The sequence below is a fragment of the Pleurodeles waltl genome, chromosome 11 (assembly GCF_031143425.1).
Source record: "Pleurodeles waltl isolate 20211129_DDA chromosome 11, aPleWal1.hap1.20221129, whole genome shotgun sequence".
In the NCBI taxonomy this organism is placed as follows: domain Eukaryota; kingdom Metazoa; phylum Chordata; class Amphibia; order Caudata; family Salamandridae; genus Pleurodeles; species Pleurodeles waltl.
In genome coordinates, this window is record NC_090450.1 from 711,768,530 (window position 1) to 711,840,618 (window position 72,089).

Below are 72,089 nucleotides of genomic sequence, written 5' to 3' on the forward strand. Positions count from 1 at the left end.
GAAATGCTATAGTAACAAGTGTTAGGTAAGAGAGATGGTGGATGGCACTGCCAGAAAATGATTCTATTGACTAGCAAGAGATAATTCCCAGGTTTTCTGGATCTATGGATTCAAATATTCATAGTTGCAATTGTAAATAATTTCCTGTGCTCAATCCCAAGCAGCAGTCCCCAACAAAGTATACAAATATTTACTGGTCTAGATTTTTCTTCCCGTGTCCTTAGCTGAATAGGCATGGTGCATCCTCAACCATTCCATTTCATTCCTCGTGCACATGCTTTTTGCCAATGCCAGTGTTAAATGCAACCAATGAAAGCACATATTCAGGGCCTTGAATACAATTTTGATTTGGTGGGGGGGGGAGATGAATTCAGAAGACAGCTTAAATCAAATATGTCAAAACACCCACCCTGTGAATTCAAAGCAGAAATAGGAATAATGTTTTCAAGATTCCCTGTAACGAGTCCAAGCTCCCTGTGGGGTCCACTTATATCTCAGTGCTTTAAAACACAGTCCAGCCCTACCAAGTCACATGGTGCCAACACATTTCATATTGTCTTGCTTCACAGGGTCACCTGGTGAAGAGCTGATATCACATGATGAGTAAAGGTGGACGGAATTCCGCTGAGTCGTCTAAAAACTCTCAGGAGCAGCTTCACGCAAGGTCTGCATTGACTGACCTTCAGATGGTGGCTGGTGGGGGTGTGGTTACAAAAGCAAACAAGACATGGAGAACTAAAAAAGGATTACGGGACTTTTGCCTTCAGCCATAATAAGTCAGAACACCATAATGATAAGGTAAGTATTGCTTGAACCGCTAAAGTCTCTGAATGCAAAATGAACCATAACAAACCTCAGAAACAGCTAGACATGGGAGAAACCAAATGTTACAGTGTGACAAGCATTTGACAAGTGCCCTCTCTTCAACAAGTTCAGGGCAGGAGAGTGGCCTACTTTAGTCCAGATCAGTGAGCGTGACATGCTTTAAACCTGCAAAGAAATGGGGATAGGCCCCAGGGCACTTACTTTATCCTGAATCCCATGTCTGCACAGCTGGGTGCTGCAGTGAGGCCCCTGGCACCAGTGTTTCTCCCCTACCTCTCTCTCCACTGGGCTGGCAGAAGCCATGGGCAGCAGTGATATCTTACATGACTACACCCTGAATTGGAACTGTGGCGTGATTGTGGCCATGTTGGATGATGATAAACTAGCATACCACATGTTCAAAACAGGAGGCAAGAATTTACCAACACTCAGCATGGCCGCGCTGAGCCAAGATGGCCGTCAGGTTAATAGAAAGGTTTCAATGAGTAGTCTAGTATATATGACCTGAACGATCACCAGATCATGATTATGCAACACGCTTGCGGTCCGAACCTAGCGTAACCAGTTCTAAATTAACTATGGGGCATAGTTATACTCTGTTTGCGCCGGAATTGCGTTGTTTTTTTTGACGCAATTCCGACGCAAAACTAACTCCATATTTATACTTTGGCGTTAGACGCGTCTAGCGCCAAAGTCCATGAAGTTTGCGCCATTTTTTAGCATGGACACCTACTTTGCGTTAATGATATGCAAGGTAGGCGTTCCCGTCTAAAAAATTGACTCTGAGGCATGTGCGCCGTATTTACACTCCCGGGCAAAATTCACGCCCGGGAGTGGCGGGTCAAAAAAAATGACGTACGGCCGCTTTTGCGCCGTTTTTTAGCGCCTGGAAAAGGCAGGCGTTAAGGGACCTGTGGGCTCTGAAGGAGCCCAGAGGTGCCCTCCCATGCCCCCAGGGACACCCCCTGTCACCCTTGCCCACCCCAGGAGGACACCCAAGGCTGGAGGGACCCATCCCAGGGACATTAAGGTAAGTTCAGGTAGGTATTATTATTATTTTTTTTGTGGCATAGGGGGGCCTGATTTGTGCCCCCCTACATGCCACTATGCCCAATGACCATGCCCAGGGGACAGAAGTCCCCTGGGCATGGCCATTGGGCAAGGGGGCATGACTCCTGTCTTTGCTAAGACAGGAGTCATTTCTATGGGGTTTGGGAGTCGAAAAAAATGGCGCAAATCGGGTTGAGGCGAAAAATTTGCCTCAGCCTGACTTGCCCCATTTTTTGACGCCCAAGCTCCATATCCCCCTACGCCGGCGCTGCCTGGTGTACGTCGTTTTTTTCCACGCACACCAGGCAGCGCCGGCGGCTAACGCCGGCTAACGTCATTGATTAAATACGGCGCCCGCATGGCGCCTCAGAATGGCGTTAGCCGGCACTAATTTTTTTGACGCAAAACTGCGTTAGCGCAGTTTTGCGTCAAAAAGTATAAATATGGCCCTATGTTTCCCAAGATGCCACGTGAATGCTGCCTTGTTTCAAGTTTGTTCCTGTTGCCTTCACAGCATGACACATTTTATGTGAAGCGAGCCTGGCAGGTGCCAGGTTGGCGTTCTGTGAGGAAATAATGTTCAACACAGTTTTGGCAGCATTTTTAGCCAGCAGAGATTATCGTTGCACACTAAAGAATATGGGTGATTTCATTGGACATGGTGATTTTTTAATGAAACATTTCCTCGAAAATATAAAATAGACCATGCAAACAAGGTATGTGTGTAACAGTTGATAGGGGAGGGTGAGTGGCCGCCAGTGAACTCCGCTCCGCCGCTGGCTGGCAGAGTTTTTTTTTTTTTTTTGCTGTGCTCTGCTTGGAGCACGGAGTGTCAAAACTCCGCGAACTCCACCAGAGCAGAGCAGAGTTCACCGCCCACTCCTAACGACGAGTACAAAGGGAGCTGGAAATCACAGCACAGTTTGTTTCCAGCTCGTCTGTGGAGGCTCTGCAGAGTGCAAATCCAGTACAGATCTTCCATAACAATTCTTCAAAAGCTTTATGCTTGTGCTATTGGGCAGCATTCTGGGTATACTGGTCAAGCACAAAGCTTTGCCCCTCCAAACCCAGCCTCTTAAATGTTCCTCACATTGTGCCCCGCTGCCTTTCACACGGTAAACAATATTTCAAATCTGCAAGGTCTGACAAATATTCAATCATCTTAACTGTGCCGGTTCATGGTCATCAATCACTCCAGAGCTGCCTCTTAAATGTTGTTTTGTGGATAAATGACCTCTCCGTCAACTCAACACTGACAAAAAGGGAACTCTGGTGGTCAGCCAGTGTTCCTCCAACTGGTCCGGACTGGTTGCCTCTTGAACTTGAACCTATTCCAGTAACAGAAGTGTATAATCTTTGCATACTACTCAATTGAAGTCTGTCTCGTTCATACCAAAGTGGTAAACTCTCAGCATCCTGCCCAACTTCCAGCTTCTGTCATTTGTGACTGTTATGTAAAGTACTGCCTTACATGCCCCTTGCTTCTTGCCAACATTTATTCACATCTAGATTACTGTAAATCACTCCATCTTTAACTTTCCAAATGTTTCCCATAAAGAGTCCAAAATGCTGCAGCCATGCCATTTCCTATTTGCTGTGAAGTTTCTGGGCCACTATTGTTCTTTCGACCTTGCACTTGCTCACCATTCCCAAACAGTTTGCATCAAAAGCTCTTTGTTTGGCTCTCCGTGTCTACCACAAATAAGAGCCTATTTACCTGACTGTAAATGTTTACCCTATTATCTGATTCATCTTCTTCATTCGCATTCTGCCCATCTTCTCACTTTTCCTCAATTCTTCATTCACTCAGGTCTCACCTTCTCCATTCTCACTGCAAGGTCCTGGAAGTTACTCCCGCTTGAATTTTGACTAGTTGCATCCTACTTTAGCTTTTGCAAAGCTCCAACACTTGGATCTTGGATGCTGAATTTCAACTAGAGCTTCATCTGTCTTTCCGGTCAGGGACATAGCCAGTGCTTGAAATGGAAAAATTAAAGTGCAGGTACCCTGTGGCAGAGTACCTGCTTGTTTCCTAGAAGTGCCGGTACTCTCCAATTAAAAGTATTACGTTTTTCCTGAGATGTGCCGGTACTCTCCCTCTCAAAATAAAAAAGTGCCGGTACTCAGTACCGGACAGTACCGGCCCATTTAAAGCACTGGACATAGCTTGAATGGGGTGTTTTGGGGTGTGACAACCTTCAATAAGTACTTTTTTGGCTGCTTCGTAGTTGGGTTTGGTGGCTGTGAGTCGGGTCTGCCACCTGAGTCTGTTTTTATCATCATGAGCCAAGAATGAAAAACATGACAGTGACCTTTGATGCAAACGGGAGAGAGACAGAGATACCCATCTGGTGGCTGAATTTCAAAATGTGAAATTAGGTAACCTAGAATCAAATCAACTTCCCTATGTACCTGAGTCATGTGATCCTTGGCAAATATTTATTTTCACAGTGCTTCCTTTTTATTTATTATTACATATGAGCGGACTTTTAAATACTTGAGTTCGGGATTTGACTGTTATGTTGCTCCATCTATAATAAGAGTATGGCCACGTTTAGCCTTTGACTTGCCTCTGAGTTCACTAATTGCATTATCGTTGGCAGGCGGGCAATGAATGTTTCTGAAAACATCACTTTTAATACATGTCTGTCTATGCAGTGATGCAATCTGACTAAGGTGAAATGCTTTCGCACATTAAAGAAATACACCTTTTTGTATTTTTGAAGAGAGTGTATCATATTTTACATTATGGTTGTTGCACAATATGCATGACAAATGCTTTCATGCCTTAGCTTCTGCACTGAATCTTAGTGGCAAGCCTGACCATAACCCGCCTTATTAATGTCCCTGTACGCCCTTGTAAGGAAATAAACTTTTTTGAGGCTCCCTCCCATTTTTTTGCCCCATTTGGACTATTAGGGCTGTTTTTTGACTCTGAGAGTGCACTGAGGCCTGCTGTCCAAACCTCAGTGACAGTATTTGGCCACTTTACAGAAGCTAAGTCCACAATTGTCTAGTACTGACTTACTTATAAGTCCCTAATATATGGTACCCAGGGCATATAAGTCCCTAATATATGGTACCCAGGGCATATAAAGCAGATCATCCCAACAGGGCTGCAGCACTGGTTGTGCCACCCTGTGCGTGACAAAGTGAAAACATGGCCCCAAGCTTGCCATTGCAGACTGGAAAGGCAGTTCTTACTGCCAGTTCAACTTTGCCATTACCATTAATGGCAAAGCCACCTGATCCATTAACAATATATATAAATCTCTCCTAGGGGACACCAGGGAACTGCATTTTGTGCAGTAGAACATATAATTTTCATATGTCTTAACATCAACACGTCCAAATGGTTGTTTTGCTCTGGGTAAAGTTATGAACCACATTGGTTAACACACAGTACCTGGTTGGCATTCCAACCCGCCTAACTTCTGAATGGAACTACCAAACTGGGTCATGTCAGATATCAAATTAATCATGGCATTAAACCCAACCCCAAGTCAAATACCACTATTATAAGTAGGCAACTTTCAGAAAGTTGCCACTCTATGCCCCAGCTAGTCCAGTGGCCTTACAAAGGCACTGACACAGACAGCTTTCTGACTGCCTGGGGGGACATGTGAATGACTCCCAGGCTAAGGAGCAAAGGTAGTAGCCACAGAGTGAGGTGGGACCTCCTCCCCCGGGATGGCCAGTGAGGGAGTTAGCCCAAAAGGCAAGTTTAAAGGGGAATCAGCCCTTGAAGGGCAGATGGTGATACTACTCCCGAGCAGATTGTCTTTTGTTCCTGTAGACAGGTTGGAAACAGGGACAAAGAGGGAAACCCAGCGTCAGAACATGTTTTCACTTGGGTGGGTAGCCATTAGGTAGCCACACCTCTGCGGTGGGCTGCCATGCTCCTGATGACCAAGGAAGGCTCATGCCATCTTGGAAGAGGCAAGAATGCTGCATTCTGGGATAACCAAATACCACACCAGGCAGGAACTTCATCACCCATGAGAAGGGGTCCCACTAAAAAACACACTAAGCAGTATGGGGTTCTATTATATATCGAGGGATGGGTTCCGCTGGTACCAGTTGTGCCCAGGGTTTCCTCGTGGTCCTCTAGTGGAGGAAAGGGGGTCAGTGTGAGCTAGGAGGGCAGTTAAAGGGGAAAAACAAGGGGGGATTTCCTTTACGGACTAGGTGGTCTCACACACTATATAGTGTCTCCTACCTGGGTGGAGCTAGGTGGTCAAATGATGAAGCATGATATACCTGTAGTGCAACTGGCACCTATGGTGTTGACGCTAATGGCAAATAATTATCACAGTTGGCATTAATACTATTTTTCCCATTTATGCTATTAGCCATAATACCTCATTATTATCTGGCCTGAAAGTGCAGCTCTCGCCATACACTTATGTGAACATCACCAGATAGGAGATTTGGCCCCACCCACATATTGGGAGCTAGGAGAAGAGGTTTTGATTGGGCAGGCGTGTTGTGTTTCCACAAGAAAGTACTTGGCCTCCACACAGCAGTGGTTGTTCTGTTTATTTATCTAGCTGCTCAGGTTGGACTTTCAGAGGTACACACATGACATTGTAATCTTGTAAAAGTGATTTAGAAAGCTAACTTATCATGTCTGTCTTTCTCTGTCAGGAGCAAAGATGGGAGGAGGGCAGTCATTAACTCAAATGGATTTTTAGGTCTGGCTTGACAGCACCACTGTCACCTGATCTTTTATCCCACACCAACTTTATTCTACATTTTTTTGTTTCTACAGAAATGCATATTAATTTCCATGCTAATTTCTTGTAATGCTTCACATTATCACACAACGTTTCTTAAAAGCCAGCCCTATTGGCATTGCCAATGCTTGTTTATGCCAAGAGTTCTCAGCTACACGGCCAGCAGCACAGTAGACTGCTTTGAATTGCCATGCAAAATGAAAGTTACCTTCTTAAAAGAGCATAAGTAATTGACAAAAGTGTTCTGACAGACCTATGCGGAACCAAGATCACAGCTCATTCAACATGACACCACCAACCAACCAAAAATGGACCACAATACCCAGAATATAGCACAGGATGACTCTCACTGTGGTTTGCAATGGATATCCCAGATTGGTGCGGTAAGGCACCTGTGGTCAGCCAACAGCGATGTGAGGCTTTATAAGAGGCAGAATGTGCGCTCTACAAATCCCAACATACCGTTCTCATTGATACCAGATTTGTGATCAAAATAATGGGCAGATTTATGAAAGGTGGCGCTGCACCTAGTGCAGCACCACTTTCCTTGTGCCTCTTAGTGCCCCCCTAATGCCACTATGTCTGTGCAGTATTTAAAATAAGGCACACAATGGCGGTAGTCAGGGGGACTAGCATCATAATATTTTACACTAGTCCAGTGCTTTGCAGGATTAGCGTTAAAAATTATGACGCTAATCCTGCAAAGCACCCAGAGGCCCATTGTAACCAATAGGACCCTCTTTTTTAACGCTTGCTCTTAGCAGGCATTAAAAAATGCCAATAAAAATGGCGCAAAGGAATCCTTTAGCACCCCTAGCGCCAGATAGCCCCCCTTGCATACATTACGCCTGGTGCAGGCATAGCAACCAAGCATTGCGCCACTTTGTAAATATGGTGCAGGTGCTTTTGCCCTTCCAACGCCACATTAGTGTAAAAAGAATTAGGCTAATGTGGCATTGGAATGGTGCTGGGCCACCATAAATCTGGGCCTAAATGTTTTGATTATTTTAGGCAAACTATTTTTGTCCTATTATGTTCAACACCACTTATTTGCCTTAATCCCAGACTATGTCCTCTTGTTTGGAAAAGTGATCACAGCTCCGCATTCAGAGCCTGCTCTGAGCTGAGTCTCACTTATGCATGTGGTTTATGAGTAAGGTTGCTCATAAGGCGGGAGTTGGAAAGGAGCTAGAAAGGTGGACAAAGAGACATCCATGATGCCAACGGCCCATTTTACTGTGAACACTCCCAGTGACTGAACTCTCAAACATATCTACATTTTTAAAAACTCAATTTGTGCATAATGTATTCAGTACATCCCCGCCTATCCACACAAAGTTGAATCACTTTTAAAACTTTATAAATGAAGCCATGATTTCATTAAATGGTAGTTGTGAAGATCCGATTTCAGAAAGGAGATGAATGGTCCACATCTTCAGATTGGCCAGGACATGTGTAGGCTTCTTTCCTAAAGAATGTTGTTGTTTAGCCGGTTCCTTCCCACGGCTGCGCTCCTCCTCATCTCTCTGAGAACTAAATACCAAGTGAGCTGCATGGACTTGTCTGTGCTTGAGGCACCAGAACTTACCTGGAGACTTCTTGCTCTGAGTGAATCAAAAGCTGCAATGCCCTCGAGCCGCTAGACATAAGGGGGGGGGAGCTATTTATGAAATACGGTGCATTCCTGTCCTTTTACCCTGCACTGGCACATAAGTGTCTGCCTAGCGCCAACGCAGGCACCATGGTGCAAGGGTGGCTGTGTTATAAGCAGGATTGTTTTGTACAGGAAGGAACACCTTCCAGCACAAAAACAATCCCAAGAGGCATTTACTTCTTTTTATGTGTGTTTTGGAATGCAGCACACATGGAATGAGTTAAAAACAAGGAGAAATAAAAATATTTCTTCTGGTTAGGCCTGCCCTGGGAGACGAAAGGTTTTGGTGCTGCCCTAGGTATAAGTGATTAAGTAAATCTGGGGCAGCATCAAAATCCATTGGTGTTGCGTGGGGAACCCACCGTAATGTCCCTGGCGCAACGCAGCAACTTGTGCTGCTTTATCTTACTCCATATCTATGAGGCCATGCAAAGCGATGCAAGTGGCTTTGTGTGGCCTCATAGATATGGTTGAGAGGCCTGCGCCGCCGGAGCGTAAAAAAAGTGACCCTTTGGAGACACATGCCTCCCATAAATATGCCCCTCTATGTATAGGTTCTTTCTCAGCAAGTTTGCCATTTTGCTATGTACCTCTCCTCCAAAAATAGAACAGTCGTGGTAGGACCCTTGTGCTGAATGTGGGACAGTCTGTAAATGGACCCTTCATTGATAGATGGTATAGTCGGTGTAAGGACACTTCCCCTGAAGGTGGAACACTTTGGGTTGATCTCTCTCTGAAGGTGAAACATTATGTGCATAGACTATTTCTGTGCTGCAGAACAGTGTGGGAAAGGAAACTCCTTCAGTTGGTGGAACAATCTGTGTATCGACCACTATCTGAACTTGGATTTTACCCATCTTTATGCACTGTTTCTTTAAAGGTGGAACAGCGTAGGTATGCACCATTTCTTCTGAAGGGAAACGCCTGTTTCTGCAACCTTTCTCTGCAGGTGAACAATATGGGTACTGCCATTTCTCTGAAGGTGGTATAGTCTTTATAAAGCTAGACCCTCCCTTGGTAGGTGGTACAGACTGAGTCTTCCTGTGGAAGGCATAAGCCTTGGAGAGACCCTTCCCCTCTGGTGTCACAGCATGGCGACGGGCCAAATGTTTAAACTGAACTTTCCTCTGGGGTGAAACAGATTGGGAATCAGCCTTTCTTCTGCTCTAAGGTCTTTGAAAAGGCCTTTCCTCTGGGAGTGGGACAGTCCACAGAGGGGCCCTTTTTCGATAGTTGGTACAGTGAATGAAGGGGCTCTTCCATTGGAGGTGGTTTGGCTAGGTGCCTTTCTCTGAATATTTTAAAGGTCTGAAGAAGCCACACCTCAGGGGTGGCACAGGGTGGGACGGACCCTGCTATGATGTTGGTACAGTCCATCTGTGATCCAAAGACCTTCCCATGTTCCTTAACTTTTTCTATGCAAAAATAAAGTCTAGAATAAGTTATTTCCTCAGACCGGCCACAGTCATTTGAAGGACTGTTCCTCCGAGGGAGCACATTCTGGGTCCAGCACTGGGCAGTGGCCCTAAATCTGGATCATAACTGCTTGGCTCTTCATTCTTTCATTGTCCAGGTGGTGTGAGGTTCCCTGGGTTCTTCGGCATGGTGTTGGCAGACGTCTCCATCCTTTTTGTGACAAAGTGAAAACACGGCCCGCAGTCTGCCATTGCAGACTGGAAAGGCAGTGTCACACTGCCAGTTCAACTTTGCCATTACCATTAATGGCAAAGCCACCCGATCCATTAACAATATATACAAATCTACCCTAAGGAAGGCCTATAGTGCCAAATTTAGTACCACTATTAAAAGTAGGCAACTTTCCGAAAGTTGCCCCTCTATGCCCCAGCTAGTCCAGTGGCCTTACAAAGGCCCGACACACAGACATCTTTCTGACTGCCTGGGGAGACATGTGAACGACTCCCAGGCTAAGGTAGCAGCCACAGAGTGAGGTGGCACCTCCTCCCTGGGTATGCCCAGTCAGGGAGATAGCCCAAAAGTCAAGCTTAAAGGGGAAGCAGACTTTGAAGGGCATATGGTGATACCACTCCCGAGCAGATTGCCTTTTTTTCGTGTAGACAGGTTGGAGACAGGGACAAAGAGCAAACCCAGTGTCAGACCATGTTTTCGCCTGGACAGCTAGCCGTTAGGTAGCCACACCTCTGGGGTTGGCTGCCATGCTCCTCATGACCAAGGAAGGCTCATGCCATCTTGGAAGAGGCAAGAATGCTGCACTCTGGGATAACCAAATACCACACCAGGCAGGAACTTCGTCACCCATGAGGAGGGGTCCCACTAGCCTATTGGCTGGTGACTGCATTGTCCCCTCAGGGCATTTGTCCTGGGATAAATATGCCCCCCTGGCAACCTAGACTTACGTAAACTGGCACCCTAGACTTACGTAAGCTGTGGATCTGGAAGGAGGATGAAAGGAAAACCACCTTACAGCCTTTGGAAGTGCACAAAGAGAAGCTGCAACATCAGTGTGACTGCACCTGCTGCACTTTGTGCTGGTAGAGTTTGGACCCTGTCCTGAGTTCCTGGCTTAGGGATAAGTTGGTTTCCAACCCCAGATTGAAGCAGTGACTCCAAGGGTCAATTGGCTGGCCCCCTGGTACAGCACTTGGGACATTAAAGCTGGAAGAGTCCAAATCGCCGAGTTGGTAGCCACCGCAGATGTTTTGCTGCTACCAGATGCTGGGCACTTCAAAGGACTTATCCGAGATAGCTAAAAGTTGCATTCGTGTCTGCTGGACCCGTGGGTGTTGTCTTTTTCTGGACTTGTGGCGTCCAAGAGACACTAGCCCCCACCAAGGGTTTGCAGCTTGACATCTGGGTTGCAAGAACCGAGGGCCTGCTGCAGCAGCCCTTTTACCAGTGCAAAGAGGACTTAGTGGGACCCGAAGATCTGTGGCCAAAGTTGATCCACCTCACCCATGGACTGAGGTTCACCCGGAAATGACCCCTGTTGACAGCACATCATCAGGAGCATCACTGAGCATCCTTTGCCTACATCCATCAACATTAGAACCACTCTATTATCGCCTATGACAGCTGTGCTAAAATTTTTGGATTTGGCTTCAAAGACGCTCTGGTGGCCAGGTAACCTTCCAAGCTATCCATACGGACCTCCTAGACCTAATTCCTGTCAGAACTGTTCGCCCAGCTTGGGTCAGAGTTGCTGGATTAACTCTTTCAAATTTTTCAAAAGCTTCCAAAGCTTTTGTTGACCAGTGCTTGTTTGTGATTGATATAAAATTTATTTAGTGATTTAAAAATTCATATTTCTGGTAGAGGACCAAGGACTCTAAAACATCATAAAAATATGCTCTATTTTTATAAATTGCTGTTGTATCTCATTCTTATGTGACTTTCTTATTTCATTGTTTGGTGCTGTTAAATGCTTCACACATTGGGACAGATTTACAAGGCCTTAGCGCCTCCTTGCACCACATTAGCGCCATTATTCTTTAAACGCTAATGTGGCTCAAGGAGGCCATTTTCACAGAACCATATTTACAAAGTGGCGCAATGCATACATTGTGCCACTTGCCGACCCCTTGTGCCACATTATGCCTGCGTTAGGCATAATATATGCAAGGGGGCGTTACAGCATTAGGAGGCCCGCAAAAATGGTGCAGTGAAATTTACCTGCAAAAATGGTGCAGTGAAATCAGAGCAGGCGTTAAAATGTTGTACCCATTGAAATCAATGGGCCTCCTTGCACTTTGCTACACTAGCATCAACATTTTTGCCGCTAGTGTAGCAAAGCGCCATGATAGTGTCAGAAATGTTGATGCTATGGTTCTAATGACTGCCATGGTGCATTGTATTATAAATACGGTGCACACATGGTGTCGTTAGGTGGGGCGGGGTGACGCAAGACAAGTGGCGCATCAGTACTGATGTGCCACTTTCTAGTAAATCTGGCCATTGTTCCTTTGCTAAGCCTTACTGCTCACAGCCACAGCTACTCAGGGTGGAGCTAAGGATGAGTAAGCATACTTGATTGGGCCCAAGCCAGTATTTGTAACTGTACTGTGAAATAAGGCCTCATAGCCATATCATATAGTACACTCAAATCCTCAAGGCACTCCTGTATTTGCAGCTCAGGCTTAGTACATGGTGCTGTCAGTCACCTGATAAAATGATTTATAAAAGACAAGGACTAGAAATATGAAGCTCTTCCCACATGCACTGATTTGAGAACTCTATCATCAAGACATCTTGTAGCAGAGATGAAGAAGAGTGTGTGCAGTGAAAATACATTCAAAATAAGTGATCCCAGGTTAGAGACTTCTGTCTGTTGTATTGTGTAGGGCTGTAGTCATGAGTTCCTTGGAAGAACTACCAGAACCAGGTGGGATGAGCATGGGAGTAGCTTCAGCCTGAGAGTTTGCAGTGTGACACCCCTCAAATGCAGTCTTGGTTTGGTTGCTGTGTCTGGGCCCCTTGTGTTGGGTCTGCTATATCTGTGTCAGTTTTTCATGGTGTTCTTATTTCATTAAAAGGTTTTAACTTGTTCATCTTTTGGATCTGGATTTTAAAGATAAATACTGACTGAATTACAAAAGTAAGTAGTTAATCCGTACTCCTTGAATAGGTAATAATTTGCTACTTTTTGGAATTCACAAACATTGTCAGTACTAGGCTTAGGAAGCTGCACCAGTCTCAAGTTTCTATGCATACTACTTGCAATCAAACACCCAAAAGGTGATCAGAAGAATGTCTGCAAATAATCTAACCAGTGTCAGTCGCATGACGTAGCATTCCAACCTATTGTTTTACGGCCACTGTGCCATTCTATACAGAGTCTCACCTAATGCAAATCAGTACTGACTGCTCCTTATGGAAATAGCCCATCCCAAACCTTGGTCACCCTCTACCCTGAAGCCCACTGTTTTTTTCTGGTTTGGAAATTTGAGATTCCACCCCCACCTGTCAAATTTCCCTGACTGGCTTAGCTACACCGGTGTCTCCAATATCTTCCTTTCCTGCCCTCAAGTCTCTTTTTGGGTGAATGTCATGCTCTACAAATCTTATAACAAAAAGGAAAGAGTAGCTATAGGAAAGGAAGAGACTTGCAATTTGCTACTCCGTTGCCCTGTCCTTGTGATCCCTGGTCGCAATAGCAATGAATGTGGCCAGGAACAGAGACTAGTGAAGATTCTATGGTGCTTATTTACAAGCGGCTTGTGCCTAGTGCGTCACTTTTTCCGACACAATGAGGGCACAGTCTGCGGCCCATATTTACAAGGCCAAGCTAAACTGCTTTGCATGGCTTTTCATGGCCTTGTACATATGGAGTAAGGCAATGCCACGCAAGTCACTGCATTGCCTTACTTAGGGTCAAAGAGGCATTCCATGGGTGTTGTGGTGGGTGTTCCCATGTAACACCCATGGATTTTGATGCATTTCCAGATTAATAAGGTTTTGTAAACCTGGGAATGCGTCAGAAGCCTATGCTACCCCAGGGGTGGCGTAAGGGTGGTGCAACGGGTAGAAATAGCTTTATTTCTCCACATTGTTTCCTCTTTCTATGTGAGCTGTATTTTGCAGCACATATAGAAAAAGGAAAACGCTGCTAATGCTTTTTTTTGTGCAGGAAGGTGTCCCTTCTTGCACAAAAGCAATCATCCCTCAATGTAGGCACGCATGCTCCATGGTGCAAGGGTGCCTTTATTGGCGCATGGCAGCAATTTGTGCTCCACTGCAGGGGAGAAGGACAGGAAATTGCTGTATCTTGTGGACACAGTGCATTCCTGCCCTTTTGTTTTGATGCAGGACAACGCTGCAAGAGGACTTGCGGCGCTGCCCTGTGCCAAAACATCGTAAATGAGACCCTAAGAGCCCTGGTCATGTTTTGAAGTTTTCAGCCTTTTTGTTTCCCCCATGCTTGCCTCAGTCCAGGCTGTTAAGGGCCTCAGCATGAGAAAAAGGGGGTAACCCTGTGATGTTGAAGCTCTTATGGTGTTTCTTTGCTCCTACTGTACCAATTCGCAATTAGAGTACTGGATAGACCAAAAGCAGGCTTCATAAAAAGTGCAAGAAGGAGGACTAGGCAATGCAGAGAGGGGCAATAGCTCCACGGAGGAACCACCCTGCTAAATCACTTTCAAGAACAGATTGCATATTGATGCATATGATGTTGTGTCACAAGATTCATAGTAAGCGTATGTTTACCATTGCAGGGGTCTTGGCACTCACTAGCTGATGTCACTCTAATGGCACGATGCTTCAAGTAGACCGATGTGTGCACTATTGTTAAATGCACTGAAAATCCATGTCCTAGGGAATGCCACTACTTTGAAAGTGCTCATATACTATAAGTGTACACTCTCCCCAGTAATCTTGCATCAAGGGAAGCTCATAGCTATCTCTGTGTAGACTGCAGCATCCTCTTGTTTCTCAGACTTGCTCTTACCATCTCAACCAAGTTAGGGTCCATCATCGTGTTAAGTTCCACCTACGAAGTCATTCAAAGTGAAGCAGTAGTGTTCATAACCGGCATTAACAGAAGTAGCACCAGAAAAATATTAGCATCTTGCAACAAGTTAATGAAGGCTTGGGGGTAGATGTGAACAAAGCCAGGAGTGGTAAAAGTGCCAACAGTTACCGCTAGCTCAAAGCAATCAGCAATGAAACATTAATGTGTGCACACAAAGCTAATAACACAGTTCTGAGCAGCAACCAATGCTAACATCTGCAAATATCATCAATGAGTACTGTCACTGAAACCCTGGTCCTATTAGTAGACACTTTCTCTCCGAATAATTGAACTACTAAATATTAAGTACAGGAATACCGTGATCCAGGAATATTGTGGACAAAACATTGACGACCAAAATGTTGAAAGGGAAGTGCATATAGAAGTAGTATAGATTTATTATTCCTAACTCCACATTTATGTACATTGAAGCTATAGATAGCATCAACATACAAATATATGGAGTTAGGTAAAGAAAATGTACACTTGCCTTTCATTATTTTGCTTTAAATTTTCTGTCTTAAATATTTCAATACCACAATATTGTATCTTCGATATTCAGGGGGCACACATTCAGAATCTTATTTATCTATACCAACTACCAGAACAGATAACATGGAGTTGTCAAAGGCACATAACTGTTCCTCAGACTCCTATACCCACAGCTCCAACATTCCCACCGGCAGCAAGTACAGGGAAGGCAGAAAAAGAAAAGGACCCAGATGAAGCCACTTTGGCTCTCTTTGCTGATAAATATATTGATGTAGGTTTGTTTTTTCTTTCAGATCCTCCAGCTCCTAATTTGTGAAACTCATTTTCACATCGCGGCCTGCCCTGCAGCAGCAGTGATCTTTCAGAAGGGTACACGTTTTGTTGTAGGCGTTGGCACAGGTAATTCTTGTATTTCCCAGGCCTTTCTATGTGAACATATGACTCCTCAAGAATTCTGATATACCTTTAGTGCAACTGGCATCTATGGTGTTGACGCTAATGGCAAATAATTATCACAGTTGGCATTAATACTATTTTTCACATTTATTTTATTAGCCATAATACCTCATTATGATCTGGCCTGACAGTGCAGCTCTCGCCATACACTTATGTGAACATCACCAGATAGGAGCTTTGGTCCCACCCACATGTTGGGAGCTAGGAGAAGAGGTTTTGATTGGGCAGACGTGTTGTGTTACCACAAGAAAAGTACTTGCCCTCCACACAGCAGTGATCCTTCTGTTTATTTATCTAGCTTCTGAGGTTGGACTTTCAGGGGTACACACATGACATTGTAATCTTGTAAAAGTGACTTAGAAAGCTAATTTATCATGTCTGTCTTTCTCTGCCAGGAGCAAAGATGGGAGGAGGGCAGTCATTAACTTAAATGGATTTTTAGGTCTGGCTTTGCATCACCACTGTCACCTGTTCTTTTATCCTACACCAACTTTATTCTACATGTTTTTGTTTCTACAGAAATGCATATTAATTTCCATGCTAATTTCTTGTAATGCTTCACATTATCACACAACGTTTCTTAAAAGCCAGCCCTATTGGCATTGCCAATGCTTGTTTATGCCAAGAGGTCTCAACTCCACAGCCAGCAGCACAGTGGACTGCTTTGAATTGCCAGGCAAAATGAAAGTTACCTTCTTAAATGTTGCCTAAATAAGTGGCAAAAGTGTTCTGACAGACCTCTGCGGCACAAAGATCACAGCTCATTCAACATGACACCACCAACCAACCAGAAATTGACCACGACACAATTCCCAGAATCTAGCATCACAGGATGACTCTCACTGTCGTGTGCAATGGAAATCCTAAAATGGTGCAGTAAGGCACCTGTGGTCAGCCAACAGCGATGTGAGGCTTTATCAGTGGCAGAATGTGCGCTCTACAAATCCTAACATACTGTTCTCATTGATACCAGATTTGTGATAAAAATAGGGGGCAGATTTATGAAAAGTGGAGCTGCACCTAGTGCAGCACCAATTTCCTTGTGCCTCTTAGTGCCCCCCTAAAGCCACTATGTGTGCGCCGTATTTAAAATAAGGCGCACAATGGCAGTAGTCAGGGGGGCTAGCATAATAATTTTTTACGCTAGTCTGGTGCTTTGCCGGATTACCATAAAAAATTATGACGCTAAACCTGCAAAGCACCCAGAGGCCCATTCTAACCAATGGGAACCTCTTTTTAACACTTGCTCTAAGCAGGCGTTAAAAAATGCCAATAAAAATGGCGCAAAGGAATCCTTTAGCGCCCCTAGCGCCATATAGCCCCATTGCATACATTACACCTGGTGCAGGCATAGCAAGCAAGCATTGCGCCACTTTGTTAATATGGTGAAATGTTTTTGCCCTTCCAACGCCACATTAGCGTAAACAAATGACGCTAATGTGGCATTGAAATGGTGCTAGGCCACCATAAATCTGGGCCTAAATGTTTCCTAAAAATGCTTTGATTTTTTAGGCAAACTATTTTTGTCCTATTATATTCAGCGGTTTTGCCTTAATCCCAGACTATGCCTTCTTGTTTGGAAAAGTGATCACAGCTCCGCAGTCATAGCCTGCTCTGAGCTGAGTCTCACTTATGCATGCGGCTTATAAGGTTGCACATAAGGCGGGGGTTAGGGGGTCGCAAAGGAGCTAGAAAGGTGGACAAAGAGACATGCATGATGCTAACGGTCCATTTTACTGTGAACACTCCCAGTGACTGAACTCTCAAACATCCACTACACTTTTAAAAACTCAATTTGGGCATAATGTATTCAGTACATCCCAGCCTATCCACACAAAGTTGAATCACTTTTAAAACTTTATAAATGAAGCCATGATTTCATTAAATGGTAGTTGTGAAGATCCGATTTCAGAAAGGAGATGAATGGCCTGCATCTTCAGATCGGCCAGGACATGTGTAAGCTTCTTTCCTAAAGAATGTTGTTGTTTAACCGGTTCCTTCCCCCGGCTGTGCTCCTTCTCATCTCTCTGAGAACTAAATACCAAGTGAGCTGCATGGACTTGTCTGTGCTTGAGGCACCGGAACTTCTCTGGAGACTTCTTGCTCTGAGTGAATCAAAAGCTGCAATGCCCTCAAGCCGCTAGACATAAGGGGTGGGGGGAGCTATTTATGAAATACGGGGCATTGCTGTCCTTTCCCCCTGCACTGGCACCCAAGTGTCTGCCTAGTGCCAACGCAGGCACCATGGTGCAAGGGTGGCTGTGTTATATGCAGGATTGTTTTTGTGCAGGAAGGAACACCTTCCTGCACAAAAACAATCCAGAGAGGCGTTTTCTACTTTTTTTGTGTGTTTCAGAATGCAGAACACATTGAAAGAGTTAAAAACAAGGATAAATTAAAATATATCTTCTGGTTACGCCTGCCCTGGGAGACGAAGGGTTTTGGTGCTGCCCTAGGTTTAAGTGATAAAGTAAATCTGGGGCAGCATCAAAATCCATTGGTGTTGCGTGGGGAAACCCACCGGAATCTCCCTGGCGCAGAGTAAGGCAATAAAGTGACATGCTGCTTTATCTCATTCCAAATCTATGAGGCCATGCAAAGCCATGCAAAGTGGCTTTGTCTGGCCTCATAGATATGGTTGAGAGGCCTGCGCCGCCGGAACATCATAAAAGTGACCCTCTGGCGACGCAACCCTCTCATAAACATGCCCCTCTATGTATAGGTTCTTTCTCAGCAAGTTTGCCGTTTTGCTATGTACCTCTCCTCCAAAAACGGAACAGTCTTGGTAGGACCCTTGTGCTGAAGGTGGGACAGTCTGTAAATGAACCCTTCATTGATAGATGGTATAGTCAGTGTATGGACACTTCCACTGAAGGTGGAACACTTTGGGTTGATCTCTATCTCTGAAGGTGAAACATTATGTGCATAGACTATTTATGTGCTATAGAACAGTCTGGGAAAGGAAACTCCTTTCTCTTGGTGGAACAACCTGTGTATCGACCACTATCTGAACTTGGATTTTAACCATCTTTATGCACTGTTTCTTTGCAGGTGGAACAGCCTAGGTAAGCAACATTTCTTCTGAAGAGAAACAGCCTGTCTATGCATCCTTTCTCTTCAGGTGAACAATATGGGTACTGCCATCTCTCTGAAGGTGGTATAGTCTTTATAAAGCTAGACCCTCCCTTGGTAGGTGGTACAGACTGAGTCTTCCTGTGGAAGGCATAAACCTTGGAGAGACCCTTCCCCTCTGGTGTCACAGTATGGCGAAGGGCCTATATGTGGGAGAGGCAATGTTTAAGATGAACTTTCCTCTGGGGCAAAACAGATTTGCAATCAGCCCTTCTTGTGCTCTTTGAACAGGCCTTTCCTCTGGGAGTGGCACAGTCCACAGAGGGGCCCTTTTTCCATAGATGGTATAGTGAAAGAAGGGGCGCTTCCATTGGAGGTGGTTTGGCTAGATGTCTTTCTCTGAATGTTTTAAAGTTCTCAAGAAGCCACACCTCTGGGTGGCACAGTGTGGGACAGACCCTCCTATGCTGTCGGTACAGTCCATCCGTGGCCCACAGACCTGCCCATGTTCCTTGACTTTTGCTATGCCTAAATTAAGTCTAGAATAAGTTATTTCCTCAGACAGGTCACAGTCATTTGAAGGACTGTTCCTCCGAGGGAGCACATGCTTGTTCCGGCACTGGGCAGTGGCCCTGAAACTAGATCACAAGTGATCGGCTCTTCATTCTTTCATTGCCCAGGTGGTGTGAGGTTCCCTGGGTTCTTCGGCACGGCGCTGGCAGACGTCTCCATGGCACTGCTGCTTCCCTCCTGTGTCCCTCCTGAGAGCGTGAAGTAGAGGATCAAGATGAGGATAACCAGGACTGCTGTTGCAACAGCGGCGATGATGATTTTCAACCGGACGTTACTCCATCGTGTCTTCCGCTCCACGGTCCTGGCGGTCTTGTGGAACGCTTTACCCTGTTAAAATAGAGGGAGCCGAAACCATTAAAGACTGAAACAAGGGGCTAATGTTACAAAGCAGAAACAAATCTCAACATTAACATTGTTTGTATCAGTGGGGGATTGTTATATGGTAGGGGTAAGCAAATGGAGGTTAATATAGGGTTATAATAAGAGAGGCTAGTCTCTACTTAGAAAGGGGGTTCAGCCCTAAAAATAATATAGGTGAGGCCCTTATAATAAAGAAGGCTAAGCCATAAAAATAATGAAGGCTGGGCCAAAATAAAAGAGGAAGTGAGGCCCTATTAATAAGGAAGGTAAAATATAATAATAGAGGAGGTGAGCCCTAATAATTAAGGACCCTGGATCCTAATAATAAATGAGGCTATTTCATAATGATAAAGGAAGTTAAACCATTTTAAGACCTAATAACAAATTAGCTGAGGCCTTAATAGTAAAGGGGGATAGGCCCTACTTATAAAGGTTATGCCCTAATAACAAACGATGCCAGACTTAAAATAAAGGAGCCTACACCTTAATGATAAATGAAGTTAGGCACTAATAATAAAGAAGGGTAGGACCTGATAATAAAATAGATGATCCCCCGTAATAAAGAAGGCTAAGCCCTAATAATAAAGGAGGCAAGGCTCTAATACTGGAAGATATTAGACCCTAATAATCAAGGGGGTTAGACCCTAATAATAAAGAATGTTAGGCCACATATTAAATGAGGCAAAGCATTCATAATAAAAGATAAGAGGCCCTGATGACAAAAAAAAGCTAACCCTTAATAATAACAGAGGTGAGGTCATAATAATAAAGGGAATTCCGCTCTAATATAAGGCAGGTGAAGCCTTAATACTGAAGAAGACCAAGCCATAATAACAGGCTAAATTAGGCCCTGCTAATAATAGGATGCGATGCCCTAATAAAAAAAGTGGCTCTGAGCTAGTAATGAATTAGTTAAGGTCATAACAAGAAAAGGATGTTGAATCGCAGTAATACATTAGGTAAGAACATAGTAATAAAGGACTTTAGGCCATAGAACAAAGTTGATAATATGTGCGCTGTAGTGAGTTTTAACAGAAGGGTGATGCAGGAATATTGGTGGATCTAAAAGAACTTGGTTCCAATTTTACCACTAAAAACAGAAACGCTAATACCCGCTCTTGGGAAAAAGCTGACCCCATGGGGCTATGAATAAAGAGATTGGCTGCAAACTCAGAGTTTGTGTGAATCTGACAAGACCACATTTTATCCCAGTGATAAGGGCAAGCAGACCTCACATTTACTACTTAATCGGACACTGCCTCTTACAAATCCTTTTGCACGTGTAAATATAAAGGTCACATGCAAATGAGGCGCTTTGCGAGAGCAAATCCAGATTTGATATTCACAATACCTGATTTTCCAATCATAAAAGGAATTAGGTATACATAATATTATCCTACCATGGTGTATGAATATTTAAGTGAATATCCAACTGCGGGCGGGGGTAGGCATTCAAGGGCAGGATGCGGTGGAGAATTTTAAGTCCTACGTGATGCCACACAAGGAGCAGAGATGTTGATACAACTCCAAATACAAGATACATAGACTACAAAATCTCTGGGAATCCTTTTTCCTCCTAAAGATGTGGAACTCTGAGAGCACTCAACCTCAGAATAGAGGGAGCAACAGAGGATATGAGTATGTCCAGCAAATTCCCAGAGACTGAGTCTGGATCTTGTCTGCAATCAGAACGGCCTCGGGAGCCAGATTATACCCCTAGAACATGTCCACAACATCTCAGAGTCCTCCAGTCCAATTGCTACTAACTGGTTGAAAGTAGGCAGCAGATAGAGGTATAATATTGAATTTGTTGCTCATCGTATGATAGGTGGGCACTTGGTAAAATGTGGCCAAATAGTATTATATACGGCCCAAATGTACTAACATTCCTGCAAAGCAGCACTGTGAGGAAATTAGCAGTACTGCATTTTATGACGTTTAAACAATTGCAGTGCCAGATTTACAAAGAGAAGAACCCGGATGATGTAAATGGCTGAGCTCAGGCAAAAAAAACAGTTTAGCGCAATTCTACGTGCAACCAGTGTCTAGCTTGATGTTTGTACTCAAAGTGCAGCCTCCGGTATAAATTTCAATGTGATGACAAACAATAATTGGTGACCCACATAAAATGTGAGATTTTGTGAAAATTACACGTTATACCTAGGAATGTGACACAACATTGTGCTCTCCACCTGTTTGTGCCTGGTTTATTTGGCTATAGGGTTCTATGCAAAGGTAGGCTAAGCTATCTTAGGATGCCTCGATGCCTGGCTTTGTGTCAAATTCTAGCATTTGCTGTCTGGTTTGCCAAAGACATATTGCGGACATTCAGAAAGTTGACCTAAGAATGCATTCTACTTGTTGCTTGCCACATTGGATTTGTGGTTTGTAACTCACATTGTCTTGCTTTCCATTTGCTGGCTTTGTTTGTTTTAGGCTGTCCAGCTTGACATGGTAACTCCCCTGGCCCAAACCATTATCTATAATATCCTTCTGAGTGCTGTCTTTCTGTGAACAGGCCCGTAAATCAGGTTCTTATCTCGTCACATCTGCTGTGCATTCAAAGACCGAGGTCAGATGTCAGGTGCTGTTTTCCAAGTGCACTTGTTTACATTTCTTTCTTTGACTTCAAAGTGAGAGGATTTTTGTAACAATCTTGCTGGTTACTGCGGGTAGTAAAGAGTTTTTTTTCTAGCACACAACAACATTTAAATGAACTGTGTGTATTTCAGAATATATCAGAATTAGGAACACAAATGAAGCATATTTTCTGCTATTCATGAAGTGTGTTGGAAACAAATACTTTAATATGATCAAAACAAATAACTACACTAGGTGATGCAATTTCCACACATTTTTGTCTGCGCACTGTATAGTTTTACTACTAAAAACATATGTCTGTGCAAATATAGTGGATATCTCAATCGAAAATGTGTTGTCTGTAATGGCAGTGTACTACCACACCATGAATACTCCACTCTATGCCACTCCACTCTACACCACTCCACACCCCTGCACTCTACTCTGCACCACTCACTTTACCAGTCCACACCACTGCACTCTGCACAACTCCACTCTATGCCTCTGCACTCTACACAACTTCACTCTATGCCTTTCTACTTTACCCTGACCCACTCTACTCTATGCCAATGTCCTCTTCGCCACTCTACTCTACACCACTCCACTCTTCACCACTCCTGTGTAGACCACACCAATCTACTCTGCATAACTCCACTCTGCGCCACTGTACTCTATGCCGCTTTGCAACACTGCACTCTATGCCACTGAACTCTATGCCAATACACTCTACCCTTAGGGTCTCCAACCTTTTTTGTAGTAAAAGCCTCTTATGTTGGTGAAAATAATCCAGAGCTACAAATGTTATTCTAATTTTAATACTGACCACATCAGACAAGTTTACATGTTTGTTTTAACTCTAAATTTTCAGTTTTTGTAGGCTGGGCTACACACAGTAGAGCTACTCGTTGGAGACCCCTGCTCTACGCCAATGCACTTCATTCTGTAACATTCAACTCTATGCCCCTGCACTCTATGCCAATCCACTGTACGCCACTCTAATCTACTCTGGACCACTGCACTCTATGCACTGCTCTCTACATCACTTCACTCTATGCCATTAAACTCTATGCAACTCTAAGTAACTTCATTCTACCCTGACCTGCTTCCCTCTCCTCAATGCCACTCTACTCAACTCTGTACCACTCCACTCTTTTCCTCTGCACTTTATGCCAATCCACTCTACACAACTGTACTCTATGTCACTGCACTCTACACCACTTCACTCTACTCTGCATCACTGTACTCTACATCAGTGTTCTCCATGCCACTCTACTCCACTCTACAGCACTCCACTCTGACGCTCTACTCTGCAAAACTGTATGGTCCGCCACTAAACTCTCTGCCACCCTACGCCACTGCACTCTATGCCACTTCACTTTATGGCACTATACTCCACTATGCACCAGTTTATGCTACTCTTCTCTGCACCACTATATATCATTGCACTCTATGCTACTCGACTCTACCCGGCACTCTACGCCACTGCACTCTATGCCATTGCCCTCTGTTTCACTCAAGTCTACGCCACTCCACTCTGCACCACTCCACTCTACCCGACTCTACGCCACTGCACTCTTTGCCACTGAACTCTATTCTTCTCTGTGCCACTATACTCTGTGCTACTCTACCCTAGGAAATAACCTTTGCATATGCAAGACCTATTGGCTTTGCCAGTGCTTATTTTTCAGTTGTCATCCTGTTAAGCCCCTATTTGCATACATTTGAAGAGATTTGGTGCTCACTCCAGCAAAACATTTTTAGCGCTACACTTGTGTCAACTTTTGTTGCTAAAACACTTTAGCACCAGGAAGTTGATTACCTCCTCGTTTGCACTGCTTTATGTCCGAAAAGGTTGCTTAGCGTTGGCTGCACAAAATGGCAATTAATCTCGGCAATGGTATAAACGTGTTTTGTGGCTTGTTCTGTGTAATAAGTAAATGGTACGAGAGTCACTCTGATTCCCTTTAAGCATGTTATGCTTGGTTTTAACTGTCTACCTAGGTTTGTCATGGGCGAGTTCTGAGTATCTTTTATTTAACAGTGGGAGCAGGCTGGGATTATCACAGAGTTTCTTTTCTGCTTATCTGTAAAGAGTACACTTCTGGAACCAAGTCTAAAGTCCGGGAGAACACCCACTTTAATCTTCCAAAGGATACAAATGAAAGTCATTGAGTCGTGTACTAGTTTCAAGTTTTATTTGGCCCATGCTTAATTAATTAAAATCTATGCATGCAACAAATAATAAATATTAGCAAATTTTAAACTGATTTGTTAAAACCATTACATATGAAATTATTAAAAGAGTTTAAAACGACCGTGTGGGTGAGCTAGCAAGTTTCAGTTGAATAACGTGGGCAGTTAATTAGCAGAAATCATCAGTTGATAATGTCTGGGGCACAATTACTATTATTTCATGCAGTGCGCTGCAGCAAGGGAACTTGCTGTGCTGCGATGCATGAAAGAGACAGAGCAGAAATAGCAAATATTTATAAGGATAGGGAGCATTTCCGCTCTCCTCCCGTGCTGATACATTGCGATTTGCCTAGCACCAACGCAGACACCCTTGCATCAGAGTGCAAGGGTGCCTGTGTTTTTTGCAGGTATCCCTTTCTGTACAAAAACAATCGTCAGAGGCTCATTCCTCTTTCTCTGTGTGCTGCAGAATGCAGCACACCTGAAACAAGCATTTGCAGTGCAATAGGTCTCGCATTTGTCGAACAAGTTAATTGTCATCTTTTGACAACAGCGCCCACTGTCAAAAACAAAAGAAACCATGAGTGAAAACTGCGAAAAGACGACTTAACAAAATAGAAGAAAGTTGGCTTTAAAAAATAAAACTTTTTGTTTGTCCTGCTGGGCACATTTTTATCTGTCACAAACCTTCTGTTTGTGGGGCACTCGAAGTTAAAATTAACAAAATAGTACCTTGATCACATCGGGAGCAGCGGGCGGCCACTAATTATGTTGAAATTAATTAGTGCTTGATCCTTGCTCCACACAGAGGAACAGAAATGATGGCAGACATGCCTTGATGAATTACGAAGCTGCAAAGGAGAGTACCACGCAAACCAACAAATGGTAAGCAACAGGCTGGCAACAAGCCCTTTACTGAACACAACAGTATCTTGCATGCGAGACGCATGAGCTAGCGCATGCACTCGCAGGCTCGACCCTAAAAGTGAAGTAACAAGGAGAAATAATGATATTTCTCCTTCTTACCCATCTGTCTGGTAGGTGCACCATTTTGGGGCAAACCCAGGTTTACAAGCTTTTGTAAATCTGGGTTTGCTTCACAATACATAGGTGGATGCATGAGAATGCTAATGCTCAACCCATGTAATGCGTACCCTATGCAAAGCTACACAGGACACCGCTATGCGCTGCCTTGCTTTACGTTGTATTTACTAAACCACACAAGGTGGCTTTGTTTGGCTTAGTAAATGCCAAAAAGGATTTTCTGTCGGGGCTGAGCCACAAGGGTGATGCAATCACAGTAAATCCCGACCCTGCTTTTTTTAATTTACTTGAGTCAAAAATGTAATTTAATGTATGTTCAAAACGTAGTTTTTTCTCTGCTAGACTCAAACATTTAATTAAGCATATGTTCGAAACAGTGTTGTTCAGTAAATAGGAAACCAGCCATTAATAAAGCACCCATAGGATATTCAACTACTTGTGTGCGTTAGTTACATTTCTAGTATTTAGAAATAACAAACAGTAGCACATATATATTAATCCCTCAAAAGTGAACTGTGTTTGGATAGTTATTTAACTGAATAAAATGTACATGTTGTATTGCTGCAAACAATTATAGAAATAAAGCGATGGGAGGCACATCCTGCATTGTTTGTTAGCGGCTTTTGCACTCAACCGGAACTGAAACCTGGTTATTCACTCCTATGACTGAAGGGCAGTGAAGCAGTAAAAAAACATGGGATCGGGAGCAGATGATGTGCGGACAGTGTTTCGCGTGTAATCCCGAACTCCTCCACTCAGGCCTTCAGAGGGCCGAAGGAAGCGTGGGAGGTGAACAACCGCCAGACTGCTCTCCAGCATCCCCCGTTCCCACTTCTCTGGAGAGCTGAGGGGGGCCTTGGAAGGTGGATGTATTTCTGACTCCACCATGACCTGCCTCTCGCCGTCAGGAAGGGGACTTCCCTAAGTCAAAGCTGCTGTGTGATTGGCTTCCCCCATGGACAACCCGAAAGGTGGGAGGGGCAAGGAAGACAGGCTTAGGGGTGGTATAGGATCTTGTCTTGATGCCACCTAGCAATCTTTTGAAAAATGTCCCATTCACTGCCTCTTATTTGCTCGTTGTCTCACGAAGTTTCACATACGGTCTCACTCAATGTGGCTGTGTGACTCAAGTGTTCTCCATGCCCCGCTCGTTGTTTCACTCACTGTTCACACTCTCACGCAAATCCTCACTTACTGGAAGGGATGTAGCTTCAGGGCGGGGGGAGGTGCTACAGCTCCCCAATAAATGAACTTTTTGATAAATAGCTGGGTACAGATGCTTTCAGTTGAGTATGGCGAGACGTCTGCCAGATTTCACCCACAATTTGACATACATTTTTATATTTAAACAGAAACGCACACACACTCAGTTATTAAAGTCATCAAAAATACTGGTAATTTTAAAAAAAATTGCGTTTTCCCTCATGTAATACCCCTACCAATCCACATTCCTCTCTCTTTCTACTGCCCCTTAGGCCCCTCCCATGCACCCTGATTGTCTATAATGTATTTAAACATTATATGCCAGCCTGAGTGTCGGAAAATCTGAAACTCACACCCTCCAGTCTTATTGACCAAGTTACGCCCCTGCTTACTGCCTTTCTCACATGCTCACTCACATGCTCACACACTGTCTCACTCTCACATGCTCATTCACTGCGTCCGGCTCCTCAGCAGATATTGCCTCCTCAACCAGGAAGCTAAGAACTAGAGCCTGCATAGTGCTCCAGACCAGACCCGACATCACTGGGTACATGACTATGCATAGCATATGCCTCATTTTTCAGCTTCTTGCCTTTTTCACCCCAACCTTTCCTATTTCTGCGACAAGCTGGGAAAGGGTGGAGTGACAGTGCGATTGACGTGTAGCCCTGAACACTGCTGGACTGAAACCTAAAGCGTCACTGACGGTGCAACATGTCACAAGTGGAGAAGCACTGAGGAGTGGCAGGACATGCGAGGTGCTGGCTGTTGACACGGGTCCTGGTGTCATCTTAGAATGTTTTCCAGGATAAGTGGGTTATGGAATTTGGATATGAGAAATTACAACTTAATTTATTGTGACCAGGAAACTTGGCTTTGTCAGAATCCTTGCGACATCTGTTGTATTATATGGTGTATAGGATTGGATTGCTTGAAACATTTAGGGGCATATTTACAAGGAACTGGCACATAAGCTCTGATGCGCCAGTTTTCTTGTGTCACCCTGCGCACCCTTAACAACACCATGGTAGTGCTGCATTTACAATACAGCTCACCATGGCGCGTGTTAGGACAATAGCGCCAACATTTTTTATGCTATTGTGGCGCTTTGCTGAACTAGTGCTAAAACTTTTGGCACTAGTCTAGCAAAGCACATGAAGCCTCATAGGCTAATGCACTAGTGTCACTTCAACGCCTGCCCTGAGGAGGCGTTAGAAAATGAAGCTAGGGTGGCGCAGTGAAGTCTTCTAAATTTTACTGCACCATTATTTTTTTAGGGCCTTCCTGTGGGGGAACTCCCCCCCCATGCATACATTATACCTGGTGCAGGTATAATGTGGCATAAAGGGTTACAAAGTGGAGCAATGCTTGCATTACGCCACTTTGTAAATAGGGTGCAGGGTGGGGGACTGGTTAGCGCCGCCTTAGCATAAAGAAATTACACTAATGCGGCGTAATGGCTTGTATATATGCCACAAAATGCCCTGATAAAGTTCGATGTTTGAATGAAACGCGTTGGCTGAGGCTGTGATTGTAGTCATTTGTGTGGTGTCAAGAAATATTTGGAAAAGAAGAATAAAGAAAATATAAGAAAATCTTTTTGAATTATTGTTTTTTTGGCCTGATTTAATTTGGATGCACCTCTAAGTTTGTATATTTATTTCGATATGCTTGGTAGTGGTATTTGCGAGTGGCTGATACCCGACAGCGTGTTCACCATACGTATTATCTAAGAACTGGGCAGGAGGTGCAAGTTTAAAACTACCTTCCTCATGCATGTATGCCACCCATCCCACAGTGGTCACCTTCTGCCTCAGAATAAGGCTGATCTGTTCAATATTTTTTACTGCACTAATAGTTAATATTAGTTATTGTTAGTATAGGAAAAAAGGGATAGAAGGTAACAAGGGTGAAGCCACAACTCCCATTATGAGTGAGCTACCACTGCTCAGTGTAGTTCACTAAGGTGACCACGTGGTTTCAAGGGGACTCCACAGAGTGGAATGCACAGATAAGTTACAAGTGCTCCTTAAGAGAAACTTGTGTTCGGATGTGGTGGGAGAGGTATTGGAGCATCACATTTTTTAAATCTCATGGGGGTGGCTTTGGCAAATTGGGTGCAATAGTTCACCAATAGAACGGTAACTTTAAAGTGTTTAAGCAGAAGGAGGTGGTGTTGCTCAGGTTCAGGCAGGCAGCAACAGATGACAAGGTACTGGCACTGCCCATAGACTCACAATGCTGTGCATAATGTGTGAGATCTACCAAAAGGTAGCAGCAATATTGTTGATACTTTGTCCAATTCACAGTAGAAGAGGTTCTGTGGATTGACTGCAGCAACAAGCAAGTTGCAAAGCAATGCTGAAAGGCTTGTTGATATTCGGTGTTGGAGACTGAGGGTGCAATAATTGTTAAAGCGCTCACTCGTGCCCTGCACCAGATGTTCTTATAAACTGTTTGGTCGAAGACTTTGTTTAATCAGGGTGTAAGTAGAAGTAGAGATGGGAAATGCATGGTGGAATAATCTGTATATAGGTCGTTTCTTGTTTTGATGTTTTTAAATAGATGAGCTGTCATGCAGCATTTCGCCTGGACTGATTATCGTACTATGTGCTGTTAGCAGGTGAAGTGGACATGAGGGTGCTAAAAGGTTGGTTCCCAACGTAGGTCTGAAAAAGACAGATCCAGTCATTGGCAAGTCTGAAAATCTGGAATTGATTTATGTATTTATTTGTTTATAAACAGCTGAAACATTGCAGTCAGAAATACAGGGAGTGCAGAATTATTAGGCAAATGAGTATTTTGACCACATCATCCTCTTTATGCATGTTGTCTTACTCCAAGCTGTATAGGCTCGAAAGCCTACTACCAATTAAGCATATCAGGTGATGTGCATCTCTGTAATGAGAAGGGGTGTGGTCTAATGACATCAACACCCTATATCAGGTGTGCATAATTATTAGGCAACTTCCTTTCCTTTGGCAAAATGGGTCAAAAGAAGGACTTGACAGGCTCAGAAAAGTAAAAAATAGTGAGATATCTTGCAGAGGAATGCAGCACTCTTAAAATTGCAAAGCTTCTGAAGCGTGATCATCGAACAATCAAGCGTTTCATTCAAAATAGTCAACAGGGTCGCAAGAAGCGTGTGGAAAAACCAAGGCGCAAAATAACTGCCATGAACTGAGAAAAGTCAAGCGTGCCGCTGCCACGATGCCACTTGCCACCAGTTTGGCCATATTTCAGAGCTGCAACATCACTGGAGTGCCCAAAAGCACAAGGTGTGCAATACTCAGAGACATCGCCAAGGTAAGAAAGGCTGAAAGACGACCACCACTGAACAAGACACACAAGCTGAAACGTCAAGACTGGGCCAAGAAATATCTCAAGACTGATTTTTCTAAGGTTTTATGGACTGATGAAATGAGAGTGAGTCTTGATGGGCCAGATGGATGGGCCCGTGGCTGGATTGGTAAAGGGCAGAGAGCTCCAGTCCGACTCAGACGCCAGCAAGGTGGAGGTGGAGTACTGGTTTGTGCTGGTATCATCAAAGATGAGCTTGTGGGGCCTTTTCGGGTTGAGGATGGAGTCAAGCTCAACTCCCAGTCCTACTGCCAGTTCCTGGAAGACACCTTCTTCAAGCAGTGGTACAGGAAGAAGTCTGCATCCTTCAAGAAAAACATGATTCTCATGCAGGACAATGCTCCATCACACGCGTCCAAGTACTCCACAGCGTGGCTGGCAAGAAAGGGTATAAAAGAAGGAAATCTAATGACATGGCCTCCTTGTTCACCTGATCTGAACCCCATTGAGAACCTGTGGTCCATCATCAAATGTGAGATTTACAAGGAGGGAAAACAGTACACCTCTCTGAACAGTGTCTGGGAGGCTGTGGTTGCTGCTGCACGCAATGTTGATGGTGAACAGATCAAAACACTGACAGAATCCATGGATGGCAGGCTTTTGAGTGTCCTTGCAAAGAAAGATGGCTATATTGGTCACTGATTTGTTTTTGTTTTGTTTTTGAATGTCAGAAATGTATATTTGTGAATGTTGAGATGTTATATTGGTTTCACTGGTAATAATAAATAATTGAAATAGGTATATATTTTTTTTTGTTAAGTTGCCTAATAATTATGCACAGTGATAGTCACCTGCACACACAGATATCCCCCTAACATAGCTAAAACTAAAAACAAACTAAAAACTACTTCCAAAAATATTCAGCTTTGATATTAATGAGTTTTTTGGGTTCATTGAGAACATGGTTGTTGTTCAATAATAAAATTAATCCTCAAAAATACAACTTGCCTAATAATTCTGCACTCCCTGTATTGTACACAACATGGATGACATTATTAAAGTATATTGGGATGTGTACAGTAGTGGTGGGAACAGCAGTATAATTCCTAATGGAATAGCACTGTTTTATCAATTTGCACTTCAAAAACAATCCATTAGGGACTGAAGCTGCACTGGGGGTAGGTAAGGATGAAATGAGGGAGAATGGAATGAACAAAGATGGAGAGAGCAGTGAAACCAATGTGATGTAAAAAGCAAAAAAGGTGCAGAAATTTGGATCTGCCTACAGTCCAGTTTGAAATGAACAAGAAGGAAGGTACAAAGATGGGCATAGAAAGGCAGCTTGGCTGGACAGCGAAGGTAAATGAAATTAGATTTGACACAGCAAGGGCTCTGACTAGAGACAAATGGGATTTGGGCCGAGCTTTAACTAAGACCGGAGGGCAAAAGAGAAGGACTCTGGCTGTAATATATAAAAATATACACACATAAAAAATAATATTAGGGGCCCCAATTTTTTAGGAGCCTGCCAGCAGTGCTGTTGAATACCTGGGTTGCTGATTACCAAGGCTGTCTAGTCTTGATTGCAACTCACGCGCCTTTCTTCCATCCTCCTACACTTCCTCGTTCTTCCATCACACAGCATTTCCTGTTTCTTCCACCACACTATACTTCCTCTTACCTTATCCTGCTCTTGCAAGTTAATTTATTATTCTCAGTTTCTTCCTATATCACTGTTTTCCTCTCTTTCTCTTACCCCTTGTTTCTCCATGTACTGTGCCCTTCTCTCTCTTGTTCCAGGTTAAAGTCTGATCATAACAAACAAGTCCTTGTACCCACGTCTAACCACCGGGCCAAATTAAGAGTTAACAATGAGGCCCCTACCCACCTTCTGTAGTGCTTTGTAGAACTTACCATGTCAGCCAGCTCCTGACCCCGCTCGTCCAGGTCGGCAAGCTTTCCTTCTCGCTCGATCACCTTGTTGATATTGTCTGACAGGATCCCTTTGATCTCCGAAGCCTCATGCTGGAGGCCCTGCAGCCTCTGGCCCGCCTGAGAAAAAGAAGATAAGGACAAAATTCATTAATTAATTCAACATTTGTGTAGTGCACTACTGCTCAGTCCTGGGAAAACCTCTGATAAAAGAAGGATTGGCAATGCAAGAAGAGGAAGTTACAGAATAAATGGGTGTGTTTTAAAAATGTTGCGAAAGTGGTGTTGTAAGAAGTGAGGTATATAGAGAAAGAAAACCAGGGGCCATAAGTACTAAGGCATTTTGCATTTATTAATGATGTAAATCTCAATTTCAAGCCGTTAGGAAAATGCAAAATGCCATTTTGGGGACAAAAGTAATTTGTGGTGGTGCAAAATGTGATTTCTATCAGTAAAAATTGCATTTCGGAACTCGCTAAATAGAAAATCTAAAATAGGGTTTGACAAATAGTGAATCGCCAACACTATTTACAAAGGATTTCCTAATTGCGAATAGTCGCAAATTGGCCATTTGCAAAATGCAATTACCATCAAAGTGGATCTGGCGGGTAACCAGGTGCAAACTAAAAGAAATCACCCAAAATGCATCTGGGCGAGGAGGATGCAGATTTTGGCTGGTAGGCAGATAAGGAGGCGGAGACATGAGAGGATATTTAGGGTGATGGTCACTCTTTTTGAAAAACCTGAGGAGGAGATATATGAGAAGTACAGACTCAGTAGTGAGGTAATTTTGTAATTAACTGCTGAGTCCCAACCTCAGCTACAGACCCCAACAGTCAGAAGAAATGCAGTCCTACCACATGTGCAGATATAGTGTTGTCTACACCTTTTGGCTTCAGGCAGTCACTAGGGAGCCATAGCAGTGGCAGGCGGAGTGTCACAAAGTACATTGTCTAGGTTTTGTCACAGGTTTCTGGACATCACGGTTAGCAAAGTAAACAAATACATATGTTTAGCGAATATGCCCCAATATCTGAAACAGACCAAAGTAATTTTTACAGGGTAGCACAGTTTCCCAATGTAAATTACTGTGTTGATGCCACACATATTGCCATATGCCCCAGTGCAAATGAATTTGTATACAGATTTATGAAAGAACCCATTCGCACAATGTACAGGTAGTGTGTGATGCCTCATGCATTGTAACTGACCTTGTATGCAGATTCCCAGGCAGCACCCATGACTCCTTCATGTTCCCCCCCCAGTGGAATACATAACCAACCGTCTCAGGGTGAATTAGACAATGGCTTATTACTTGGTAAGAGAACTGCTGACTCAATGCATACAGTGGCCAGTACTGTTTGTCTTATGTGACCTAATGGTATATCCTTCTTCTCCTCTTTAAGGAGATAATGCATGTGCCTTGAGTCCTTGAAACTGACACCATACTTGATTACAAGCACAAGAAGGCAGGTTCTGCTTCCTCCACAAATTTGCTGGAGCGCTACTTTACAGACCCGAGACCACCTAATTTTGATGGGCAGAGTTAAGGTCTGTTTTCACTTCTTCTCACCACCAGCAAAACCCTGGCATTAAGGGGCAATGAAAAGTGCTAAATTCTCCCCTTGCAATGGGAGAGAGCTCCCATAGTGAAGATTGCATTGTAGTTATTATGTTCAAATACATAATTCCAATTTCAGATTTTCTGTTTGAAAATGATAAAGAAAACAGTTTAGTGCAGGGCTCTGCACTGTCATGCTGTGATGGGGGTTCCTGACAATGTTTTAGAAATGACTGCTGGCTTGGCAGTCATTTCCAAATTTGGTGGGCAGAATAATCTCAATCTGGTGGATGTTAAATCCTCCTCCAGCCCAACAGAGATTACTTCGTTCACCAACAATTAAATCGGACCATTGGACTAGTCATGCATTGTGGCTTGGTCATGCAGAAGCTAATCATCAACAAGCTATTGTATGTGCTCGGGGTGGATCGCAAATATTGGATTAATCAATGTGAGGAATTGGAGAAGGAGGTGCCACAATAGGTAATTTTCATCAACTACAGCTTGGAATTGGGGTGACTGGCAACGGCTCCAATGTGAATCCTATCATAATAAGTGGTAAAACAATGCATGCCCCATATTTTGCCTAAGTTATCCACATTATAGTGACACAGTTTATCCCCCACTGCATGTCTGTCAAGAAATCTTTTGCATGGTTCCAGAAAGGCTTTACCCAGGTTACAATGGCACTATGATTTACCACACCAAAAAACATAAGCTGTCAAATACGATCACCTATTTTCAACATTACACATACTTATCCACCTGTATCCGTAATTCCATGCGCTATAACAGTAGGCCAAGGAGAAGACCTCCATCACACTATCTAATGTAAGTTGATGATCAGTACATGCAGGGCTCTTTCCAACTAAGTAGAGAGTAGAAATAGGGCTGTGTTAGAAAAAATGATGTGCCACTTAGGCCCCAGGTATGAAATGGGTGGATCTATGTGAAGGAATACCATGTCAGCGTCAATAACATTTCCTGGCCAGTATCTTTACACATAAATCCGTCTATTACAAATATTTTCCCCCACAATGGGAAATAATACGTGGGCCTAGCATTACCAGGTCCAAATCCAGATGTGGTGTCCCTATTTTGAGGACAAATCCACTTTGATTTATGACACAGTGGTAAATTGGAGTGGGGGTACGGCAGTGACGGTTGAAAGAAAGGCAGAGGCGGTGTGCTGGCAGAAAGGAACTTTCTGTGTTCCTCTGTGCCATGGGAGGGTGTTGGGTGAGTGACAGGGGTGAAGGCGTGGCTGAATTCGCAACCCAAACCTAAAGTAAAATGACTTTCCTAATTTACATTTTCCTATTAAGAAATCACAATTTCATAAATTGCGATTACAAATCTGTAGAAATCGCTATTAGAGGAATACAGTCCTATGTACATTTAATTTTGCAATTCCCTAATAGCGACTTTTACAAATTCACTACTTGGAAATTGCTGCGCCAAACCTTCATAGATATGGCCTTAAGTGACTCCCATCCACAGCTGTTGTGCTCTCAGTGGAGACACATCTGTGCAAATGAAAAGCAGGGAAAAACAGAAAACGTGTATGTTCAGGTGCATTTGCCTGCACACAATTTGTCTACAAACACGAATATTTTACCTGTGAGATGCTCTGAGTCAAATCTGTGACCTCCACCTAGGCAGCTTAAACCTTCTCTTATGGCCCCACCCACTCCCTCATTAAAATATAACACAAGCCACCACCCGACCTTCATAAACAGAGGACGGAAGGTACCTGCAAGGCCTCAGAGGGGTTCCTGCGGGAACTTAACTTGGGTCCTGCATCAAGCCTGTTTACATGTTTTCACTTTGCATCACTGTGTGTCTACAGGTGTTCTTTTGGTGCTCAATCCAAGTGCAAGAGCTTAATGGGTGGCAGCAGGAGCTTAGCTTGGTCCCTGCATTAGCACTCCCTAGAGCCTTACTTTGCTTTGCTTTGTTTTACTTCTTCAAGAGTACAGCTGAGTCTCCACAGAAGCTCCATTAAGGCCCTCTGGAGCGCTTTTTGCTTACCACAGTACCCCAGTAGGTTGCCGGTAAGTACCTTCAGGAGCTCTGTTTAGGTACTGCCTGAGTTTCATTATATACCTGCATGTGCTACTTTGTGTAACTGCAGGAGGGAAGCAGGAGCTCACTGAGATGCTTTCAGGTGATTCTTGCGCCCCGAAGACCATCCATTAATAGTTTGAAGGACTCTTTGTAAGAGCTAAGCTTGGTCACCACAGGAGCTGAATAGGGTGCCAGTAGGTACCTGCCGGACCTCACCATGTGCCAGTGGGAGTTCACTGGGTACCTGCAAGGGCTCTATTTATTGCCTATCTGAGTTTCATTATGTGTCTGCAGGAGCTCCTGGGTAGCTGCAGGGGTTGATTGACCTCTCAAAAGCAACTTAATGGGTTAAAAACATCTATTTACAAATTAATACAAACTAAATGAACTGCATGTACATGCAAATGTTTCTATAACTATGAGTGTGTAGTATGTGAGCAAAGTCTACCATAGATCCTGATCATTGCCCTACACAAGTGATCTCCAACAGTGGTGGCTGCTGGCAACAGAAAGTGGTGGGGCAGCGCAGGGGGAAACAATAATTAAAAAAGACTCTTACCTGCTGCTGCTGCTTCCGGTCCCGCTGCCGACCCCCTCAGTGCTCATTTGCTGCTGGCGGCCACACAGCACAGGCTCCCAGATTCCCCAACCAATCCAGAAGTTACTCTCATGCTATTACTCACCATAAGAGCAGTGCTGGGATTGGCCTGAGCGGGCTGGTTTAATGTTCTCCCAGGAACAGAGAGCCTGTGCATTTTCTTCACCCGTCTGTACAAAACAGCTGGGTGGGAGAAATGTAAATGCGCATGTCGGTTTGGCCGTCTTAGGACGGCTGGCCAAACCGACATGCGCACTTACAGTGCCAACCAGTCCTCCTCCCTGCCATGGCCAGGTCCTACCCCTCTCTACACTTGCATGGCTCAGTCAGGGAATACAAAATAAAATGATAGTAAAATTGTTTTATTATTTTATTTTCATTTGCTGGTGCTGAGCAGTGGGGCGACGTTCCACTGCCATTACGGAGGAGCTGCCTCTAACAAGAGCTGCTTCTGTCCAATGAAAATTATTCACAGCTAATAATATTATTAAAATTGTAATAGTGACCATACATTAGTAGGCACCTTCTACAAGATTGTCAGCAGTGATCACCACACTGCATCAGGCAGGATCGCCAGCAGTAATGTAAATAAAAAAAGGCTTTGTCATTTTGGAATTATGTAATACATAACAGCCATAGCTGCAATGAATTATGGTACCAAGGTAACAACATTAATAATAAGGCTTCCCAAAGCCACATGATTTATCACTCAAATATTAGCTTCAAGAATATTTTGAAATTCAACCATTTTTCACCAAACAATGAGTTCTGCAAATACACACATTTTCATCTGGAATACACTATTTTGGTATGAATATATTTATCTAGCCAGGCAAAAGCTCCTAATTTAGTAGGCTGGGCTGCAGAAATAGCTACTCACAGGTAGCTGGGGAACTACCAGTAGCCCACAAGTTACTCCATGGAGAAGCCTGTCCTACAGGGAGCTTCTTAGGTTTCCTACATTTACACACTTACATAGTTCCTCCACAACCTGCCAATATTTTCCCAGAGTGTCAATATTTTCTCGCTAGTTGCTGCTGAAAGTGGATGTGTTGTTCTCTCGCAAATTAACTTGAAAAACGTTTCCTTCATAACTTTGAAAAAGGATGGATGCTATTAATCTATTTCCTCTTGAGCAAATTAAAACGGAACAAAAGCCCTGCTTTATAAGAGAACCCACATGAAGAAAATGTTTCCAGTATGGATGGGTTTAATACTATTTTAACCTGTTTTTATATTGCCTGCGAAACAGAATCAATGCTGCGCTGACGCTCCGCAGGTAGAATAAAAACAGAGAAAACCCAACGTATTTGCATTAAGGCAAATAAATTGCCTGAAACTCTGACAGTGCTTATGAAAAACACCTTCCCCAGCAGGAAGTCTCTGTGCAGTCTGCCACTGCCATGCACAGCCTCCCTTCAGGCGCCACTCCTCTGTTTAGGAGGAGGAGCGTAGCCCCCCACCAACAGCAACCGCTGCTAATCCTTTTACATGGAAAGGATAATAAACTCTGTTTATTATCCTTTCCGTGTGAAAGGGACGGGCAATTGGAGGTGATGAGCTGAGGGGAGTGCACTGTGCACTCCCCTCAGAGCGTATGTGTGTTCAGGCTGGCCAAACAGACATGCGCACAGGGCTCTCACCAGCCCAGCATCATGGTTGATGGGTTGGAGAGAGCCTGCACAGGCTCCCAGTCTGCCAGTCTGGAGAATTTGCTTTGAAGCACTTTCAGTGCACTATAATGAACCCAGTTACCTTTATGGCATTTACATCGTCTAGCCTCGGACAGAGCAGGACAGCACAATAATTTCTCGTTCTGTACATTTCTCACTGTGCGGATCTAGGATGTCTTATACTTTAGGATATTCTTATTGCATTTCATCTTTAATCTGGTGGATGTGAAAACATGGGACCTGGCTGAATTGCCTGAAATGTCACAACTGCGGATTAGAAAAACAGGAATTCACCAACCCCTATTTTCAAACTGCCAGTTGTAATTATAATATTCTCTAGAATTATGAAAAGTTACAGAGAAGTAATTTCAAATCGTCAAAATATTTGAAATCGTTAAAAATATAGCAGTACCTGTGAATTCACCTGCAGACTCTCTTTGTGTATCCAATAGGTACCTGCATGTTTCAGTTTCATTGCTAGAGGAGATGCTCTACTATTTGAAAAATCTTTTTGGGGATTACAACCTCGCCATCAGTGAATACAAAAAAAATATGTGTTTATTGGACGTCTCTACGAATGTTTATTAGTGGTTTAAGAACTGTTGGAATCTATGTTGGAGTTGCCAAACCACGACTGCTAACATACAGCATCTATTATGTCAAAACACAAGCTTGGAGACATTTTGGGAGTCTCAATTTACATTTTGTGACCCAAAGCTCAGATTCAACTATCGTCTGAAATGGTAACTGCTGCTGACTGATCGGGAAAATATATTTGTTGATGTTGGACTGTAGGCCTCAAGGTGGAGAGACATTTATACTGCCAAGAAAGTGGTATAAGAAACCGGAAATCCTTTTGAAAGCTTTCAGTAAATACACGGCTAGAGTTTGGAAGACAAGCAGACTTGGAATGTGAGAAGTTTAGATGCAAAGGCCATGTAAGTAAATTTGATAGCGTTTTGAGTTACTTTTGAAAAATGCCACTTAATGCAGGGAAATGTTTTATTCTGTTTTGCTCTCTGTTATAGCTCACTTGTAAAAGTACTTGACAATTGTTTTGACATGATATATATGCCTTATGTATTTAAGTCATATTATTTAAAATACTGTACAATACTGAATAAAAGAGAAGAAAAGCACTTTTCACATAGATCATTTGACAGACACAATCTTTCACTTGCCTCAAATGTACTTTTAACCCTAGTCAGGGGAATGAAGTTGCTGACCATTATAGGTGACAAGCAACAAAGTGATGGAAGAAATGTTTGATTTAATCTCAACTGCTGAAGATCGCTTGGACCACAGTCCAGTCAATTGTTTTTTCACTGACGAAGCCACTCTAGACCGAGACCTGCCATATGCAAATTGGTCTTGGTTCTACTTCGAAAGGAGAAATAGTCCAGCCCAAACTAGCAACCTAGGTCCCTTTCAGGAAGGAACATAAGCAATGCCAGGCCAAAACTTGCTTGGGGCTGCTTTTTTGTTTCTGTTCAAGGCTGATTTGCATATACTGTCTGAGGTGGCATGGTGGCCAAAAAACGATGAACTGGAATGTTGGGCAAGTAATTTTGTGGGCTAAGATTAACTTGAACATTCAGCCCACTTTTTGTTGTTTTCCCCTGTTAAACGCCTAGAAGTGATGCACACCAGTGGCATAAACAAGTGAGCATGGACAGTGGAGAGATACTGATCCACTCCTGCAGTGTCTGGTCAGGCACGGGCAACAAAGTGGCCTTCATTCCTGTGAGGTAAATCAGAGATTACTATCCTAACATGGAGGGATGTTCTTATGTAATACATTTTGTGGCTTCAAGTAAAGAATTCAACCGCATTTGTCATAGGAATGCATAACGATGAAGAACTAGTTTGTTAAACCGGGATGCATTGCAACAGTAGTTCAGAGCTCGAAATGTGCTAATCCTCACCATTAGTGCTTAGGTTGTCAAAAAGAATGTTCAAGGGCCCATAGCTTATCTTAGGTGCCCATTGCTGCCGAATCACTGTGGGTTGCCAAACACCAAGGATGTCTAGTCTTGATTCATCCGCATGCACCTTTCTTCCATCGCCCTCTAGTCCTGTTTTGTTAGCTCACTCTTGCAGGTTCTTTTCCCATCCTTGCTTTCTCCCTTAGTCACTATTTTCCTATCTTTCTGGTACTCTTTCCTTCTCCCCTTCCTGTCTTTCTCATGCTTGCTCTGGGTCAAACTCTGATGATGAAATGTAAGTCCTGGCCCCAAAAATGAGTACCGGTGCCTCCCACTTGCACAAATTAAGCGCTGCTCACCAATCTTAAAGATCTCTCTACAAATTTAGGCCCATATTTATACTATTTTAGCACCGCATTTGCATCCTTTTTTGACGCAAAATGGGCGCAAACTTACAAAATACAATTGTATTTTGGTAGTTTGTGCTACTTTTGCATAACAAAAATGAGGCAAATGCTGCACTAAAAAAAGTATAAATATGGGCCTTAGTTACTTACGATATACTGATTGAACATGTGTTGCCAACGTACTGCTTTTTGTTTCAATGTATGAGGACACTACCCTGCTGTCAAAGTTAATATTGCTACTTTTTAGCCAATTATGCTCTGATATCTGTGGTGTGCAACAATGCTCACCCATCAATAACTGAGGCCACATAATCGTTAACTTGAAAATCAAATATTTGCTGCATGTCTAGTAGAAACAGATTTGAGTTGTTACAGACACTTTTGATGTAGTCGGACATGTAAATAGTTAAGCTAAGCAGACTAGGGGTGGGTATAATCCCCATTGTTTGCTGTAGCATATTTACATGAAGTTACAGCATAATTATGCAAGATTGCACGGAATTACATAAAGAGCATAAACCAGAATTTAGCTCTATTTTCTTAGCACAAAATGTACCCTCACGAGGGGTGTAGAATCCCTATAGTCCATCGCCCAGGACATATTGTTTGGGGTCAAGAACAGCAAGTTTATTTTGTCCTTGGGACAAGTAGGCCCAACCACCTGCAACACAAACCCTTTGGCTGCCAATTTACAGTACCACATTAAAGAGCAGGGAAAGGAATTGCCTGCAGTAAAGATAATATGTATCCAAATATTAAGGGTATTCAGAATTGTATATAAGGTTCATTAATGCAAAGCCTTTATTATTAGTGTTAACATTATAAATAAATGTTGTAAGCTCGGACTGCACTACTGACAGTTGTTCATGTTAAAAAAAAGTGTACACACATTTGCAAAGTTTAAAAAATCAGACTACCTATAATGCTCTCAGAATGCTCTCTGATTAAATGCACATTTTTGGAGAAGCACGAATGCAAGATTGATGATTTTTTAATTTCAAAATAAAATGTTCACAAAAAAATGTAACCAGGGATAAAAATGTTTTGCTAAACTGCTGTGACATTTAGGTACCGTTTCTTTGAAGCATTGTTTAGTAAAATGTGTTTAAGCATGCAAAACATATTCATAATGGAAAGTCAGCGTAACCAGTTTCAACAAGATTATGGAAAACATGAATATAAACAAGAATTGGCAAAGCCAATAAGTCCAACATTGGTGGTCAGTATTTATGATATTGTCAATGAATGTCTGTTTTGAAATGGCTTTTGCAAAACGTTATTGTTGTGGGAGCTGCTGGGCCCTCACCATTGTAACAAATTTTAGCAAAAAGCTAAAATGTACTTTTTTTCTCGCAATAAGCACACATTGCCTCAGTAGTCTCTGGCGCTGAACAAAACTACTTATGTGCTGGTATGCTTCTTGTGAAAGAGCAGATTGAGATAATTGTAATGTAATGTAACATTAATTTATACAGCATGAAACTTCTCACGTTTCAGTCAGAGCAGGTTCTGCAAGTAGGATCAGTCACAATGAGGCCAGCTGATAGATGGATAGAGAGAGATATCATTTTAATAAAACAAAAGGCTGTGGTTAACGCCAGATCTAAATAGGGGCCCAATTCTAAAAGAAAGTCACAAAAGTGTACCCATGGTATATGCCTTTGCATTAGTGCATATTTGTGTATTTCATGAATTCACAAGAATTTATAGAAGTAGACCATAAAACCATAGTCCTTGAAAATATTTGTGAACTGTATTTTAGCAAGAACAAATATGCAACTGTAGATTTGCTCATGCGAATATCTGTTGAGCATTTACAAGTTCACTTTCCCTTTAACCACTTTTTTCCAACCCTGGAAGAAGTCTTAGGGCCAGATGTACGTCGGCCCGTTTGCAACTTGAAAAATGCTTTTTGGGATGTACAAAGCCCAAACTGCGATTCGGTAACTTGTTACCGAATTGCAGTTTGGGTTTTGCGATTCTGTATTAGGAAGGGGCGTGTCAAGGGCGTCCCTTCCTAATACCGAATCCAAATGGTATGTATGATTGCTTTGTGACCGATTATGCGGTCGCAATACAATCGCAGATAGCACCAGTTTCAAACTGGTGCTAACCCATTCGCAAACAGGAAGGGGTCCCCATGGGACCCCTCCCCCTTTGTGAATGGCAGCGAAAATATTTTTGCAGAGCAGGCAGTGGTCCCATGGACCACTGCCTGCTCTGAAAAAATGAAAAGAAAACTTAATTTTTTATTTTGAAATGCATCTCGTTTTCCTTTAAGGAAAACAGGCTGCATTTTAAAAAACTGCTTTATTTAAAAGCAGTCACAGACATGGTGGTCTGCTGTCTCCAGCAGACCACCATCCCTGTGAGGGCGGCCATTCCCAATAGGGTCGCAAATTGCGATCTACCTCATGAATATTCATGAGGTAGGTCATTTGGACCCCATTGGGAATCGCAAACAGTGTAAAGTACACTGTTGTACATCCGGTTTTGCGACCTGCAAAACCGGATCTTTGTACATGTGGTCCTTAGTTCTGACCCTTGCTAGGAGTAAATTTCCAAACTTTCTCAGAATGGGAAATGATGAAAGAAGAGCTGGTGAAAAACCTTACAACATGCAAGTTAATAGGTTTGCACAGACTAAAACAGTCATTACAACCTTGGAACTATTGCTTACCGGGACCTCCCACTCTAGTATGCGCAAAGGTGGCAAAATAAAGAAATTGCTAGTAGTCAAGCCCTACTATAGTACGAGCCCTGGCATAACGAGAGAGGCTATATTCAGAATTCTAATATGAGATTGCTGCCGTAATTTGACACTGCACTACATGGCACCAAAGAGACAAGTAGATGTATGAAGCAGCCTGTCCCATGGACAAGTAGATATTTTATTAAATTCTGCACCCCTAACACTCATGTCCAAAATGGACACAAGGATGCATTTTGCACTAAGAAAATAATGCTAAATGCAGCAAAACGCAAACAGTAGCAGCCACCAGCTTTATGCACCCGCTAAATTCATTGTTACTGTGGTAGAATTTTTGTCCCAAATTACTCATAATTATGCGAATGGTCATAATAATTTTACTTTTGGTAATTTCATGCAACAGTAAATTACCAAAATTACTCCAATTATTCCAGCATAATTACAATTTTGCCCAGGCCTAGAGCAGGCCACCTCCCGAGTAAATCAAGGCATCTGGGTAATGTAGTATTCCAGAGCCATTTTCTTTAGGTCATGGTCCGGTTCTGGCACTTTATTCAAAGCATATTCTTCCTGTACTAAATGGATCCAGGGTGGCAACCTCACTCCAGGGCATCACAGCCACTATCTCCCCCGAGGGCTTTCATAGAACAACAAGGTGCATTCTGGGAGATGTCGTCTTGTTTTGCTTTACTTGAGCTAATTAGATTAACTCCGGACTAGGAACAGTATAATGTCCATAGTACATGGAGTGTGTTCACCCTAGCTTCATGGTGTTTTCTGCATCATCGAAAACGTCACTGTCAAATCATCCATTTAAAGGCATTGGTTTATTTTAATACTTGTCTGGTAACTGGCGAGATATCGGTTTCCAGGTATCTCTGAAAGTAACTCATCCAGTGCAGGTTTTCCCTTTGTGTTCTGAAATTTGTAGTTCTGTTTATCCTGTTTTAAAATCAGGACTACACATCCTAGAATGCAACTTTGGACTGGGTGAACTTCTCACGCATAGACACGAAACAACTTCAAGATCAGTAAATTTAGTTTCTAATTCTAATTTGTCACTTTCGCCTTATCAAATTTCTGATCCATTCTTGCCCTGCTTTCCTTAAGAGATTTTAATGCAAGGTTCAGGAAGCTCATCCCCCTGAGGTTAAAAAAACACAAAGACTCTTGAAAAACAATTAAACATCGAAACCATAGAAATGTTTTTGCGGTGCAAACGTGAGCTAGATAGTGAACTATTATGTCTAGGGAACAGCTTTAAGCCGCGCCCTTCAATCTTTGTTGGACCAAAGTAACATTATTTCTGGCAAAAGGGAGACTGCTTGCAAAGGAATAAATCGTACTTTTTTCGTTTCTGAATCTCCCACAGAAATTCTGAACTGCTGCGGAAATTGTACACACGTTTGCGCTTTACCCCTTTGCAGTGCTTAAACAGTGCTTGTAGTTTCCGCGGCGGAGCATCGGCACTTATTTTTTAGGGCTAGCACTTATTTTTCTGCCTCGAGCATTGAGTGCGAACAAAATGATACATATAGGAAAGACGGAGGAAGAGGAAAACGAAGAAGCGTCACATAGGGCGAAAGCAGAAAGTTGCAAGAGTGAGATAAAGGGGTAGGAAATGGTTGTAAATGGATTGAGAAGGCCCTACATGGCTTCAGGATTACACTGCCTAAGTATTCGCTCATTTAATTGCAGCAGCCGCGTGTTTCAGAGGAGAACTTTTGGCACCGGCACGTTTTTATTTACAAATTAAGCACTGCCCCTTTGGCCTAATTTCGATTTATTTGAAGGCTGATCAAATGGCAATATTGTGTATCTGACAATGATCACACCTGGGTGCTTGTGGCACACTCGTGATAGAGCGTCTCACTCTGGAAGAGCTGAGTTTTAACTAGAAAACAGAAAATGCAATAAAATAATAGTTTATTGTTTACAATGGGGCATCCGTATTGACATTCACAGTAGTGCAGGCAACACGAAAACAGCAAGAAACGGAACACGATGTGGAAGCTTGCCTGCTGACCAGAGCTCGCTCATAGCGTGAGATCATCTGCGCTCAACAATGGAGTCATTGAGTTGAGAACAAAGGCAAGTATCAGTGACAAATAAAGCGCAGGACCTCTATGATGGAGCCTTAGGCCGCGTGACAGATGAACTCTGAGACCGTGATTAAGAGGCTCGAGAAGCAAGCCACGTGACCAGTTGACTGTAAATCCCCTCTCTCTATTCGTATCGATTAGGTCGCATCCGGTTCTACACCTATGATAAAAAGTGGTTCTTTTTAAATGTATGTCTGGCACCGCTGCCTGCCGGCCCCTGAATAGTCAAGTACTGGGTATTGGGGTAACTAAAGGTGAGAGACTGCTCACTGCTACTGTCAGGACAACCTGTGGTATTTGTACTGCAGGAGATATGCGAGTGGTACTGGGAAATAGGGGACATCTTAGTGGGTAACCTACTCATACCTGAAATGGGACGCTTTAAGATCACTATACTGGTGAGCTATTCACACCTGGCATGAACACCTCAGATCTGGATAGATTAACTATTCAAACCTGACACGGGATGATTTGTGATCACCAGACTGGTGAACTACTCGCACCTGGCATAAAGAAGCTCAAATCTGGCTATACGAGACACTCGTACCTGACATCACTAGACTAGTGAGATGCGCACACCTAACTATAGACAGTTGCTACCCGGCCTGGTGAATTACAAAGCTTGGCTTGGGACATTTTGAAATCAATAGACTGGTGAGTTGCCCACACCTGACTTTAGACAGTCGCACTCTGGCTGGAGGATGTACACAAGCTTGACATGGGACATTTTAAGATCACTTGACTGGAGAGGTACTCACCTGACATGTGGCAGCTGAGATCTGGACGTGAGAGCTACTCATACCTGACAAAAGAGAACCTGAGAACTCTGGACTGGGTAAACTACTTGGACTTCACGCAGAACAGCACAAGATCTCTGGACTTGCCAAGTACTTACATCAAACAGGCTAGCCTGAGATCCTTGTTAGTTTAGTACGGTGACCATGTGAACCACCCTGCCCACATCTGCTGATATTTCATGTTGTAGCTTGTTAACTATTGTGTTTATTACAACTGCACTCTCCAAGCAGCTGTTGAATGTGAGAGTAGGATTATAAAACAATTCCACTGATGAGGGTAGGCCTCATGCCCATCTGGTACTATTCCTCCAGGTGCAATCCAGAAAAACAGATAGGTTCCTTATTATTGCAGTATCATATATTTCCTGCATGCTACTTTCATAAAGACTAAAGGGCAGATTTAAGAAAATTGGTGCTGCACCCAGTGCAGCGCCACTTTTCTTGCACCCTTTAGCGCCCCTTACCTCCACCATGTGTGCGCCGTATTTAAAATACAGTGCACCGTGGTGCAGGGTAGGGGGCAATAGCGTCAACATTTTTTATGCTATTGATGAACTGTTCAGAGTTAGTGCCACAATTTTGGAGCTAACCCTCAACAGTACATAGGGGCCCATTGTTACCAATGGTGTGCCCCTTTTTAACAGCTGCTCTGAGCAGGCGTTAAAAGTAGCTGCAAAAAATTACGCAGTGAAATCTCTAAGATAGATTCCACTGCGCCAGTTTTGCAGTCCCCCTAACAGGGAAACACCCCCTTTGCATACATTATGCATGGATCATGCAAATTGTGGCACAAAGGGTTATAAAATGGCTTTATGCATGCTTTGCTCCACTCTGTAAATATGGTGCAGCATTTTTGCCATTATATCACCACATTAGCATAAAAATGTTTTGCTAATGTGGCGCTATATGGCGCAAGGGGCTCTTAAATCTGCCCTGAAGTATGTAGGGCAGTCAGGCAACAGAGTTAACTAATTAGGCTAGTCACAACCACAATTAAAAAAAATGCTCCATAGCCAGAGCGATTACTTGAATCATAACTGATTTAATGAGCTGTTTGTTGTAGTGGCCGTGGGTGCATGACATAACCAGCCTAATTAATTCATATTATTGCCTAATTAGCCTAAACGTTCTCCCTATACGAGGAATGCAAAAGATTCAAAATAAAAAATAATGGAATATAATTGGGCTCCTGAAATTATGTGACAAAATAGAACCAATTTATGCAGCAGAATGGAATACATTATTTGGAAAGGAAAGGCAAATTATGAGGCAAGATAAGAAACATTATGTGGCATACTATGTGACTACAGGCAAAGTATGCAACATATTATGTGGCATTTATAAACGCATTCATACAAAATAGATATCTGTGCTTTAAAAGACACCATTTCTTAATCAACAAAAAGAAATATGATATTCTGCAGATCAAACTCAAGATACTATTCCCCAACAGTAAAATACTTATATTGTATGGAAGCAGAGGATCGTATATATTTATAACAGAATGTGAGCTGAATTTACTCTGTGCATCCTAGTTACACCCTAAAGGTTGTCTTAAGCTTACACTTTCTGGAAGCATCTCTTTTCAATATGAAATAGCCAGGAAGGGCAGTGTATTACTTTCATGCCTTAGGTGTCTCTCTCGCTAAGGTACACTTCATTTAGGGCACCGGACCTTGAAGAGATAAAGTAATTACTCTTTTAATTATTTTTGAATTGCACTAAAATATTTGATATTTGTCTCCTGATAGAGACAAAAGCCTTTCCCTGCTCAGTCCATCAAAAGGAGATGTTTACCCCTGCTGGATAAAAATGTCACTTTTTTGAACGTTCGAACACTTGAATTGTGCCTTAAGATGTAACCTTGACACAAAGTGAAAGCAGAAGTGAACAAGCATTTGCAAAACAATAGGTTTCGCATTTGTAAGAGTTAGAGGTATTGGCGTTGTAAATGTCTTTTACCTATGTATTTTGGTTTGGAGTGCAGTGGATGTATGCCAGGTGCCACAGCAACCCTCCCAGGCCTGTGCTACAGGAGAGAGGACACAACAAGGTCGCCATCTTGGGAGTGATTTTGCCTCATTCCTACAGACTGGCTGTGATACCTTAGAGATGAAACCCTTTCTAGTGTGTTTACCTAAACTTTTATAGCACCAACCAAACTACAAAGAGGCACCTTTGTGGCATTTAACCCAGTGAATGAAGGGTACAAAAGAGTTAGGAGCAAAGAAAATGGGGCAGCCATATATTTCTGTGTTACACCTTGAAAGGAATTATTCCTCTACATTGGCAATACCAGTCTAACTTTTAAAAACATTGACTGTAGACAAAGAGAATAACAGAAGAGGCAGCTTAACTACAAATGAATTATAGTGATTTTGTTAAGAATGGCTCCTGCTTTGCAGCGCTATGAAATGGCAGAACTGTATTACCAAGTGCTATATAAAAAAAAATATTTCCAGACTGCCCCAACACGCACCAGACAAAAAACTCTGGGAGAAAGGATGTGGCCAAAGGGCCAGAGCTGGCGAATTTGGAGTTGGGAAACATGGTTTGAGTCTCGGCGCCGGCTCCACATCCTGTGATTCTGGGTAAATCACTTAATTTCCCCTTGCTGCCAAAAATGAATAATATGTTCTTTTGTAGTGCTCATGTAAAGCGCTGTAATACCTTTCTATCGAGTTGGTTATATAAAACTGCAAAAAAAAAGAATAAATAAAGCACTCCAATACCTTCGTGTCGAGTTCATGTTACATAAAACTGCAAAAAAAAAAAAAGACCCTGCAGACATTGCAAAGAAACAGCAAGATGCCCGAAACCAAAGAAGATAAAGAAACAACATACCGCCATGAGCGAAGCGGCACGGCAAAAGTAAAAACAGTGCACCACACTAAGGTACATGGCTGATCGTACAACAATCCATCTAACAGAGTCAGTCTCCAAGGGGGTAACAAAACAGCCTCAAGGCGCGACAAACTAAAGCATTTACCAAGCACATCAAGGGATTTTTGAAAGGCAAGCCCAGGAATGAATTAAAGAGATGAGCATGAGATGGGCGTGGTTAAAGCTCATAGAATAGATTACAACATGTTGAGAAGTGCAGCGCTTGCATGCTGCAATACTCGACCTACAAATCACAAAAAAGCACCGCCCCTTCACTCAGCTTGAATTGCACCTTAAGATGTGACCTAGACCCAAAGTGAGACAAGTGAAAATCACAAAATAAGCGTCCTCCCTTCACTCATCTTGAATTACACATTAAAATGCAACCTTGACACAAAGGTAAAGCAGAAGTAAAAAATCACAAAACGGCACCATCCCTTCACTCATCTTTAATTACACCTTAACATATAGGCACCTCAGTTTACCGCAATGGGGTGCTGTCATCTCTAAGGTGCCGCCCGCTTTAATAAATGTAGTTATGTTCACCCAATCGCTGGTTGAGCAGGTTTTACCAGACCGTAAAACATCTGCTGTGTGTTATTCACTAATCTGCCAGCTGGCACCAGTCAATGCATACCTGAAAACATGAAAGAGGAAGTACAGAGACTAATTATGGGTATTTCTGTGGATTTGGCCTTATTTGTTTTTTGTGGTAGAATTGCACTCGTTCGACAGTTCCCTCAGGGACGGCTTTAGGGAGCTGCTACCAGTGCAGTCGCACCTGGCGCTGATTTTGGTGTGGGGTACTGTGTTTAAAAAATAACCGTTTTCATGCAACCATAAAAATGTCTGATTAATGTTCCTACTAGTAAGGGATGGAATTTTGTCTAATAGCAGTTTTGGCTCATCATGAATCAGCGCAGAGGGTTAATATGCCTGCTGCAAAGAACGTGTACCATGCAGATCACAGAACTGAGTGTGAGTGAACTATGAGTAGCACTATAAAAAATCAGATGTATGTCAGGGAGAGGCTATGGAGAGATAAGGTACACTGTTGGAGAGTGGTAGTGAGGGAATACATGGAGAAAGAGGTCACGGGGGCGTCAAAACAGACTTTTGCACCAGGCGCCAACAGCTCTAAAGCCTGACCTGAGTTCTCTGGTTATTTTACGAATCTATGGGCACAGCCTGTATATCAAGCAGGAAAGGTGTTGAAGTTGCCTCCGCAGTTACTCATGGAATACTTCATTAAACCTGACCCAAATTTTGAAATTGTGTCACTCTCTGTGCAAAGTCCGACACCATGGAGCACAATCTCAGTCCTTGGAATACAGCTCCACACCATGAATCACAGTCTCACACCTGGTAGTGCATCCCCACAGCTTGAAGCACAGTCTCACATTTGGTAATGCAGCCCTGGGCCCCAACCAGGAGTGCAGTCTCACTCCTTGAAGTGTAGCCTCACACGTGAAGGTCAGTTTCACTCCTTGAAGAGCCACTCAACAATCGAGGGCAGAACACCCTCTCCGGAGCAGTCTCACTCCTTGGAGAACCACCCTCCACCTGAGAGCAGAGCTCTCTTTCTGAAGCACAGACTCCCTCCTTGGAAAGCAACCCCAAACCTGAGAGCAGAGCTTCCTCTCTGGAGCACAGTCCCACTCCTTGGAGAACCACCCCACACTTGAGAGCGGAGCTCTCTCTTGGGAGCACAGTCTCCCTCCTTGGAGTGCCACCCCACACCGAGTGCAGAGCTTCCTCTCTGGAGCACAGTCTCACTCCTTGGAGAGCTACCCCACACTCGAGAGCAGAGCTCCCTCTCTGGAGCACAGTCTCACTCCTTGAAGAGCCACCCCACAATCGAGGGCAGAGCACCCTCTCTGGAGCAGTCTCACACCTTGGAGAACCACCCACACCTGAGAGCAGAGCTCTCTCTCTGGAGCACAGTCCCACTCTTTGGAGAACAAACTCCACCCTTGAGAGCAGAGCTCTCTTGGGAGAACAGTCTCTCTCCTTGGAGTGCTGCCCCACATCTGAGAGCAGAGCTCCCTCTCTGGAGCACGGTCTCATTCCTTGGAGAGCCACCCCACACCCAAGAGCAGAGCTTCCTCTCTGGAGCACAGACTCACTCCTTCGACTTCCGCCTTGCATCCAAGAGCAGAGTTCGCTCTCTGGAGCCGAGTTTCCCTCCTTGGACTGCCACCCCACACCTGAGAGCAGAGCTCCCTCTCTGGGGCACAGTCTCACTCCTTGGACTGTCGCCTCACAATGTGATACACAGAGCATAGCTGTCAAGTTTTTAATTGGCTTATGTGTGACATTCCCATGTTTTCAATGAAGCTATGTCTGACCCTTTGAGTGACATTTTATCATGAGTGGATCCAGGAGCTGAGAATAATTTCAGAGAAGATTCTGTTTCTGAAATGTAATGGTCTGAAAGAGGCCTTAAAAGAGTTGATAAAAGGTATAAAACTGCTAGTGCTCTACCTCTCGGCGACATTTCTCAATGTGGGCGGTCATGGATGGTTGTTACCGCTTGTGTTGAAAAACCTTCCGTTCACGTTGAGGAAGGTGCTGCTCTAGTAGAAAATCTACTCGAGTGGCAGAAAAGAAGCAGCACCTTCTTGCACTCTGTGCCGTACCATTTGGCACTTTTGTCACCTTAATATAAGACAATATTCTGTATCCAGACCTCAGAATTAAGAAAATATGACGTTCCCCACTGTGGGATGATACTGCCAGTATACCCAGCGCTTACATTAAGGTGACAAAAGCACCATTCTTGGTCAGACAATAACACCTGTATTCAACATCCAGTTGAGGCTTTAATAATTCCAACCTTTCATCATTCCCCATGTCATTTTTTGTCCTGGTGAGACCCTAGTATCCAGCATAAGGGTTGAAACACCATTGAGACGTTAATCAGACAAGACCTCTTCGATTATGTTTTGAATTATCAATCAATGTATTGACAAGCATACTTTATAACTAAATAAGAGGCTGTCTTTGTGAGATACACCAAAGATCACAGAACTGTACACGATTTCTTTATTGCTTTATGGTGTGGTGTCTCTTTTCTCACTTGGGGATCATTTTTTTGAACTATTACTCCTTGTTTATTTTCATAAAGTATGATTATAAAAATGATTCACCACTATGTGCCGGTGCAGCTTCCAAACTTTTAAAAACACGTTTTTCACATATGTGTTGGTAGTAGATTCAGTGAAACTTTTTTGAAAGATTCTAGATACATGATTTCTGTCTTCATTTACCAATATTTTGTATGAGTTAACCAGTAGCAGGTTTTTCCTGCTATAATATCTAAATTGATTGAAAATGAGTTTCACGTTCATATGTGTTTTGTGATAATTATACCCAGGTTCACGTGGACATTCTGGGTTGCTCTTATATTTGTTTAGTGTCAAAGAATTGTCTGGCACTGGAAGTCCACTAACTGTAGTCCTCTGCCAAACTATGCCTGTGGTGAATGAAATTTCACTGGTGGACTGAAGACTACTTCTTAGATTTAACACTATTATATAAAGTTCCAGAACTGCTGGGCTACAGGGGAACTAAGATAATGTGTATGAGGTACTATCTATCCTTCCCATTGTGTTACAGATTAAAAAGCTCTTGACACTGCCTTTTCCGTCTCTGTTGCTTTACCATTCACCCCTCCGTCACTTGCCTCACTCACTTCTTTAATTTCTCAACCTCCTCTTTTCCTCGACTATGGTCCTATCTGCTTCCCTTTCCTTTTTCCATATGTCATTCTTCTTCATTCCCTCACATTAACCTTAATTTTTTGTCATGTTTTCCCTTTGGTGTTTCCTAATTTTTCCCTCTGGTATTTTCCCATTCTCCATTATCCCTCCTTCCTCTCTCCCAGCCTCACCAACTCTACTCCTCTAGCTCTCATCTCCTCCCACCTTGCCATTTCCTGCTTTCCAACCTTGTACTGCCTTCTCTTTCTAGTCTAACCTCTTGCTGTCTCCACTTTCGTTTTGCCCTCATCATCCCTTCATCATCCTCCTTCAGAGCTTTAAATGGCCAGGCACTGCCTGGTGCTGAGTACCTGCACTTCTTTCATTTAAAAGGAAGAGTACCTGCACGTCTCACCAGTGGTGCAATACTTTTAACACGAGCATCCCGGCACTTCTCAGGAGCAAACAGGTTCTCTTACTAGTGAGTACCTGTACTTCTATATTTCAATTTAAAGCACTGCCCTCCTCCTTTTGTTTCTTTCGACTTCTCTCTCACACTTTCTATTGCTTTGTCTCTCCCTCTCGTGTCACGTCTGTCTTATCTCCTCTCCCGTTCTTGTCTCCCTTTCCTCCTTTCCGACCCCCCTCTTTTGTCTATCTTTCTCATTACCTCGAATCCCTTCCATCCTTTTGCATCTCTCTTTCTTTTTACTCTCTCCCACCACTACTAGTAACTCCTGTGCAGATCTGGTCCCCATTGTAGAGAGAAAGGCTGTTTATGCGTAGCGAGGGTCGGGGAGCCTTCTGCAAACTCCTACCAGAGACCCGAGTACAACTGACTGCATCTTTACAAGCGTGGGTGTAAGGAAATTAGGAAGTGGCTGGTCTGGATGAGAGCAGCCTTTTGGAAGAAGGGACCTTGCCCAGCAGGTCCAGACAGTGGACAGAATAGGAAGAGGATGGGGCCTAAAATAGATAAAGAAATGCAAGAAATGGCGCTCATGATGTTACCAGCAGCATGCAAAAACAAACAAAAACAGGAAAACTCAAATGTCAGACAGAACCTGATGTCTGGCTTAGAAAAGAGCAAAGTGAAGCTTCCCTTCGATGAATACCTGCCACAGTTCAACCTTGGACAGGGAAGTCTAACAGAAGATTGGGACACAAAGCAAAGTATATTCAGGGACAATAAATAGTGTGTGGTGCCACGCCCACACTGTGTGATCTTAAACTTAAATAAACTATTATCCATGACGCATGCTTTGTGTTCCATACAGGGCAACATTTTAAAACTAGACTTTATTTCCCCCCTGATGTACATTGAAACATAGGCAATTTTAGGCAGAAAACAACTAAATGAATCCATTTCTGGCTTTAAAAAATCAGGAATTTCCTATCTGAGTATGGGCTGTGTGCATGTGTGATGTTCTCACTATAGTCCATAGCTAACCTCACACTCCTAAACAATAGCAGCATGGCTTTTGATGTTTTTTTATGCCTTACTGCTTTTCCCACTATTCCTCCCGCCACCAATGACTTCTTGCTGTACAGGGCTGTAGATGGCTTCCAAATGGAAGACAGATTTGAAGCCATGCAGCAGGTCCAATCCATTGTAGCAATGAGTGTAGCCAATTTGATCAGTCACAACAAGCGAGGCAATGCATTAGCCAATAGGGACACAAACAGAATCATTCCATGAGTGTGAGTGTTTATTTCCTGAACTTATATACTCAGCGAATCAGACTCCATTTGTGCTTGCCACTGCCAGCAACTTGAGTGGAGAAACATAAATCGGCCGAGTAAGGCCATGAGGCAGGAAAACAACCACTTTATATGCTCAGCTGATTACATGGCAGTCTCCTATCCTAGCAGGGCTGGCCCAACATGTCTAACCTCTAATGTGTGGCACTTAGCAGAGCTATTGGAGGAGCAGCGAGCAGGCTCACTTGTTGGGGCTCAGTCCCACACACTTGAGAACAATTTAACTCCTTGAAGTGTAGTCCTACACCGTGGAACACAGTATCACTTGTTGGAGTACGGTTCTGCACCTGAGGGAAGGTGACTCCTTGGAGTACAGCCTCTCACCATGCAGCACAGTCTCATTACTTGGTGTAGACTCCCACACCCTTGCACACGGTATCACTCTGTGGTGTAAAGATCCACACTCTCGAGCACGGTCTCCCTCCCTTGAGTACATCCTCTAGTGGCGTGATGCAAAATGGTGGGGCCCCCATGCAGATTATCAAAAGGGGGCATTCATTTCCCACATCTCACAGATATTAATTGGCCTTGGGCTGAGTAGGTTCCCCTGAATGGTTTGGGGTCCTCCTGCACCGATGGAGCTGCAGAGGCCTGTGTTATGCCCCCTGACAGCCCCAGACCTTGCAGACAAAAGTCACGGGAAGCTCACAGAAACTGAAGGTGTGTTTCATGTGAGTGCATTTCTGAAGATTGATGCTTTATATAGGAATTCTTACGGCAATAAAACCCATTAGGCATCCATGTTCGACTACTTTTATCGGTTAAATGTATGAGTAAATATACTAGTTGCAGCTTTATTTATTTACAAAAACACGAAATAAAGATTGATAAATAGAAATAAATGAACAGAAATAATAATTGGTAAATTTAGACACACATGTCTAAAAAAATACTATAGAACTGGAATCTCTCATTTTAAAGGAACGAAATACATAAAATTATTCTTTGTCACATTATAATAGCAAAATACTAGGAATTAACCATGAATGCATGTTAAAAGTCATGGAAATAGCCCAAGCGTGGCTTCAATAAATTAAAAGCAACATATTGCAATGCGATAAAATTAGAGTCTTAGGATTTAAACTGCAACTGAAAGAAAGTAAAATTGGAAAAAGAGCTTCATTACATCTCTTTGGATAAAGTTTATGAAGTGCCAGTCTACCAAAAACACCGAGGTGACACGCATACATCTATATGTGGATACTACTGTGAACCCAGTTGTGGTGACAAAGGTGATGAGAAAGTTTAAGCCTGTGATTTGGGGGTGGCGACTAGAACAAGGTTTTTAAACATCAGGTAGTGGCTAATGGAGGATGAATGGTCAGGTAGGCCATGGCCATCAGAAAACCTTGTTTGAAATTCAACAGTTATTCGCAGCTGTATGAGGTTTTTGGTGCTTTCTGTGAGTCTGTGGTCCTTGCATTTCTCTAAGCGCTTAACTACAGTGCATAATTTGTGCCAGTGTTTCCCGGTGCTTGGCACCGGCTTTAATTTGTAAATACCGGCACATATTTATTGGAAACAACTATATGGTGGGGCTGTGTGTGTGTATCTTTAAGCAAGATAAGCATTAAACTATTTAATAAAAGGTATAAAAATGATAAAACTGAACTTAACCTTGCAATTTAAAGTGATGTGTGTTATGCCAGCTGCAGTTAACCGGTAAGTAATATCTTGGGCCCTGGTAATTTTTTTTTTACAAACTAAGCACTGCTTATCTTGCATGATAATCAGCAATGACAAGCCTCCCCCACCCCAATCTTCATAGCCACACAACCACACTGCACACGTGTAGGGACATTGCCAATGTGTTTCATACTATGTCCTCACTCTATATGGAATATACGTCACTGAATCCTCCAGGGAATCCAGAGTGGCAAGTCGCCCCCTCTTCGCCCTTAATATAATTTGCTCAGTCCAACACTTACTTGAAAGGCAATCCTAGCCAACTAAAGAGATCTTGGACAAATCTTACCAGTTCCGCCCTCACACACATGCAGGAGAGATGAACAGAAGTGCACAATGAGAATAAAGTAAGGTCGCACACGGATAGATATATCCAAGGTCAACACGCTCACCGGAAGGGGACCCAACTGAAAGAGGAAATTTGCAGGCAGTGCCCTCGAGTCACTTTTTCTCTGACCCAGAGACCTGGCCAAGAACATGCTCACCGATTTCAGAAAAAAATAATGTGCCATATGAGGATATCCCATTTGTGGCAGTTTTGTTCATTTAGCTAAAACACTTACAGAATCCCAGTGATGTGTCCTCATAATATGAATGCCTATAGGGCCAATGGGAGGACACTGATGCTGTGGTCTGGTATCCACAATGCCCACAATGGGGTGGAGAGTTAGGGTTAGGATTATGGTCTACAGTTTTGTATACTTTAAAATGAGGAGAAATTTAAAACGGGTAAGGTTACTATGGAATAATTAAATACTCTAGTTTTTCTACACGACCCACTCAAGACTGAATCAAATTCTACAAACTCCAAACCACTATATTGCATAAACCCCGCGGAAAAAAAAATGACTGATTATGGCCATTGCATACCTACCATCCACTGCATGCAATGCTGATTTAATTCGACCCCCTACACAAAACTGCATTCACGCTGACCTAGTTTTCCATTTGTGCCTGTGTGAATTACCCACATCCCCATCCATAGCTTAACCCCTCTCACAAACTGTCAATCAGTTGCCTGCAATTTATCAATGCCCTAAACCTCACCTTCCCTACGTATTCCTTAATCAATACAAAATTCTATGTCTGTTCCACCTATTCACCCCACCTATTCATTCACAGGAATTTACACCCCACCCTCCCCCCTTTAGCAATCACAATTAGCAGACTGGATAAAGCATGGGAAGAGTTCTGCCGAGAACACAAGACTAAACGCACCAAGCAAAACCCACTAAATGAACCATTAACTTTGGCAGGGCTGTGTTCGGGTTACTGGGCACAGATTAGTGGGGCAGCAATATGGTCTCACCAACGATAAGGTTGCTAGTGGTCCCTTGGAATTGGATTCGGACGCTGTGGCTGGTGCCTAAACTGTCAATATTCTTAGGGGCTTGTTGCTCAAAAAATGGCGGGCCCCTGTCAGGATTATCTATAACTCACAATTGAGTGGAGACAAAGAGTAAACCAATTGGTAGCCAGTCAGTGCTGAGCAAGGGTGCAACGGGCAGAAATGCAAGCAAGACAAAAATACGCATCTGCCTCGTAGTAAACAATGTATAATTGGGGTGCGTTGGGCCCCGCACTCTCCTGGATCCCGGTGCCACTGCACCATTCCCTTCTAATGATAGCTAGCAGATCAGGTCCAGAACAGATAGACGGGGCACAACATTTCCGCACAGACAAAGCAAATGCAATACAGAAAGAAGCACCGCCCAGGGCACGCCAGGCAGCCGCAGAGCACACTTCTTAAACCTAGCAACTAGGTAGAGGAGATGTGGTCTAGTGTTCGTGTGCTGTGCGAAACTAGTTGACACAAATTCAAATTCTAATCCGACTCCTTCACTTCACCGAAACTTGCATGATATTTACAAATCAAATCTCACTGCCAACAAGCGTTTTTTTGAAGAACTTACCATGACCCCTCGACGCTCCTTCACCCGGCGCAGTCAGCTCGGTCTGTTCCCGGTGCCCTCGGCTGTTATCTATGGGAGCCTGACAGACTCGGTGACAGCAGCGACATAACTTCCCCTCGCGTGACTTCCCCTTCCCGCGGACTAACCCGGACTTCCCGAGCCTCTTCAGTCGTGGGCGAGGTGGCCTTGTGCCAGAGGACAGACGGGCCACAGCTCCGCGGGCTCGGTAATGTGCCGGAAAATACACTTGTGGTACTTGTTCTGCACGGCTGGTGAAGCACGATTTGGCACGGCGCGTTTCGACACCACTGGCTACGGCATGGATTGGCACTGCCAAGCAAGGCTTGACACTGGTTGGCACACCGTTCACATGGCAAGAGGGCAGCTCAGCTCGCAAAATGCAAGTGTGGAAGTGGAGCTGCAGGAAGAGTAAATATAGAGTGTGGGTGGAGAGAGGGAAGGGAGGGCGGGCCTCTGCCCCTGCCCGGAACTCGCTCTGCCGGCAGTAGGGAGTGGCAGAGCTCCCGCACTGGATTCGGTTTCAGGGTAGGGTGACCAGACGTCCCTGATTTCCCGAGACAGTCCAGGATTTCCCCGGACAGTCCCGGTTTTTAGAGGACTGTCCAGGCGACGCTTCTCTTAATTTTAAATAAATGTCCTGATTTTTGGGACAAAGGGCAGATCATTACATAAATGTCCCGGTTTGTGGGACAAAGGTCAGATCATCCAGGGAAGCACAAGTTAAAGAGGCCTACAAAGTATGAAATAATTAAAGTACTTCATGCAACATAGTCCTTGTCTGCTCCCAGCAGAGAGAGGAGTGGGGAGCAGAGAGAGGCGGGTTGGGGGTGCAGGGTGGGAGGTCAAGCCATACCTTATTTTATATATGTAGTCTTGTAAATGTGTGTGTGGACATATATGTGTGTGTGTGTGTATATGTATATATATATATACATATATATATATATGTATATATATATATACATATACACACACACTCACACACATGTATAGGCCCACATTCACAAAGCTATGCAAAAAAAGGGACAGGCCAGATATAAAAGTGAGAGTAATGTCTTTAGTCCTTCTTTTATGTCTGACCGGTCCCGGTTTTTGCTCCTCAAAAGCTGGTCACCCTATAAATTCAGGGGCTTTGCTGAGGAGCTTTGTCACTGGCCGTGAGCAGTAGCCCAGGAAAACCCCAGTCGACATGAAATGCAAGCAACGGCACTGGCACTCCATATCTTGGTTTTGTAGTAAAAACAGTCACTAATTGAGGTGAAGAGGACTCCTCCCACTCCTGGGTTCGGTGCCACTGCACCAGTTGCACTATTGATCATGGAAGTCAATGGACCAAAACGCCAGGGAGCATTGAAGTAATGTCACACAACATTTGACCTTAATGCTACCACGAGAAGTGGTATCACCTGACCTTTGACCCTGAAACTTCCTATGAAGCTGTGTCACACAAGCTTAAGCCTGATGACATTACAATAATTGGCATTGCTGAAGTTCCGTAATGACTGCATGAATATTATAGCAACATGGACAAATGTCTTTTAAGTACCACCTATGGTAGGGTGCTGACATGATCTTTGAAAGTGTTGGATATAATACCGTCCTGAACTTAGCTAGTGGGAGAAGCAAGTCAGACTGGCCTCTTCATCAGAAGTTCCAGGATTCTCAATCTGAGATGTTTTTGAAAAAAATGAGGTCATATAGTGCATTATAAAGTACAATTTTCACATACATTTGCTAAAATGCCACATGTTCTGAAAGGGCAGTCATTAAATGTTCATATTCTTTGATGGCATGGGAAGCCAATGAAACCTGGCTTGCCACAGGAGTTAACCCCATTTCTTCCAAAATGTCCCATGGGTGCCAGCATATCTCAAAAATGACCTCCATTGTGCCAGGCAACATCTTTTTCATGGGTGACCCCACATGCATAAAAAGTATATACAATACAACAGTGCCAGAACATTGTCAATAAAGCTGTCCCCATACCATGGGTGATCATTATGTCAAAAAGTACCTGAAATCTGCAAGTGCCAGCATTTTACCATGGGTGCCTCCCATGCCAAGAATTTCCTCAAGTATGCCTACGTTTTTCCACAGGTGCCGTGTATACCAATAATGACCTTTTGTTTGCCAGAATAAGCTTTACCATGGGTCCACGTTATGCCATGAATTACCTCCGGTATGCTAATGCCAGTATTTTGGTGCTTCTATTAGCCAAGCATAACCTTCAGGACGCCAAGGCCAATGGCAGAGTTGCAAGCATAACTTGCTTATTTGCATTCATTTACTCACTCACACTCATCCTCTCTCACACTGATTCATTCATTCTTACTCACATGTTCATTCTCACTTACTGACTTAAACTCACTCTACCTCTCACACATGTATTCCCACTCATTCACAATAATTTACTCTCAATCATTCTTAGTCTTGCCCACTCATACTTATTCAGTCATACTCACTTGCATTCACTCTTACACTCACACCTACACTTAGTCTCACTTATTCTCAGTTACTCTGACTCACTCATCCTCATTTAGTCACACTCACATTCATACATACTCTCACTAACTCATAATTTCTCACCAGTCACTTACACTCTTACTCTCAATTCAACATACTTATAGTCACTCACTTTGACTCACTCATTTTCACTTAGCTATACTCTCTCAACGTTACTCATTATCAGTCACACTCACTAACGATCCCTCACGTTTATACTTACTCATTGATTCTCACTCACTTGACAGTCATCCTTAGACCCACTAACTCATTCTCACTTCCGAGTCACTCTGCTTCACTCATTAATTTACAATCATACACATTCACTCATACTTTCTTACTCCTACTCACTCACTCATTCTCATTCACTTTGACTCACTCATTCCAATTCAGTTATAGTCACTCACTGTCACATATTATCACTCACTCTCAGTCTCATTCACACTCTCTCAAATTCGTTCTTGCTCATCCATCCACTCTCCCGAATTTGCAGTCACTTTTACATTCATTACTTCTCTCACTCATTCTCATTCATTCATTCACACTCACAGTCACTGGTACTCTCACTCATTCCTAAGTTCTCACTCACTCACACCCAATTTTACTCCCACTCACTCATTCTCATCTATTTGACGCACACATAGCCACTTAGTTATACTCACTGTGACTCACTCTCGCACATTATTACTCACATTTATTCTCACACTCTTGCTAACACTTCTCACATTCATTTTTATTAAGTCTCATTCACTTGCAGTCAATTTTACAATAACTCACGCTGACTTACTGATACTAACTTACTTACACCCAATCTCACTCATTCTCACTCACTACCAGTCACTGAATCTCACTTTCAATCACGCACACGCATGCTTACTCATGCAGACAGAAAGCTCACACATACTCACACTTTCTCTCAAACATACTGTCACTTACAAACGCATACATTTACAATCATTTTTTTATCACCCCATCTACCAGCGAAGGTCCCTTTCGAGCTAATGATGTTTATTTTTTTTATTACACTCATAGTGAACAATATACCATTATTCACTATGAGTATAACAAAAAGTGCAAAAAATAAGGGAGGGCACAGCTATGGTACCCATGGGTTCTTTGCACTAATTCCCCCCTCTGATGTTAAGGGGAGGGACACGGGGAGAGAATGTATTCAGTGAAGCCTGTCACATGTACCCAGGTAAGTTCAGACATGACTGCTCTATGTGTGGAGGCAGACACCTTCTTGTTCAGTGTACGGGTGGTCAAGGCCAAGGTTCGGGAGGTAGGGGGAGGGGGAGGGGTGACAACAGATGGGTGGTGGGGAAAACCAGCTTCACTGTTTACACCGGAAGCTATGCACCCCTAGCTAGTGTAGTATTCCTATGAGGCCGCATGTAACCTGATTTGGGATGGGTTTTCACAGGGCTTTGGGACCCCCTACAGGGGACCTCGAGCAGGCATATGGGCTAAGAATGTGATGTCACGTAAAGAAAAGCTTGGGGTGGTGCATGAGAAGCTGATGAAGGTGGAAGGTGGCAGGATGATGGGCCTGTTCAGGGAACCCCCGCTGCCGGAGCTATTTTATGTTAGGGGATAGTAGCACATATGGCAGTAGGTGAATGTAGACTAATACAATACTTGTCATGGTCAGAAGGCAATTCGGTAAATGATAAATCACGAGGACTGCTCATGGACTTACAGCAGCTTTAGTAGGGCCACATGGCTGGTGAGGAAGTGCCTCAGAGGGGCAGAGATGCGCAAAGCAGACACAGTCAGCATTCTGACTGTAACCAGTCCACCTGGATAACTTCCAATTGCTGGGCACTTGATTCCAAGGTGCCTACTATGTGATGCTTCGTGGTCGTGGCATGCGTATCATTAAATTTTTTTAGCTCATTTGTAGAATGGGTGGTGAGGAAGGTAACGAGGTCTTAGCACGTGACGCGCTACCTTGATACTTCTTGATGGTTGGCAGGGTGGGTGAGCGCGAGTGCACAAGGCTGATGGCAGATTGGTAGCCGTGTGCATTCAGCATTGCGTGAGTCGCTGAGAAATCAGAAGAGCCAAGCAAGAGACGGACGTTTTTGGAGATAGAACTGGACTTGGTAGGGGTGGTGTTGCAGCGGTCACTGGATAAGTTGACTGTATTTGTACAGTTGTTGGACGAGGTGACAGGCAAGGAGGAATGCGAGCTGAGGTTGTTGAGTGGATGCTGAGCCACCTGAATTGTGCTTGCAAAGCAGTAATCCCAGGTAGGGCTTTCTGTAGGCAACTGGTGATCACCATGAAGGGCGCGAGGAAACCACATCCCAAGAGACGAGTAGCACAGGAAGCAAGGCAGGATTTACGGGCGTGGAGAAGTTTTCTAAAACTACAATGGAATGAGATTATGGCTCCAAAATGACTCAGTGTCTTAGTCAGGTGAAATATTTCCAGGCGCATCACGCTCTGGGGATTTTGGACAACACTGGATGGGACAGTGGAGCGCTGAGGAACGGTCATAGCCCTAGAGGCACCAGACACAGCATCACCTTTCTTGAGTTTTCCCAGTAGTATTGGCATTGAGACTCTTGGGGAAATAAAGTGATATGTTCAAAGGTTACATTCTTAGTTGACAATGAGTCACTGATAATTGTAATAATAAGACTGACGACAATAGCTAAATATGTATTGATAATTCTGAGAGAGCTGGTGCTGATGAGTCTTAAATCAAATGTTCTGCTCAGAGCCAAATCATATTCAGGAGTAGACCATGGGGCAGTTTACGTGTTATCTTGTTTGCACTGGAGGAGGCTCAGTGGGTTAGCCCAGATGCAGACGCAAGAAATTAGGAGTTCCACAGAATTTATGGGAAATCGGGCTGTGAGAATTATGTGGCTAGCGGAAAATTCACTGGCAGAGCGTACAAGAAGCACATACAAGACTAGATGGGCCGAATTCCTGAGGTCGGGAGCTGGATGGAGAGGCTGCATGGGGACGTGGTTAGAGGAACACAGGGATGACATGGTTAACTTCTTAATAGGCCAGATTGCAAAGGGAGTCCCTCCAATTCCCCTAGGGGGAAGATGACAAGGACTGAGTTCTACAGAAACATTTTCAGAGGATGTGATCATTGTGAGGGTTACTAGGGAGAAGGATGGTGGATAGTTGAGCAAAGGAGAAAGGTTGAAGGGAAGAATTGATATGCAGTGCTTGAGATGGAAAAATAGAAGTGCAGGGACTCTCCATTTGTCATTATTGTTATTATTTGTTGTTGTAGTAGCACTAGCATTACTAATAATCCATATGGGAAGTGGAACTTCCCCCCCCCCTGCAACAACTTCATCCACGCCGTGCCCTATACAATGGCAAGACATTATTTTAATTTTACTCATACATAGGTTTGCTTTGCTAAAAGAGCACTGAGTGCTAATATGAAGGTTGCAGAGTTTTGAGTACAATCTGCAGGTTTAGAGCCCATTCCCAGGAAAGGTAGTTAGTGGGGTTAACACACGTGCTGCTGAGACTTGTCCATAACCTGCGGTCCCAGATTCAAATCTCAGCAAGATACCGTAGCAGTTTAGTGCGCTTGCGGCAGATAATTGTCTAATCTTTGAGCCAATGTTTCCAGAGGTAGATAGGTCAGAGGGTTAATGTGCTTGATGTAAAGACCTCTATCTGGTAGTTGGGTCCAGGGACTCACAGCTCGTTTTGGAGGTGTATTTGCCTGATTTCACCTGCGGGCTGTAGCACCCGTAGACACAATTGCTTGTTTCTCCGAATTGTACAAGTGTATTCCAGACACAAAAAGCAGGAAAATGCAAAATAAGCTATGGCACATTTATCTCCACTTCCTTATCATGCTGGGCCACATTCACAGAAAATGCTGTGCATCTAAAGCTCGAGAATTCACAAAGGTTTTCCAGAATACTCCCGAAAACATTCGTGAATTAAATTTTTGCATTTGCAAAAATATATGTGATGAAGGGCTAATATTCCCTTCCACTTCCACGTAAAGGGTTTTACTCCCCGCCATTGACAGAAGTAAGTTGTGCACTTTATGAAGGCAGGAAGAGCATACACCCACCCTGCAAAATTCGTTCATTGGAACTGGAGCCTGTAACTTGCAAGTGATAAGTGACCTCATGTACAGTATGGCAGGCGGCCCACCAGGTAAATAATTGTCCTTATTAAAAGTGGACATATTATGATGCTTCTAATTAGTAAATAAGTATATCATACATTGTTGATGATGATTGTTATTATTATAGCAAGGCTAGCACTGCTGACACTTCTACTACTTCTGCTCATTATTATTATTAATATTAAAATGGTGAATGATTTGAAGCATAGCGTATCTCAGAGAAGCACATGTCTCCTTGAATGGCAATCAGGTTCCCCAAGATTTACCCTAAATACCTGAATTATTGGAATGGACCACATTCTTGTGGATGGGTCTCAATCCAAAATGGACGTTTACTATATGCCCTCCAGATGCTGGCAAGAGGCTCCAAACCGGTGACCAGACTTTGATGTCCTCTGCCTCTCCAGATGCACACCACATCTTTCAGGCTATCCAGGCCTTGCAGGATGCCCTTGAATCTAAGATTGGGAAGTTGGCACAGATGTGGCCCTGCTACGACAAGACCTTTGTGGTGTGGCAGGCAGGATCACAGAGGTGGAGAGTCGAGTATCTATTCTTGAGGACGATTCAACAGACCATGAAAACAAGGTGACAACACTGCTCTCACCTGTGCACACCCTGAAAGCTAGGGCTGAAGATGCAGAAAATGGATCCAGACGGAGCAATCTATGCCTTGTGGGCTTCCATGAAGGGGTTGAAACCCCTCATCCTTTGACCTTTGTAGAAAACTGGCTCTAATCATTCGTTCTAGAGGGATCTCTCTCACCATGGTTTGTGGTAGAACTGGCAATGGCACCCTGGCGCAATGCCCAACCCTGGGAGCCCCTCCACACCCTATCATAGCCAAAATACTCAATTAATGTGATCAAGACGCCATCCTCCGTGAAGCTTGTGCCACTGTAAGATCCATTTCCAGTCATCCTACATCATGATTTCTCCAGACTACACTAAGTTAACGCAGCAGTAGCGTAAATCTTTTATTTTTTAAAAACTTTATGAATTTTGAAAGTAACGCAGGGACAGCACAGGAAAGTAGGGCATAAGCCCTCAGCTGAATCAGGCATCCATTATATAAAACATGAAACATGTCAGGTCATCACATAACATAAAAAAACATCTGGGTCCTATGTAGAAGCAACAAGAGTAGCAAGGCCTGAGAAAGGCAAAGGGAAGGGCCCAGAGAGAGGGCCAATGAGACTGAAAAAGGGACGATGTGGGAAGAGCAGAATAGGGAAGGGAGGGTTGAGAAAAGGTTAAGGGGGGGAAGATATGCCCTCTAAGCATCAGTTAAGACGTGAGTACAATGTCTGGCTATAGATGGCACATTCAAGCAACTCCAGTGAATGCAACATTACAAGCATAAAGTCATCTATCAAGAGTCCAGGGCAGGTTCAGGCGAGTCAGCAGTAGGCGTCCCCAGAAAGGACACAACGGAAGCCCAGATATCTTGAGGGCGTGATGCGGCAGGCATTAAGTACCAGTAGGTTCGTAACTGTTCTTGGCAATATGCAGGATCCTGCCACCAAACAGATTTACCAGGTACTCTAGGACATCCTCAGTGCATTGCAATCCTGCGCTTTGCCAACAACAGCATGCCCACCAGTTTCCTCTCTCCATTTTGGATGTCTTTCATATGACCTAGTGGAGCAGTTAGTGGGGTGTGAGTGATGTCAGAACCCACAATAACATCCACAACATTAAGCACCTCCTGCCAAAAGCTCTGAAGTGCATGACAGATCCAGGCTGAATGAATAAAAATCTTCCTCTTAGAAGGAACATCGCTGACAAAGTGCATTGACTGAAGGCACATTCCATGAAGGCACACAGAAGTGTAATACAAGTGGTGCAAAAACTTTAAATGAATCAAACGTAATCAGTAATTGGGGGCGAGTGTGTGAATGTGCGCGCAGCAATACTTCCAGCTCTCCCCCGGAATGGGTTCCCCCAGGTCATGTTCCCACGTCTCTCGCGCGCGGGGAGCAATCACCGTGGCCTGCATTGTAAGGTAACAATTTGTGTAAACAAATGGCGCGGGGAAGGAACAGTAAGCAATACTCCAGAGCCAGGAGCATGATAGGGGCATCAGAGAAAGCGCTATTCTGGGAAAGAATCGAAGCACGCAGTTGGAACTAGGTTAGCCTGTGTAAGAAGGTGTTCCAGGGCTCCGGCAGAACTTGCTCCCGGTCAATGAACTGTCTGTGAGGGTAAAGTGCCCCAATGATAGTCAACTGCAGAGTGTGCAATCGGGCATGCAAGCCCACCCTCCTACCCTCTGAGGGGCAGCAGAGTAAATAGTTGGCCCCTCTCAGGGTGAATATTATAGATTTCACAAATTTAATCATTATTCTTGACAGGCCACTAAATCTTAAATCTTATAAAATCCCTGATTAGGACACCTACATTTTCTTGCAGGTCCCTCACATACAGCATAACATTGTCCCCGTACATTGGCAACAAAATTACCCCTATAGGTGTGATGTTGCTGCAAGCATGTGGCCAGTGGTTCCATTGCTATAGCAAACAGTGATGGTGAGAGAGGGCACCCCTGACTGGTGCCCCTTTACACTGAGAAGGGTTCAGAAATGGAGCCGTTCATATGCAGTCGGGCTAAGGGCTTTTCATATAGGAGCCCTATTAAATGGTTGAATTTGGTATTCAGGCCAAAGCGGGTCAATAATGCAAAAAGATAGGGCCACTCCAAGGAATCAAATGCCTTCATGGCATCTAGGAACACTGCTGCTGCTTAACACTCTGAGTCAACTGATTGTGCCACTGTGAATTATGTCCGCAGGTTATGAGCTGTGAATCTACTTGGTACAAACCAGGTTTGTTCTGGGTAAGCTATGAGCGGCAGGAAGGGGATCAGTTGGAACGCTATCAATTTAGCTAGCATTTTGTTATCAATATTAATCAGCGAGAGCGGACGGTAAGAATCACACTTACGTGGGTCTTTACCAGGTTTAAGAATTGTAACAATCAGCGCTTCGGGCAAGTAGAGTGGAAGGGTTCCGATCTCTATAGGTTCAGCTTACATCTCAAGGAGGTGGGGCACTAACAGTTCAGCGTACTCTTTGTGAAATGCCGCCGTTAGATCATCCAGGTCCAGGCACCTTATCCCCAAGGAGCTCCTGGATGACTTGGACAATATCTTCAACTCTGAAAGGGGCATATAAAAAGCGCCTGTGATCGTCTTCCAGCCACAGGAGTTGAAGTGTTTCAAAGTATCCTGTTTAGGTGTCTGGAGTGTGAGTAGAAGAGCAGCGCGAGGTGTAGAACACAGTCATTGTCTGCTGGACCTCCACATTACCCACCTGCAGCTTTGCCTGACGGGCCTCTAACTCCACCATGTAGTCACTAACCCAAGGCTTGCGTAAAAGATTTGCTAGCGTTGCCCTCACCATTGTTCTGGGCATGCGTCTCATGCCCCAGGCAGCACACTTCACACTTTGCAGCTTTCTCATCTTGATTAAGCTTACCTCTGACATCAGCTAGTATGGAGGCATTTCCCAAAGTATAGCAGTGCATCTCAAGGACTCTCAGCATCTCTTTTAACATGCTGAACTCATGGCGCAGCACGTGCAGAATCCCATGTTGTTTAGCAATGCAGACCTCCCTGATAACCATCTCCCAGAGCACTGAACTGTATTATACATAGTCCCTATTGAGATCAAAATATTCAACTATTGCCTCCCAGACCTCGTCTCTAAGCCCAGGTCTCTAAGAGCCCCTCAGGAAGTCGCCAAGTGAACACAAATTGTACCTCACATGGGATGCATAATTCTAGCAGTACCAGGGAATGGTCTGAGAGCGTGCGCAGGCAATGTTCTACATGGTGTTTCCATGAATCTACATCTTTGGTTGGGACCCACATGTCTATACGGGAACAAGTGTTATGTGTGGTGGTTAAGCATGTGCCTAATCTATCAAGATCGTATCTGGAATGCCACAGGTCCACTAAGCTGTTTTCAACTATGATTGAGCGTACCCTGGCTGCCGCATTAGGATGTGGCAGTCTGGTTGTGCTGTTGCAGTCAGATCTGGGGTCCAATACAATGTTAAAGATGCCCCCCCCCACAAAGCATACCTGGGCCCAACGTCTCAGCCAACTGCCACACCTCCGCAAAGAATGCTGGACTGTCTGAGTTAGGGCCAAATATTGACAACAATCAGAAGGGACGATCATACAGCACTCCTGCCAGAAGCAAGTATTGTCCAGAAAATGGCAAAGTACCATCCTGGTGTGCCAGGGGAGGACCTTCTGAATAATTATCGCTACCCCCAGGCATAACAGGAGTGATGTGCTACATGACATTCCCCAAACCAGAAGCCCACAGCCGCAACTTTGTGGCCGCAGGGAGATGAAGCTCCTGCAGCATGCATATAGCTACCTTTTGGTGCAGCAGGTAGGTGGACACCAGTCGCACCTTACAAGTATTGTTGAAGCCATGAACATTCCACATTAGTCAAGTTAATGTATTAACAGCAGAGTGTAGCAGTATAACAGCAGCCACCTGCAGCGCATACATATTGCCCCTGAACAAAGATCTCAGCATTTTCTCCACATAATCTTCCATGTGTCCCATGGAGGTGGATTCAGGGATCCCAAGAATGCGTAGGTTATTCCTCCCTGACTGAGCATCCAGGTCTTCATTTTTATTATGGATGACCTCCAAAACTTTTGTCATCCGCAGCATTCTTTTACCCACTGTATGTTGTTCATCATTGAGGTCGGAGGTGCTGCGTTGCAACTGTTCAAGTCTGTTGTCGTGGCCATTCGCCTTTCCTTATGATGGTCCATGTGCTCAGTGAGCTCATTGATTATTGAGTCAATAGATGTGAGGTTTTGCTTGAGGTCCAAGAACATTGCTTTGATGGATGACAATTGTATGTGGTCATCGTCTGTCAAGGGGTCTGAAGGGCTGTCCTCAGGGAGCCTACCCAGGGTTCCAGACTTTTTACGGGTGTGAAAGGTGAGTTTAGACTGTGGTCAGCTTTCTCCGGGGGCAAGAGCAGGCCCACGGTCATCCACACTCCCTCCAAAGCAAAGATTTTGCTGGCACAAGGATCTGTGGTGAGCAGCTATCTCCTTCCCTCAGTGCTGCTCCTACCTGCAAGGTGACTACCTGTTCATGCTCCAGGAAAGTTTGTTTGCCCCATGAGGCATGCAAGTTGACTCATGGTGTCCCCCCAACAGCTATGTACAGCAGTGTTATGTCCACTGTCAACTAATACCAGCAGCGGAGTCTTGTTGGGGGGGGCACAGTGCCGTAGGAAGGCCATCAGGCTCATATTGCCAGCTCCTCTGTAAGCGCTTGCATCAGAAGGGGGGACTCAACCAGGGGTCCTACCCGGTTACTAGGTGACCTCGTCCACAAAGGGTGTGCCAGTGGAAGGAGGATAGTCTAGGGCATCTCCTGGAGCCTGTCCGCTGCCTCCCCGGGCCCTCAGCCAGTATCTCCAGCCCCAGCACAGGTATCACACAGAGTGTGGAGGGACGATGAGTTTCCAAAAACAACAGCACTTTAGCCACGGGTGGCTACACCACTCCCACCACTCTGCAACCTTCTTCCCCAAGCTTAGAGCTTCTACCTGCCACTTTGCTCAATCTTAGCCAACACGTCCCACAGGCTGCCTCAGTCCTCAGCAGCACCTACGGAGCGCACCAGAGTCTCCGAGGTGCCCGTCTCCTCCCTTCACTGTCATCTCCCGGGCAGTGCAGCGTCACCGGCAGAGTGCAGCCACGCAACAATGCAGGCCACACCTCCAATGTCCACTTGGCCTGCAACTCTGGAAGGATTTTAGCACCATCCGGGCGAGGCCTCCGGAAATAAAGGCCTTATCCCAGTTAGGTGTACTGCAAGGTAAAGTTTCCGCTCCATCCTGATGGCGATGGCTTAGACTGAAGGGGATACATTGAGTGTGAGAAAATAGGGCTGATTGCAGAAGCCCCCTAACTTTTTGCCCCCATTTCCCACTTTTGGCTGGTGTTTTCCTGACTCTGATGGTGCCCTGGGTACTGCTTACCAGTCCCAGGGCCTGTGCTCTGTGTAAAATCAGTATGCAAATTAGGCTAATTATAATTGGCTAAGTCAACCTACCTATAAGTCCCTAGTATATGGTAGGGCATGTAGGTTTAGGGACCACAGCATAGGTAGTGCACCCATAGGTGCACTGCTGAGGTGCCCAGTGTCATTTTAAAGGCAGGCCCGCCTTGCTGGCTGCTTTTAAATTAAAGTTAAATGCAAATTCGACTTTGGAATTAAAAGTAGTTCCAAAGTCTTAAACTACCTTATTTTTACATATAAGTCACCCCTAAGGTGTGCCCTATGAGCCCCTAGGGCTGGGTGCCATGTAACTATAAGCAGGGACCTTATAAAAATAGTTTTATAAGCCTTGGTGACGTAAAAACAGCCAAATTCGTTTTCCCTCATTGTAGTGAATGGCTTTCATAGGCTAGAATGGGGGAACTTAATTTTACTTTTTAAAGTCCCCTTAAATGACAGATACAAAGAGTTTGGCATCAAACTAATTGTTATATTAAACCCCACAACTTCCAGTTGTTGGATTTGATATCACTTGTTCAGGTAAAGAGTTTTAAACTTTGCCTGAAAAGTTGCCAGTTGCAGCCCTGCATTGTTTTTGCTGCTGTGCTCTGATTGGCCAGCCTCTGGCAGCCTAGCCAGGCTGCCTTGATGAGGTGTGAAGTGGCCTGGCTTCACACAAAGAGATGTGCCAGTGGGAGGGAATTTCCCCTCAGCAGATGGTGAGGCAGGGCTGACAAACTGGTCTTCAAAGGCAGAGAAGGACATTTGGAGCAACCCAGCAACACCCCAACATCCTGCAACCCCAGACAACTAGGTGCCCCCTTGATTAGATTAGGAGAGGGCAGGAGAGGGGTGTGTTTATGATTTTTAGCCACACCAGTGGATGGGCTCAGCCAGATGTAACCTCCAAAAATCATTTTCAGCCATGATGGATTTTTGAAGAATGTTGCCTCCTGGGATTTATTTTTGCCACACTTCCCAGGAAGTGGTCATCACAGGGAGAAGGACCCTGCACCTGATTGGAGAATCATGACCCCCTTATTTTTCACCCAGGAGCAAGGATTAAACTGGTAGACCTGCACCCACACCTCAGATCCCCATCAGATTCCAACAAGGAAGAACCAAAGGAGAAGAAGGACTGCCCTGCTGGACCCCTGGCCTGCACCTGGAACCTGCACTCTGAAGGACTGCACCAGCTGCACGCTTGGGCTTCACCACAAGAAGGACTTTGGCTGGCTTCAACTGGTTCAAGGAGGGACTCCCTGTTTGCTACAGGTGAAAAAATGCCAACCAGAGTTCCCTGCACCAACTCCTGAAGAAATCAACCAGCTGACCACTGCCCAGTGGCCAAAGGGGAGTTTGCGCCATGTGCATTCTGGGAGTTGTAGTCCACACCCCCAAGGATCATCTCATAGCTTCTGGAACCTTGGGGTGAGCTGTGGACCCCAAAAGAACCTCAAAGGAACATCTGGGAGAAGATCCAGAAGTTTGGAGAACTTTTGAAAAAAAAGCTCCATAGAGGGACCGACCCACCGCGGCAACTCTAGCCGGCTTGCCTCAACCGTGACCCGGCCTGATTTGCAGGTTCGTCCCGGTGAAGAAAATCTCCAAAAAGAGACTAAGTCTGAACGTACAAAGTTGACCGGGACCTCCCAGCCAGC

General features: G+C 44.0%; 1 protein-coding gene across 1 annotated transcript; it reads right to left on the reverse strand.

Annotated features, from left to right (window-relative positions):
* Positions 1–15,769: 15,769 nt before the first annotated feature.
* On the reverse strand, positions 15,770–58,146 carry VAMP5 (vesicle associated membrane protein 5). The gene is made up of 3 exons (XM_069214366.1): positions 57,739–58,146; positions 31,937–32,074; positions 15,770–19,669 (listed from the first exon to the last, which is right to left on the reverse strand). The coding sequence occupies exons 1-3, from the start codon at positions 57,739–57,741 to the stop codon at positions 19,439–19,441; spliced, it is 372 nt and encodes a 123-aa protein (XP_069070467.1). The 5' UTR covers positions 57,742–58,146; the 3' UTR covers positions 15,770–19,438.
* Positions 58,147–72,089: the final 13,943 nt, after the last annotated feature.

Bases quoted from the DNA above. Each gene is read 5' to 3' on its own strand.
- VAMP5 (XM_069214366.1), bottom strand. The intron at 19,670-31,936 runs GTAAGTTCTACA...CTATTTTAACAG, and splicing joins GTCAGGAGCTGGCTGACATG to GGTAAAGCGTTCCACAAGAC.